General features: G+C 40.4%; 1 protein-coding gene and 1 pseudogene across 2 annotated transcripts; both read left to right on the top strand.

Moving 5' to 3' along the window:
• The first annotated feature begins 15,620 nt into the window (after window positions 1-15,620).
• Window positions 15,621-61,445, top strand: RAD23B (RAD23 homolog B, nucleotide excision repair protein). 2 transcript variants are annotated; one of them, XM_072727779.1, is made up of 10 exons: window positions 15,621-16,036; window positions 33,887-33,968; window positions 34,307-34,386; window positions 37,107-37,372; window positions 42,899-42,954; window positions 47,669-47,796; window positions 50,560-50,692; window positions 52,396-52,523; window positions 53,448-53,618; window positions 58,251-61,445. In XM_072727779.1, the coding sequence occupies exons 1-10, from the start codon at window positions 15,971-15,973 to the stop codon at window positions 58,362-58,364; spliced, it is 1,224 nt and encodes a 407-aa protein (XP_072583880.1). In that variant the 5' UTR covers window positions 15,621-15,970; the 3' UTR covers window positions 58,365-61,445. The 2 variants fall into 2 exon arrangements, with proteins under 2 accessions (XP_072583880.1, XP_072583878.1); XM_072727777.1 differs by lacking the exon at window positions 33,887-33,968 and having other exon boundaries at window positions 15,899-16,036.
• A 9,271-nt stretch (window positions 61,446-70,716) lies between these two features.
• LOC112923007 (large ribosomal subunit protein eL18-like) overlaps window positions 70,717-72,089 on the top strand; it is a 2,748-nt pseudogene continuing 1,375 nt past the window's right edge.

Genomic DNA, 72,089 nt, shown 5'->3' with positions numbered 1-72,089 from the left:
CTACAGGGTGGAGGAAAACTAAATAATCCAATGATTATTCTTAAAACCTATGTTTATGCTACTTTTAGCTTACATAGTGGTTTCATACATAGTACCTTATTAAGTCATCACAATAACTCTGTAAGGTCAATATTCAATCCCTACTTGAAGGAGGAAGAAGCTGAGGCTTGTAGAGTTCACTTATTGGTCCTCTTTAGCTACCAAGTAACAAGCAGCAGAGCAAAATTCCTTTCTACTATACCACTTAATAATGCTTTCCTACAAAGGAAAAAGACACATGAAATGGTAAGGAAATGGAGAAAAAGTCAAGTACTGGGACTTGGGGATCCCCTTTTAAGGGATATGGTAATGTCTGAATTGACACAGTCAAGTCATGCAGGAAGGGGTGTTATCTTCATGGAGTATAAATCTAGCACATGGCAAAGCCTGCTGAGGCTGGTCAAAGGTATCACCTGCCAAGTTACAGAGAAATGAAAGGCCATCAAAATGGAATATGGGAGCATTTCAAGATGATGTGAAATTTGGGACATAAAAGACTTAATGGCACAAATGTTTAGTACAAAAATATGTACACACTTCGTACAAATTTTTATTTCAGGGCCATAGCTTCAAATGTAGGAATGACGGCTATTTGACTAGGAATGAAGAGAATTTTTCAAAGACTGAAAAGAATGTGTTTAGTCAGAGACCAACTCCTCTGGCCAAAGGGGCTGTAAATGGAAAACAGATGGGAAGGGAGAGAAAAACACCTAGATTAAACTGAAATGGGTTTCCATGAATGACATTAAGGAGGGCCTGGGAAGAATTTCAACAGTGAGGGAGGTGCCGAGTGATTCAATAAGAAAACAATCGGAAGAACATCAGAAAGAAAACGTAGGCAGCAGATGTCCAGATATCATGCATAGAACATAAGCAGCACAGCAACTTTGATATTTAGCACAGGGTGACAAACAAGACCTCACAGATACCACTGAGAGTTGGCAAGATGGAACAGATCCATGGGAACACAGTGATGGAAGGGTGTGCTGTGCACAAAAACCTGTTGGAAGGAGATGGAACAGCACTGTAGGCTGTGATAACAATAGATTCAGAGGACGCTCTGAACACTTGGATCAAGATGAAAGAAGAGAGGAACAGAAGCGATGTTTTCATGGAAGCAGAGCTCAGCCACATGGAGGAAAGCCACAAAATCGGCAGAGCGAGACACAATGCAGATAGCATTTGGATACTTCATTCAGATAAAAGCAGTTTTTCACTTGCCTAACAATTTCATGTCCTACAGGGCAGAGGAAGTAATAGAAATAATTGTGCTCTGATTTCAACCAATGGGAAGAAGCTCTTCTTCGGGGTGGAAGGGACGGGGACGTGGAAGAACATGGCCACATCATCTTCAAAGCAGGGCAAGGATGGGCAGCCCGGGTGGCTCAGCGGTTTAGCACCACCTTCAGCCCAGGGTGTGATTCTGGAGACTTGGGATCAAGTCTCATGTTGGGCTCTCCCTGCATGGAGCCTGCTTCTCCCTCTGCCTCTCTCTCTCTCTCTCTCCCTGTGTCTTTCATGAATAAATAAATAAAATCTTTAAAAAAAAAAAAAAACACAAAGCAGGGCAAGATTGAGTTGGATAAGATGTGTACAGAGGACTTTTGGAAGCTAAACTTCAACATTTTTTTTTAACATAGGCACAAATCCACAAGTTTCCAAAAGAAGACAAAATTAGGAAGTGTCAGAAATATGACCTTGGGCAACTCCAGTGAGGAATAAAAGGTGGGGAGATAGTGTGGAAACTCTTAAAAAAATTAAAGTGATGACACAGAGCTCTTTAAGCTAGGATAGAGAATGAACATTCAGAAGGCTGGAGGTAAATGACAATTCTACAAGAGGGACATGGAACCACACAAATAGTAGCAGAAATGTTAAAATCCTGGCAGAATCAAAGCATGCAAAAGTGATAAGGACCAGAGAAAGTGTTATGGAACTGAGGGAATTATGATAATGGATGGTAGAAAGGATGTACTATTTCTTAAACGATGTCATATTCCTTTAGGCTCTGATAAGGACTGCGAGTGTGGGGCTGAAAACACAAAAGTGTGTAAGAGTATAGTGGAACCCAAGTTTGGGGAAAATGTTACTGATCCCTTTTGGACTCCAATCGGGGACCAGACTTGGTGGTGGTCCACGGTGTGAGGATCAACTGGTTTATATCTGCCTATCTCCAAACTTTCTTCTTACTAAGTGCTACTCATGGTATTTCAACAAGTTGATCTTCGAATTCTTGCAGAAGCTGCATATCATTCTTTTGGGTCAGAAAAATTTCTTCCAATTGCATTCTCTCTTTTACCATTAGAATTTTAAAGCTGGATACATTAAAGCTGGTTTTAACTGAAGGCTTAACTGCCTACGGAAAGATAGTTTGTAAAGTTCTCAGCAGGATCCTGTATGCATCTCTAGGCAAAGAAATCTTAATTAAGGTATTCCACCTTTACCAATGAAAACTGAAATACGTTGGAGTTTCTTAAGAATTGTCTAGAGCAGTTTCTCTTGAAAGAACTTGGAAAAATGGTGCCAACTTTTATAACAACTATGGGGTTATCCCAAAATCAATACATCACTTTATGAAGTTCAGAATGGGCCAAACTGATCTGTGTGGATATAAATCACTAGTGATTGCCAGGATAGATGGGGCAGGGATAAAATGGAAAGGGACCCGAGTGAACTTCCTAGGAAGATGGCATACTCTACTTTTCAACTGGAATGTTCATTACATGGATATACGCTTTTGTCAAAACTCACCAAACTGCCACTGGTCATTGTATGCAATCACCCCTCTTATAGAATACATAAAAAGAATATTATAACTCTGGGCAGTGATATGAAGAGAAAAAGGAATGATTTTCTATGATGACTTGACAGTAATTAAATGAAGTTACAGAGTCAAGGAATTAAGAGAAAAGCAGAGGCTCAGAGTTTGAAATTAGCCATGTTCTCAGAGTAGATTTAGAGAAAAGTATGTCCCATCAACACCCTCAAGTTGTTAATTTCTCATCAGCAATGTCTTCCATATTGCAGAGAAAGGGCATCGTTACCTTTTATCCAAGTACCAGTGGTTTACAAACTTTCATGCACATTATTTTTTTTTTAATTTTTATTTATTTATGATAGTCACAGAGAGAGAGAGAGAGGCAGAGATACAGGCAGAGGGAGAAGCAGGCTCCATGCACCGGGAGCCTGACGTGGGATTCGATCCCGGGTCTCCAGGATCGCGCCCTGGGCCAAAGGCGGGCGCCAAACCGCTGCGCCACCCAGGGATCCCTTTCATGCACATTAATACATTAATACCACCTTGGATGCTTGTTAAAAATGCAGTTTCGGGCAGCCCCAGTGGCTTAGCAGTTTAGCGCTGCCTTTGGCCCAGGGTATGATCCTGGAGACCCGGGACTGAGTCCCACATCGGGTTCCCTGCATGGAGCCTGCTTCTCCCTCTGCCTGTGTCTCTGCCTCTCTCTCTCTCTGTCTCTGTCTCTCATGAATAAATAAATAAAACCTGTATTAAAAAATGCAGTTTCTGGGTCCATACCTAGAGATTCTGGTAAGGTAAATCTAGCTTAGTGTCTAGGAATATGCCTTTAATCAACACGCTTGGTGAGTTTGATGCAGGAAGTCCATGGACCTACACTTTAAGAAACACTTCATTTGATAACCAAATCATAAAAGTAGCTACTACTTCCTCTAATTTCAGGTTCTCCAGCCAATCTTCTGATAATAAAGCATTTTTCCATACCTACACAGAAAAATTGTTGCTTATACCAACACACGTATCCCAGCTGGCGTGACAGCACTCTTTCTCATTCTAAATAATAAATAGGCAGTGGTTTTGTATCTCAGTTTGATGAGCTTGGTAAATATTGGTTTGCCCCTTATAAATGAATGTGCTTACCATGTGATACTGAAAAACTGTGCTTCTGGAATTGTGAGGAAGAGAAATGTGATTTGCACCAAATTTACTGAGATAAAGAGGATTTCCAAAATTTCCTCTTCAAAGAAATTCTATGCCTGACATGACATCATTATGGCTGCTATGTTCTCTCTCTCTCTCTCTCTCTGTCTCTTTCAAATTAATAAACTTTATTTTGGGGGCACATGCGTGCCTCAGTTGGTTAAGCATCTGACTCCTGATTTCAGTTCAGGTCATGATCTCATGTGTCGTGAGACAGAGCCCATATTGGGCTTTGTGTTCAGTGGGGAGTCTACATGGGTTTTTCTCTCTACCTATCCCTCTGTCCCTCCCTCAATTCATGCATGTGCACACATGCACTCTCTCTCTCTCTAATAAATCTTTTAAAAATAAACTTCATTTTTTTACAGCAGTTTCAATTCACAACAAAATTAAGTAGCAAGTACAGAGAATTCCCATATACCCCCTATCCTCCACTCTAACACAACTTTTCCCTCTATGAGCATGGCTGTACATTTGTTATGTTCAATGATACAACACTGACACATTATTATCACTCAAAGTTCATACTATAAATTAGGGTCCACTTCATGCTGTACATTTTATGTGTCCTGCAAATGTCATGTTCTTTTAGCAATTAAATTTAATAATAAACATGTGTAAATTAGTATTTCCATTTTAAATTTAATTCTATGAATTTTTCAATGATTTGTGTTGTAGTTTTCTGATCCTAAGTAAATGCTCATTATTGACATTTTGGAAAGTGGGAACATATACAAAAACTGCTAGTTATTCTACTACTCTGGGCTAAACACTGTAAATATTTTAATTTTTTTCAAGTCATTATTCTGTCTTCACATACATGTATTTATTCAGGTAGTAATGATTGTTCATTTCTTTAAAACTGGGATCTACAATATAAATATCTCCTAGCATTGCGTCATTATATCATTTTTAACAGTAGTAGCTCTCCTCTGATTTTTTCTTAGTATTTGTCACCACCTTACATATTTGTTTGCCTATTTATTTTCTGTCCTCTCCTAAATGACTATTCCAGAGGAATAGCTATTCCATAAGAGAGTTCTGTTCACTATGAAAACCCAGTATCTGTAATAGTGCCTGAACACATTATTCACACATATTTGCAGAATGAATGAATAAATGAATGAGTCACTTCATTGTCAGTAAATATGCTCCAAAATCATGATTTTCAATGACTAAGCAATTTTACCAAATGTATACAACATAATTTGTTGAACCATTCTTCTAGCATTCAACAGTAGGGCTACTTCCACCTTCAAATTTTTATTATTATAATTCGCAATGATATGTAAATATTACTTGTAAAGAAGAGTTCATATTTCTGAATATTTCCTGAGGAATAATACCTAGAAATAGAGTTATTATGGCAAAAATCATAAAAAGTCTTAAAGACCTTTTCACATACTGCCAGCTTCCAAGAGTGTGTAGGGGACCAGAATATGCCACCCCAAAATATGCCACTTTGGCATAAGGATTATTTTGAGCTGGAGGCAAATGGGAATTGACAGATGCAGAAAGAAGTCTACCCAGAGCCTTCCTTATCTGACTAAAAGCAGGAATTTCTGAGAAATGAGGACCGCCATAACTCCCCTCTCCCAGAGAAGTTTTATAGCTATGAAAAGAAAAAAAAAAAAAAACCACACCAGAAAGCCAACACTGAAATGGACCTGCACAAACAAACCTTACTCTATTAGTTTTCCCCAAATATTGACCTTCCCACCTTAAGAAGCCTACAACTTTTTTCCTTTATCTTGTCACTTCTCTACGAATTTATTGTGTTTTGCTAAGACGCTATATAAGCCCAAATTCTAACCACCTCTTTGAGTTACTCATCAGTGAGTTCTCCTATGTATATAAGCAATGCAGGTGTTAATAAAATTAACATCTTCCATTTTTCTCCTGTTAATCTGTCTTTAGTGAGTCTAATCTGCAGGGCTCCAGCCGATGGAAGTTAAGATGGATAGAGGAAAAAAGCTGTTTTCCTTCCCTATAAGTGTGAAAGAGGAAGTTGACAGGACTTTTAACAACTTAGATCCAAATGGTACAGCATCACTCTCACTGATCTACTAGTTAAAGTCCAGCTTCAGTGTGGGAGGTGACTATACAAGGATGTGAGGTGCCAACAAGCCTTGCTCCCTGGGAACATTTTTGTGTAACAATTACATCACCCTTTTTGGTTTTCCAGAGTTCTTATGGCTTTTCTTTTAATTGGATTATTTCTAAAAGATTTGGAGGAGAGAAAAAATAGCAAATTCTTTGTTTTAATTCACCATCTTCAAAGTAGAAGTTGAGTATGTGCTTTGAAACTGGCTATTTACATCATTTTGAGGTATTTATATCATTCTCTTAATATATATTTATTGTGTAATATGACATTTACAAAAATTCTCATTCTCCAATCCTGTCAATATCACTTAATTGAAAAATTTTTTTCTTTGACAATGAAATCCCTTAGAATAAGTATGTATTCAATTCCATAATTCAATAAACATTTTTAAATGCCTATTATGAGCTGGTCCCACAAATAAGGTGCAGAGTAATATTCTCAATTCAATAGTCAGCAGCCACGAGGCATTTATTTTTTTAAAGTGCACTGAGCTCATGTTAAATGCATGGTACTATAAGAGATATAAAGGATTATAAGACAGTGCTCTTCAAGGGGTTTTGCAATAATGGAAAATTATCAAATGTAATAAAAATGAACATCTAGTATCCACATGCAAAAGAAGGAAAATGGCCCCTCCATAACACCATATACAAATTTGATTCAAAATGCATCAAAGACCTAAACTTAAGATCTAAAACTATAAAACTTTTGGAAGAAAACATAGGGAAACCTTCATGACATTGGATATGACAATGCTTTCTTGGACATGACACCAAAGGCACAGGCTACAAAAGGAAAAACAGATTGGACTTCATGAAGATTAAACAGCTTTGTGCATCAAAGTATACTACCATGTTCTTAATGTCCGTGTCCCCTTAAAACTCACAGGTGGAAATCTGAACCCCTAAGGTGATGGCATGAGGAGGTGGGGCCTCTGAGTGGTGATTAGGGCATCAGGGAAGAGCCCTCTTGAATGAGATTACAGGCCTTATAAGGGACTCCAGAGAGAGCTCTCATCCCTTCCACCATGTGAAGACACAGTGAAGACTGCCATCTATGAACCAGGAAGTAAGCTCTAACCATGCACTGAATCTTCCAGTACCTTGATCTTGGACTCCTCAGCCTCCAGAACTATGGGAAATAAATTTATTTTCTTTATAAACTATCCCATTTACAGTATTTTGTTATTGTGGCCCAAATAAGACTAAGACAGATACTATTTAACTAAAAGGCAACTCACAGAATAGGAGAAAATATTTCAAGATTATATATCTGATAAAGGATTAACAATCAGAATATATAGAGAGAACAGGGGCAACCTGGGTGGCTCAGCGGTTTAGTGTCTGCCTTCAGCCCAGGGCCTGATCCTGGAGACCCCGGATCAAGTCCCATGTCAGGCTCCCTACATGAAGCCTGCTTCTCCCTCTGCCTGTGTCTCTGCCCCTCTCTCTCTCTCTCTCTCTGTCTCTCTGTCTCTGTATCTGTCTGTCTCTCATGAATAAATAAAATCTTTTTTTTAAAAAAAAAAAAAGAATATATAGAGAACACCTAGAATTCAACAACAAAAAATACTCCAATTTAAAAATGGGCAAAGGAATTGAATAGACCTTTCTCCAAAGAGGATACACAAATGGCCATGAAGCACATGAAAAGATGCTCAGCAGGAGTTGAATTCTTGAAAGACAGAAGTGATTTGCTCACCACAATGGCCAAAAAGGAATTATAGAGCCTGTTAAGTGTTATCTTGGGGCCGGGGAAATTGGTCATCTCAAACAGTGTTCATAGGAATGTATGTTGACATGAAAATGTGGATAGAATTTTGGTAGGATTTATTAAATTTAAAACATACAGTTTATACAACTCAGCAACTTCACTTCTTTACATCTTTCACAGAAAAATTCCTAGACATGTACATAGAAGAGGGAAAATGAAGCACAAGAAGATTAAGTAACTTGATCAGAGACATCTCACAATTGACATCAGGGTTAAAAGTCAATCTATTAAGCAAGTAATAAAACACCTGGGCACATAATAAGCATTACTAATTGTACTTTTTCCATGAATTTTCTGTATAACCCTTTTATGCTTCTGCTTAATTAGATCATAATGGTTTTCTTTCCAATTTGTGAGTAATTTATATGTTAAGAATATTAAATTTGTCACATGTTGGAAATATTTTCCAGTTGGTTGCATGCTTGTTATTCTGTTTACTTTGTTCTTACATGATGAGGTCATGAAATCTTCATGTAGTCAATTCTATTAATTTTATATAATTACATATATATCTACATACAATTATATATATAACTAGGTTATATGTAAGGTAGAAACTATAAAACCAATTTCATGTCACAATAAGTACACAAGAAAAGATGTATCAGTGGGACAATTACTATCTAAACTTCAAACACTTTGGGTCCTGGGGCTCTTCCTAATTAATATATAGTGCAACAAGTCTGCAAAACATAAGCAGGCATATATTGCAAAACCAGAAATAATAAACATGGGTCCATGAAAAAGGAACCCACACTTTCCACTTAAAGCTTAAAAAACATGTTTTTTAAATGCTCTAAATAAATTTTCTTCAGAAAAGCTCAGGGTTGTATTCATTTATTCAGTTTCCTTTATGACAAGATAACATTCTAATGCAATTTGCAGAATTTTGGCCAATACATAGATTAGATAACCAGCTGTAGAAGAGAGATAGAGTTGAAAAGATGCTGAGTCCCTGTGTCCAGCTCCCACCTGACCCAGAGTTAATCAAGCCTCACTGCCTTCCTGGAGCCTGCTCCAATGCCAGGACGTCACACTGTTACTTGTTTCTCCTAGTAACCTCCTGAGGGCAGACACAGCCTGACCTAGGTAGGGCCCGGCATATAATTGCTTTCCAATGAATACTAGAGGATAAATGATAATAAACTAATTAACAAATAAACATGACTTCAACAAAAAACCAGCTCTGGTTTTTAGCCCCAAAGACAAGTTAGGTATACTTGACATAAATCATGAATTAAAATCAACTATAGCTGGAAATGAAAAAGCCTATTGAATGAGAAACAGAAAGTTGAGCTGGGAAAAACGAGAAAACAAAAGAACCAAAACTGTTTAAACATATTGAACTTTAGCGAAAGATCTATTTCACAATTTATTGCTAACAGTTTTTCTAGTCTTGCAAAACTAATGAGAAAATCAGTTCAAATGAGAAAAAGGAATGTTGGGGTTGTGTAAATGATACTGTTTAAACATAAAACATGTGAATGCCAGGCCTTTGCCCCACTGGCTGGCTTGACTACACCATTAAATCAACTTTTCAAGTCATAGTTAGCTAGTAAGGCTGAGTTAAGTAGTTTTGGAAATATTCATGTAGTGTATAGGAGAACTGAAATCTGAGAAGTGAAGAACCAGCTGTATTGCTAAATGGCTTCCCAAAAGGTTGTAAACTCACTAGCAAACTATGGAAATATCTTTCCCATACACTTTTGGATATTTCTGGAGGTTACGGAGTCTTAACTGTCAATTTTAACACAAAGTATCACCTTGTTTTAGTTTGCTTTTATTCATGGGTGGCTTACTTTTCTTTTCATTATTAACTTAGTTCTGTTTCTGTTTCCAGGCACTTTTCCTGGTGCTTAAAGTATGTGAGGGGGCGAAGTAGACAAAGAGCCCTGTCTTCTAGCAGGGGAGACAGATACTACACATGAAACACAACAGATAAATAAAGAAAGTAGCATGTTAGAAAACAGTAAGTTTAATAGGGGACAAAAGGAAAGCAGGGTAAGGGGCATGGAGACTGCAAGATGGGGAAGTGCGGGGTATTTTATGATATTAAGGAGGATGATAAAGGAGTCGGGGTAGGTTTCATTGAGAAGGTGAAATTCAAACAAAGATTTGATGGAGGAAGTGAAGGAGAGGATTTAACTATCTACAGAAGAGTGCTTCAGGAAGACAAAAGATCTTTGGTGGGGTGGGGGTAGGGGGAGCGGTGGTGGAGAGTGGACCTGGCCAGTTCAACAGACAGTAAGGAGGCCAGTGCAACTGAAACACAGTGAACTGGAGGAAATGTGTAGCTAACAAAGTCAGGAAAGTCATAAACAGGAGGAAGGGCATTGTAAAGATGGGATTTTACTGATTGAGGCGGGGAGCTTTTGCAGTGTAAATGAACGGATCTGGCTATTTTATTTAGAATAGACTTTAAAGATGCAAGAGTAGAAATATGATGGGCACATGGATGGAGTGACCATGGTGGCAGAGATGGAGACTAGGCATGGTCTCTTGGCATGAACTCTCAGGAAGGCTGATCTAACAATCATCACCTCTGAATACCCAAACTGTCAAGAGACAGACAGAGAGACCGGTATTGAATTCTCAGTGTGGTACTGTTCTTTGAAGGATCAACTGTCACTTGGTGGGAAGTTGACTTGCAATTGGGCCATTTGCACACTGGAGGACCAATTTATTCTCATAAGAATGAACATTTATTCTTGGGGTAGGTTACATTTCCTGCCAGCAGAGCTTTAGCCTATATCACCATATGGGAGTTTACAGAGCACCTGATCCACAGACGTGGAACCCCACCCATCATAGCATCCAGTCAAAGGACCCACTTCACACTGGAGGTTTGGGAGTGATCGCATGATCTTCTCATATACCACCCTCTCCAGAAGAACCAAACTGAGAGAGCAATGGAATGGCTGGTTGATCATACAGCTAAAGTACCATCTCAGAGGCAATAGTATGCAGGAGGATTTCATTCTCCAGGATGCAATCTACACACGAAATCAGAGAACCCTATAGGGCATTCTGTTCCCAGTAGGAAGACCAGTTGGGCCCAGGAACCAAGGCAGGAAAGCAGGAGGGGTCCCATCTGCCACCCCCAGTGACCCACTGGGTATATTTCTGCCCCCTGGAGGAGCACCGTACAGCCTTGCAGCAAGAGCACTACCAACCAAAAGAATAAATTCCTAACTTCACTCTCTTTGCTCACACCTATCTCCTGCAGGGATTCCCCAGGAAGCCAGTCGTGGTAGTTCATAGGTCAGCCTCCTTACAACCAACTGCTGGGCAATGAAGAGGGAAGAATGATGGGGAAAAGAATGAAGAATATCTGGCACATTCTCTGTACCAACTCTATTTTTTCTGAGCACTGCTGATGCTCTTCATGTGCTTTTTTAAAAAACAGCACTTATCACCTCATAGATTAAAAATATCTTTGCTTTTTAGTTCATTATCAATTTATCTACTATCCCACGAGAATATAAACTCCACAGGGACTTTGTTTTGATCCCTATTGTATCCCCAGCATCCAGAACTGTTCCTGGCATGGAGAGCCTCAGTAATGATTTGTTGAATGAATGGCTTGAATTCTGGCATTTTTGCCCTAGTATTTTCTAAGTCAGCAGTTGCGGCATCTTGGCTTGCTCATTTTCTTCCCTGAAATCATTTGACTGATTTCCAAAAATGCAAGAAAAACTACCTGGCTTGTTCCCAAGTATTTGGAATCAACAACTCCCACCATCTTTTTATCTTAGCCTAATAGCTCTTGGAGAAGCCCAAGGCCTATCCTACAAGGCCTTGCTCACAAGCATTCTCATCTCAGTGGCCTTTGTATCGGGAGGGTTGGGGAGGGGGGGGTGGAGTCCCATCATCTGTTATATAAACTGTGGGACTCTGGGTAAAGGCAACTACATCTAACAAGGAGGCATATAGCCTGCGCAACCTGAGCTATTGGTTATATCTGGCTATATCTATCTATATATAGTTTTTTCAGAAATTAAAAGAAAACAAAAAACAACTTTTTATCTAAATACTGTACTTTAAAAAGTGTGTCAGGTGAATCTTTCAATTGGCATTTAAAATCTACTGTTGCTTGGGATGCCTGGGTGGCTCAGGGGTTGAGCGTCTGCCTTTGGCTCAGGGCCTGATCCTGGGATCCAGGATCAAGTTTCACATCGGACTTCCTGTGGGGAGCCTGCTTCTCCCTCTGCCTGTGTCTCTGCCTCTCTATGTGTCTTTCATGAATAAATAAATAAATCTTAAAAAAAAAAATCTACCGTTGCCACAACTATCTGGGAGGATATATTCTAGTATATATCTAGAAGATGTCTAAAGACATTCAAAACAATGATTATTTCTAGGAAGGGGACAAGGGGATTTATTTTCAATGAATCCCTTTCTATGCTGATTATTTTCCTATGAGCAAAAGGTATTTTTAAAAATATACACTAAAATATGAAAAGGCATCTCTCACCTCCCTTTTTCTGTGCTAGATAATAGCAGTTGTAGCAGGAAAGGTTTATTATAACAAATAAGTACAATAAAGGTATAATAAATATATTTAATATTGTAATAAAAATGAATTCTAATAAATTCTAATATATTTATAATCAAACCATAATAAATTATAAAACGGTTTCAGATTAAGTTTCTTAGAACTGCTTAAATTTCAACTAAATTAATTTTGATTAAAGTAACTTCACCATTTTTTCAGCCAAAATATATTGAGCATTCACACTCTAAAGATGCCATTCTTAACAAGACTGACACAACACCTGGCTTCATGGAGCTTACAGCTGAGTTGGGATTCGGTCAACATAAACTACTGAGCACCTGCGTTCCAGGCACTGACCGAGGTGCTTGGGAAAGAGCTGTGAATAACGCAAGTGAGTTCCTCTGTCCAAAAAGCAGACATGGGAAGTGAGTAGTAATGTGAAATAGACCATAAGCAAGTTGAAAAATAATAATTTCAAGTAGATCCATGAAAAAATTTAAGCCAAGATGATCTTGTACCTATCTTACGGAGTTTTGTGGGGACTCAAATGAGATCATCCACATAAAGTGGATAGTGCCTCACCTAAACAGTTAATATGTATTATTTATCATTGCACTTGTTGAAAAAGTCCTAAGGGAACAAAATGTGACCTGGGATCAGAATGACGAAAAGGTGTTAGCTATTCAAAGATGCAGAAAGACAGAGTTTTAAGCTGATGTAACCTCAATTGCAAAGTCCCAGAGGTTAGAACCAGCTTAGCCTGTTTGAGGCATGAAAGGAAGTGAGGAGGACGGCCTGGGTGGCTCAGGGGCTAAGCACCTGCCTTTGGTCCAGGACGTGATCTGGAGTCCCAGGATGGAGTCCCAGGATCAAGTCCCACATCAGGCTCCCTGCATGGAGCCTGCTTCTCTCTCTATGTCTCTGCCTCTCTCTCTCTATGTCTCTCATGAATAAATAAAATCTTAAAAAAAAAAAAAAAAAAAGGAAATGAGGTACAGAGGGATGACAGTGAATGAAAGGGAGAGAGAAGACAAAAGATGAAGCCAGAGAATTTGGCAGGAGTCAGATCATGTGACCTCTTCAAAGCCAGGTAGAGTTTGAACTGTATTCTTAAGCGTAATTAGGTATTAAGAATAGATGTGACATGATTTATCATGTCACATGATAGGTCACATCATAGGTTGAAAAAGACTACTCTGCCTGCTGGGGAGGCTGCCGGGAGAAAAGAAGCAGAGACACCAGTTGGGAGGCAGGTGCAGGATACCAATGGATCAATTAGCCTAGGGTTAGATAATTAGAAATGGTGAAAATGGCTGAATTTGGAATATAATCTGGAGAATAAAGTTGACAGGACTTGATAATGGGTTACATGTGGTAGGTGAGGAACTAGGAAAAGGAAAAATTTACCAGGGATGCTGACTGGATGCTTGGGCTGAACACCTGGGTAGATGGTGGTGCCATGAACTAAAAGGTGGGGGAGGGAGGGGTGGTGATGGTAGAGGGACAGGTTTCATGGGGAAGAGAGGTCCAGAGAAAACTGGTTCTGTTGGGCTGTGACAGGCTTCAGATGCTTGATATGCTCTAAGTGAAGCTACAGTGTAGGCAACCGGCTAACTCTGTCTACAGCTAAGGGGACAGGTCCAGGCTGGAGGTATTTCAAAACCAAAGACAAGATGAGATCATGCGGTGACTAACAGTAGACGTAAAAGAATACAGAAGACAGAGGATTAGACAATTACAATACAGGGACATACGGGCACAGTGAAAGGGGAAATGCCAGGTTAGTGGAGAGGGAAGTTGGTCAGGAACGACCCATGGAAAAATTATATCTGAGCTCTTAAATCCGGGAGAAACGAAGCAGTGACACTGTATCAGGGTGATGGCACAGAGCCGCAGTTTGCGATTGGTCACGTGGGTAGTGATCTAACTGTCGCGTTCCTTTATACTGGACCCACCTTATGTCAAATGTGCCACATGGTACCTTATTAAGAGGCAGAACAGCCCAGCACCTGGGAGCACATGCATCTGGAGTCATTGTGCTTTGGGTTAAAATTCTGGATTGGGGGCCCCTGGGTAGCTCAGCGGTTGTGCATCTGCCTTCAGCTCAGGCCGTGATCCCGGAGAGGAGGGGGTGGTCCTGGGACCGAGCCCCACACCCGGCTCCCCGCAGAGAGCCTGCTGCTCCCTCTGCCTCTCTGTATCTCATAAATAACTAAAATCTTAAAAATAAAAAAGAACAGAGAGATGGCAAATAAATATGCATATTATGCGGTAACTAGAAGATGGTAAATGCTACGGAGCTAACGGAGCTGAGCAAGCTGCGGGTTTACTAAGCCGAGGGTCGGGGCCGACTTCACGGAGCAAGTGCCCTTTAGAGCCAAGACCTGAAGGAGGCGAGACAGTGAGCCCCCAGGCCTGCGGGCCCGGAGGACCCGGGAGCCGGCACAGCGAGTGCAAAGGCAGGCCCCTCGGGCGGGGGCAAGGGCCTGGGCCCCACCTGCAGCCCCGGGCGCCCGGGGCAGGCGGGAGGAGATGCGCGCAGAGGCGGGGGCTGTGCATCCAGTCGCTACAACCGGGACCTTCTACTTCTCGGGGGACAGGAGCCGGCGGGCAGTTCTGTCCACGGGGCAGCGCGAGAGCGTGACCTCCTGCATCCGTGCTCCTGCCTAGGCCCGCGGTGCGCCCGGGCGGTCGGGCGCCGGGGGTCTGCAGGCCCGGGGCCCGGGCATTACAGTCGCCACCACCGAGGCCCGTCCGCGCGGCCAGCGCCCCGCCAGCCCGCCGGCCCGGCACCGCGCAGCCCGGAGCCTTCCGCCTAAACCCCGCCCCAACCTACCGCCCTCCAGCTCCCCACCTCCAGACTCCGGCTTCCACTTAGCGCGGTCTCCACGTAGCGCTTCCCCGGCTACGGATTGCGCAACTCCGGCAGCCGGGAGGAGCCTGGACGTAGGCGGAGCGCCGCGGCGGGCGGGAGCGCGCCCGGGGCGCAGACGCCGCCAGGAAGCCCCGAGCCCTCGCGACGCCCCCCGGACCGCGCCTGCGCACGGCCGGCCCCAGGCCGCCGACATTCCAGAGCCGCGGTCCGCCCCGCCCCACTTCCGGGGCGGGGTTCTCCGCCGCGCCTGCGCACCGCCTCGCCGCACCCTGCGCCTGCGCGCTTGGTCGGCCCGGCCCCCATTCCCCCCCACCCCCCGCCCCCAGATTTTTTTTTCGGGTGGGGGAGGGGGCGCGTCTCGGCGAGTCACGTTGATGGCGGCCGCCGGCCTGTGGTGAGGTAGCGGATTCTCTCTCTGCTCGGCTCGCACAGCCCGCTCGTGCGTCCCGCGGACTCGGTGGCCGGCGCGCGGCGCGTGAGGAAGCACGGCGGCCCGCGCTCGCGGGGAAGGCGGCAGTCGCGGAGGGAGCGGCGCGGCCCGGGCGCGGGGCCGGGGGAGAGGCCGCTCGGCGGGGCGGAGGTGACAAGCCCCCTCCCCCCCTCCCCACCCCCACCGCCTTCCTCCGGGGAGCGCGAGGAGCGACCCCGGGGCCCCGCCAGGCCACAGACCCCGCCCAGCGGCCCGCGCCCGGAGCAGGCCCGGCGGCCCAGCTGCGCGCCGGCACCATGCTGGTCACGCTCAAGACCCTCCAGCAGCAGACCTTCAAGATCGACATCGACCCTGACGAGACGGTGCGAGCGGCGAGGGGCCCGGGGGCGGGGGCGGGGGCGCGCGAGGCGCTCGGGCCCGGCTCCCCGCGGCGTGCGGCCCGCCGGGGCCTCGGAGTCGGCCGCCGGCTTTGTGGGGCGCACGGCCGCGGGGCACCGGAGGGCCTGGGCCTGGGCGCCCGGGGGCGGGGGGGGCGGGGGCCGCCCCGGGGGTGGGGGTGGGGGTGCAGTCGGCCTGTCGGGCCTGAGGTGCGCGGCCCGAGCCGAGCCGCCCGACGTGCTACGCGCCGTCCCCCAGCCCTGCGTGGCCCCGGTGAGGGCGCGAAGGTCTGGGAGGTGGCAGCCGGCGGCAGGAGCTGCGAGGTAGAGATACGGGTTCCGTCGGCCGCGCGGGGACAGGGGGGTGGAGAGCAGGGGCCGGGGAATCGGTCCTGTGCCCCCTCCCCCCGCCCTGCTCCCCACCACCGGTGACCCTTTGATTCGCGTAGAGAGAGCCTCTTGGCCCGCGCGCGTGAGCCGCAGTTCTCCCGCCACCGAGCCCACACCCACACGCAGATCGCACACTTTTCCAGGCCTCCTTGGTGGTGAAGACGCGTGTGTGCGCGTGTGCGCCCGTGCTAGAGCCCTTCAAATCCAGGCTCACACTCAACTCCCGAGTGATAATAACCACCCGTGTTAGAAGTCTCGTCAGTGTCGGGCACTGGAAACCCTGCACTCTTTTTTTTTTTTTTTTTTTCTTCTTCTTTCTCCAGCCCCCGAATGGTAACATTTCAGGGGAGGGGGAAAAAAAAAAGGGAAAATAAAAACTTGGAATGTCGTCCGCAGGGAAACCCTCGAGGACCTCCGAAGTCCACGTGGTGGACTTTTAATGCCATCTTGTGTAGTTGTGACTGCAAAAAGGCCACTGTGTGGAAGTCAGTACGACGTCATGCCGAGAATCTCAGTGGGCCGCCCGTGTAAATCTGCTTTTGTTTTGGGATTGTGGTTCTGTACACCGTTAAGATTGTCGTGTTAAGTTTAAACCAGCTCTTTTCTGCCCGTCTGTATTTTAGAAGAGATAGTTGATTGTGTTTTGGGTGGAGATCAAGGGTCCTGGTGTTCGCTAGACCAGTTGCATTTGTGCCTCTGTAACTTGTTACCTACCTGCCTTTCAGAGATGGGAGGGTTAAATGGTATTTAATTGGTGGCCAGTAAATGAAATCAGTCCTTAAGGAACACTGTACTCTTTGGGTGAGGGTATAGTGTTAGGTTTTACCTATCTCATTTAATTTGAAGTTTTGTGCATCTTCAGTTATTTAAGAGAACGTAGTTCCCAATCTTTTTTGGAACTCTGGCATGGAATAATTCTACTGCAAGAATGTGTAAAAGTATGCTTTATGATAAGTTCTTAAAGGTGCAGGAGTTAGTAGTGATAAATGAGAAGCTTTTCAGTGTCCTCAGAATTGACAACAGCCGTAGATTGATGTTACTAACATGATGTTGGATTTTTCTTTATTACTGAGGGTGTACTAATAAGCTAAAGGATGAAAGTTTAAAGCACAGCTGTCACGATTAGTGTTTTCAGACAAAACTTTTCACGAAAAGTCTGTTTGACTTTGGTTCTTTGCAGTAATATCGGTGCAACAGGAACTTCACCAGTTTATAACATTCAGAATTAACTCCAGAATTATTGAAACCTAAAGGAGGCTTTTGTAAATACCTGTGGGTTTACTGAAGTTACGCAGTGACTTTCTACAGCTCCACTGAAGGTTCTGTGATACTTGTATAGCTCTTTAGGCAAGTTGTGCATTGACTATCTTAGAGCCAATATTGTGTTTGTGATATACTCTTAATTCTATTTGCTGTTTACCAGTTTATTTCCAAGGAATGTCTTGAGCTAAATGATTTATAAATATACTTCTAAAAGTGTGTTTTCAGAAAGATCATTGTTACAGAGAGTGGCTTTTTCAGCTTTTTGTTATTTGTCTAAATATATTGTAGTAACTAAGTATAAAAACTAAAGTTGTTAGTCTGGAGCAAGAAATAAAAACATTTCATCAGTGAGGTATGGAGCATTTACATTAAAATGACTTGTAGGAAAAAAAAAATGACTTGTAGGATTTCCTTTTTTTTTTTTTAAGATTTTATTTTTAAGTAATGTGTACACCCAGCATGGGATCGAACTTACAACCCTGAGATCAAGAATCCTGCACTCCACCCACTGAGCTAGCCTGGCACCCCTTGTAGTATTTCATTTTAACAGATTTAAATTTCAGAAATGTTTACAGTGTTTTTTTTAATATCCATTTTTTATATTTTAGGTAAAATTCCTGTGAGAAAAGAAACAATGAAAGTTATATTAATATGGGAAGAATCTAGGTGTCTTGTTTCTAATTTGTTGTGAAACTAAGTAACCAAGGATATTAGATATTTCTAAAATAAAGGGGAGAAAATAGGATTTTAGTGAGACCTGTAGGGAGATCCACATAAAATGAATAGTTTTTGCTTTCTGAGACCTTGATTTTGGCTACTGAAACGTTTCTCCTTGTTTGATTTTTACCTAGAAGGAACTAAAGAAAATTAAGCAACTTGAAGTGGCCAGTATAGAAACTCTCATGAGCTTGAGATGAGCAGGAGCAAAAATGAATGAGCAAGAAAAGACTGAGATAAGAGGAATCTTGGGAGTGATTCATTTAACGTGTATCTGTTTAGTGGTCTTTGAGTGGCAGCACAGGAGTACAGGTACATGTGGGATGCGGTAGGTCTTCTGGGAGCCTCATTGACCTAGTCGCTCAAAAGCTACAGAGTAGATGTACAAAGTGGGGAAGGCAGTGGAATTTGTTTTTAAATTGTTTGTGTTTGCTTTAGTTTTTGAATGCTGAAAGTCCTCTTCCCTTTTTTCAACTTTCAAAATTTTCGTGACTCCTATTAGCCATTTTGTATCATTTACTTGACCATTACCATGCACTGTCTTCAGGGTTAACCAGTGCAAAAGTCTTTTTACTACTACAATAGTACTGTATTTTTTCGTATAAAATATTAAAACAATATAGAAACAAAATGAGAAGATTGGATGGGAAGACCGTTGCTTAAAGAGAATATTCTTAATTGTGTGAAGTTTTTTTTTTCTTTTTTAAATTTTTATTTATTTATGATAGTCACAGAGAGAGAGAGGCAGAGACATAGGCAGAGGGAGAAGCAGGCTCCATGCACCGGGAGCCCAATGTGGGATTCGATCCCGAGTCTCCAGGATCGCGCCCTGGGCCAAAGGCAGGCGCCAAACCGCTGCACCACCCAGGGATCCCTGTGTGAAGTTTTATGTTAAAGAAATGTACTAAAAAAAAAAAAAAAGCAGGAGTAGTTTAATTTATGTAAAGAGTTCTGAGATGTCTAATGGACTGCTAATTGTATAAAATTCCTAAAAATTCTGAAAGTTGGTGATATGATGGAACAACATTTAGATAAAAATGAGATACACAGGTTTTTTTTTAAAGCTCATATCCAGGGCGCCTGCGTGGCTCAGTTGGTTGAGCGTCTACCGTTGGCTCAGGTCATGACCCCAGAGTCCTAGGATCAAGCCCCATGTCAGGCTCTTTGCCCCAAGGCAGCCTGCTTCTCCCTCTCCCTCTGCCTACTGTCCTCCTGCTTGTGCTCGCGCTTGCGCGCTCTCTCTCGGTCAAGTAAATTAAAAAAAAATAATAAAAATTTAAAAACTAAAATCTTTAAATAAAGCTTATATCCAAAGTCCATTAGTTTTCTGTTTTGTGGTTACGTCAACCCATTAATTAAGGACAGGTAGATTAAAGAACAAAAATTGAGATGATTGTAAACATTGCAGGTCTTACTCTATCACTAAAAATGATGACACAGAAGAGTATGTGATACTCAGATTTAATTCTTTAATATGCTAACCCTTGTCACTGTTTTGTGCTTTCAATAAGTGGAAAAACATAGTATGTTTGAGATGAGACTTTAAATGAACAAGCTGAAGTGTGATCATAATAGTACATAAAGTGACATCAAAGCTGTGTGTATATGTTGGAAGTTTTGGATAAAAAAATTAGAAAGATACAGTAGTTTCAGTTACTATAGGTAGTACACTTAGTGTATGGTACAGTAATGTGTAAACAATTGTTTTGGTTTGTGATTTATTTGTATGATATTTGTGATTATGCTGTAAAATATTATTAGTACTTGCTCTCCATATATTTGTTGGCCATCATTTATTAGCACTTATTCCTAATGTGGTTTATTGTGCTTTAATATAGTTGTGCAGGAGATAGTACTTTATTATAGAAGGTTCCTAGATTATTAAAGCATTAAGAGTAAATGTATTAAAATATTGTATCACAGGGGCGCCTGGGTGACTCAGTCCATTGAGGTGTCTGACTCTTGGTTTTGGCTCAGGTTATGATCTCAGGGTCTGAAATGGAGCCCCATGTCGGGCTCTATGCTCGATGGGGAGTCTCCTTGAGATGTTTTTCCCTCTTTAAAATAAATTAATAACATCTCTAAAAAAAAATACTCCGTTACAAAGATGAAATTAAGGTTTCTTGGCATATCGATAAAACATTACACGGAAAGTGTACCTGGGAAATCTGGCATGGTTTCTGCCAGTTTTGCTTTTCCTATACCTAGCACATAGAGGGCATTTAATAAACCTCATTTGAATGATTTGAATACATTCTTTTAGTGATCCCTCAATATTTGAATGTTGATTCCTTTATTTAGTATTTGTTGAGTACTTACTAAAAATCTTGTCCTGTTACAGTGCATATATTACAATGGAATAAATCAATTAAAAAACAAATTTTAATAATCAGATAATGCTAAGAGCTATGTAGAGAATTGAAATAGGGTGAGGTAACGTGATAGTGCATGACTGGGTGGCTACTTTTAAATTGACTAGTCATTGAGGCCTTTTTGAATACAGTGACATTTAAACTGAGATCTGAATAATAATAAGTACTCAGATGAGGAAGAGTGATCTCTGTAGGAAAAGACCTTTGAGACTGTGTTTTGGGAATCAAAAAAGGGTTGTATTGCTGATCTAGTAGGTGAGGGAGAAGAGAGGGATAGATCAGAGTTAGGCAAGGGGCCAGAGTCTATAGGACTTTGTAATAAGCAGGAGGTTTTTGAGGTAAAATAGGAAGCCTTTGGGGAATTTTAAGCAGAGCAGAAAAATTTCTTTTATGATCTTAAAGGTTAGTTTAACTGCTGTATAGAAAATGGATAGTAGGATAAGCAAGAGGAAAAGCAGGGACTTAAGCTTGTATAGTAGTCTTATTAAACAGACAAGGCTTAAGGGAAATAGCACAGATATGAAGAGAAGTGGATGGATTTGAGATATATTTGGGAGGGTAGAGTTGAGGGTTTTTGAAGGGGTGGAGTGGGGAAAATTGAGAAATTGAAGATTAAACCTAAATTTTGTATAAATTGCGTGAATACTTATGGTCTTTCCTGAGACATGGAGGGTGGGAAGGGGAGCAGGTTTGGGGTTGCAGTGGGAACTCAAGAGTTAAGTTTAAGATGCCTATTACTTTCAAGTAAAGATGACAAAGATACTTGTTACGAATCTCAATTCCAGAGAGAAGTTTGGGTTGGAGATAGAGCCCTGACAATAGGCAGCATATGTGGTTGACTTCAGTCCTTTGGACCAGATGAGATCTAGCAATCTTTTTTCAGTGTCTTGTGAAAATTGAACCCTAAATTATGCACTATATGTAATTAATTGTGTGCTATTAGAATTGAAGAACCATGGTGAGAATGTTGTTAGGTAATAAATAGGATGAGGCCTAGAGTTGAAGCCTGGATGTGGAGATTGAATAGTGAAGATGTCAGTCAAGGAACCTTTGAGGTGAGAAGAATCCAGGAAAAGAAAATGTTTCAAGGAAAAAGAAAGGATCAAGTGTGTCTAATGCTTGAGAATTCAAAAGACATGCCCTTTGGTTTTGGCATCTTGGAGGTTATTAGTGACCCTGACAAGTAATCTCCATGGAATGGTGAAGCCAAATATTATGTTTGATTGGGTTGAAGAATGAATGGGAGATGGGGAAGTGTAGATAGTAACTATGGACATATATTAGTTATCTTGATGGTCATTTTTCCTGATGTAGCTGCCTTTATCTCTGTCAAAACCATGTAAAATGATCACAATTCTGAGGTTCCCAGCATGTGAACGACATTGCTTTAAAAAGAAAGCTACACCAGAATTATGGAAAATACGTTAATAGCGTGCATTTTAGAAAGAAGAAATGAATGCCAGTGTGATTACTAACTTGCCACCAGCATAAAGTCAATGGCTTTGGTAGTTTCAGTATCTGTGAAAGACAGTCTTGCTCATACTCTGGTCTTGTATTCCTTAATCTCTCACCCAGTGATCTTTCCTTCTACTCTACCTCAATTATTCAGTCCCATAACTGGTTACTAGATCTTATTACTAAAAACTGTAGCTATTCCCCCATTCCCAGTAATCTATTTTTAGTATTCTACTTTACCTTTCCTCTGATTCCAGTTCTAATGAGACATAATTCATTTGATCCATACTTCGTTTTTTCCTCCCTTCATGTTACTGCCTCCACTCTTGACCAGCTAAAATAGGGTCAGTGATTATAATTACTCTCTTGCAAGGATGAGCATAGCATGTCTCTTGAGCCAGGCTGCCTGAGTTTCAGTCCTGGCTGTAGTACTTGCTCTGTGACCTTGAACAAGTTACCCAATTATGTGCCTCTTTCCTCATCTTAAAATGAGAGTACTGCCCCTGAAAGTACTAACTTCAAATAGTTGTTTGGATGGTTTTATGAGGTTGAGGGCATACACAGAAAACCATGACTGTGCTTGACAACATGGTCCCACTGTCATTTCATTGTTTCTGCTTGGAAAACCCCAAAAGTGATTACATTCAGTTTTGTTTGTGCTTGCAGTTGTGAAGCTAGAAGACAAACACACAGCCACATTGATTTGTCTCACTTAAAATTCATGAACATTAACTTTAATTGGGCCCTTTGTACTGCCTGATAAGTGTACTTTACCCATTAACTCTTCTCCTGTCATAGGCAGATTTTATATAATTTCCTTGTTTGCAGCTGATAACCCTAGATTTTAGATTTTTTTTGAGATTTTGTATTTTAACTGACTATAGAAACAATTTGGGACAGAATTTTTGCAGAGTCCTACCAGAGCTACCTCCTTTTGTTGTGGGTGGTGCTAAGGCTGATCCCTCTACTTTTCCTCTATATCCTGTACTTGGTCGTCCATGAAGGACCTCACTCCATGTATTTTCCTCTTCTCTCGTCTGCCTAATTGATTTTTCCATTCTAGAATATTCATTTTCCTCCATCTTAACAAAACCCTCTCTTGTCTCCATATCCCTCTATGGCTACTGCCTCATTTCCCTCATTTCCCATTTTGCTCTTCATAGCAAAACTTAAGGGTAGCTCTTGAGTCTCTTTGTTTTTACATCTTGCTCTCTTTAAAATACATTACACTAACTGCTAACCTAGGCGTGAGTTTTTTTTCCCATTTTGTAGTTGTCCTGTGTCCTTGAGCACTTAAATCTATTTTCTCTTTAGTAAAAATAGGAGTAGTAATAAGCCTGCCTTGTAGAGTTGATGTGAGAATCAAATGAGATCATGGATTTCAAAATTTTTAGTGAATTGTGAAATTAAAAATAAATATGCATTTTAAAAATAAATCCTGCTTTCATCAATTTTCATTATTTTGATCAATGTTTTTCACTATCTTTTCTAAAAAACGTTTGTGTGGATGTGGTGTCCTCTCATTGTGTCAACTTGATGAAATCAGCAGTTTCAGAGTTTTTAAGAGTGGTGTTCTGCTTTTTTTTAGTTTGGAAATTATGAGATGATAGGTAATGTATAAAATTTCTGTTACTTTTGGAAAGAAATGTGCTAAATTTGAGCTTGCCATAACCACAGAGAATCCTGCTGAAGGACATCACACCATCTGTTCCTGTAAGTTTGGATAAATTCCTTATGTAGTGTCTCCAAGAGCTAATTTTATAACTCAATGAACTTTATAAACCCTTTAAACATTACGTAAACGTTTTCAAGGAGAGGAGATAGATTGGCTACAATTGGCTAATATATATGAACAGATCCTAAATACTTCAACAGGTGGATAAAAATTGTGTCACTCCCTCTCTCCTTTCCTCCTCCTCACACTTTTGGTTGAATCAGGTAGGTGGCTTCATTGTAGTGTGTTAGATCCATTCCCTGCCTATATAGAAACTTTAAAAATTACAGGTATCTTAAGATACCTACTTTTTCTACTTAGTTTTCAAAGTCTGTGTCTGTTTTAATCTTGTTGAAAAAGATCATAGTGTCTGGGAAAAAATAGATTCTGGATTTCAAATTATCTATTTCTAAAGATTATTTATTTATTTGAGAGAGTGAGAGCATGCGTGGTGGGGAGGGGCAATGGGAAGGGGGAGAAGCAGGTTCCTGGGATGAGCAGGGCTCCATCCCAGGACCCTGGGATCATGACCCAAGGCTAAGGCATAAGGCAGATGCTTAATTGAGCCACCCAGGGGCCCCTCAGATTATATTTTAAAATCATAGCCTTTTGGATCATAATAATAATTTGAGAGCTTATGGCTTTATTTACTGTCTATTCACACAATATTAATACTGTACTCTCAGTGATTAAAAAAATCTCTTGCTACATTCTTTTATTTCTTGGATCTAGTGGGAAGATTTTTCCTGTTGCACTAGAGCCAGCTAATTCTACATAATCAATTCTTTTTTTAGAATTAGTAGGAACCTACTTTGAGGGAGGAATCCAGGAAATACTCCTTGATACCTATCCTACTTTCTCAAATGGAATGGTACCACCCAAGGGATCAAAAGAAAAGCATTACCCAACAGTGTAAATCTATGAAATCCTTCTGCTTTGGGACTCTCCTTTTTCTAATGGTTAATTGCAAATTTGGGTTGCTCTTATTTTTCAAAATTTAGCTAGGTACTAGACTATGGCCTTAGACCTCTCTCTTTTTCTTTTTTTTAAGTAATCTCTGTGCCCAGTGTGGGGCTCAAACTCAAGACCCTGAGATCAAGAGTTTCATGCTCTACCAATTGAGCCAGCCAGGCGCCCCAGACTTTTCTTTTTTTAATGAAGACTCTTTTCAAAATTGCAGTGTATTGTATAATACTAGTAAGAAATGCCGGGGGGGGGGGGGGGGTGCCGTGAATTTTTTTTCTTTTAATAAATTTTCCCTTACATTACTGAAGTAATCCAGCGTTGTTATCTATAAAGTATATAAAAAAGCAGAAGGCTTTATTACGCTCGTTTAAATGACCATTATGGTCTCTATATGCTGCTAGACATTTTTTTAATTTATATGTAACACATAAATGTAACTGCATTATTTTTTTAAAAATTAACTAGCTTTTGTCCTTTAAAGATAATTATAAATATGTCATCATACGTGCATGCAGTTAGTGAATATCTTGCATGTATAGTGATTGTTCTTGTATTGCATTGTATATAAGTGAATGCATGTACAATAATGTATTTTACCATTGAATGTTTAGGATTGTTTTCAGTGTTTTAAACAGTAATGTAGTACACTTGTTCATGTATCTTTTTTTTTTTTTTTTTAAGATTTTTATTTATTCATGAGAGAGAGACAGAGAGAGAGACAGAGACACAGGCAGAGGGAGAAGCAGGCTCCATGCAGGGAGCCCTGATGCGGGACTTGATCCCCGGACTCCAGGATTACGCCCTGGGCCGAAGGCAGGCGCCAAACCACTGAGCCACCCAGGGATCCCCTGTTCATGTATCTTTAAAGTATTTGTGTGGTACATCTTTAACATTGATTTCTAGATGTAGAATTATTGGATCAAAGGCTGGCAGATTGCCTCAAAATTGCCTGCATCGATGTTCACAAATACCAACTTCCACATCAGTAACTAGCCAAGATTCAAATAAGAGATATATAGCACAAATTAAATGAGTTACGTATTATGAAGCTCTTTATATACTGTGGTAAGTACATACCACCCATGAACTGTTACTCAGCCTCTGTATTTCAGGGCTACCCATTAAAGCTTGCATGATTCTTTTTATGACTTATAACAGTAATAAGGAACAACAAAGTTACAGCATAAATAAGGAAAACATAGAGTAACGTTGAGGAAGCTGGGTTATCATGAATATTCAATTGTAAACCTAGTCAACAAGCTGCAGTCCTAGAAATCTTGTGCAAAAGTGATGTGTAAGAAGCCTGAGGTGGGGGGATCCCTGGGTGGCTCAGGGGTTTAGCACCTGCCTTTGGCCTAGGGCGCAATCCTGGGGGGATAGGTTCCCGTGTCGGACTCCCATCATGGAGCCTGCTTCTCCCTCTGCCTGTGTCTCTGCCCGTGTCTGTCTGTCTGTCTGTCTCTCTCTCTCTCTGTCATAAGTAAGTAAGTAAGTAAGTAAGTAAATAAATAAATAAATAAATAAATAAATAAATAAATAAAAACGAAAAGACTGAGGTGGAAAACATCATGTTACTATCGTAGGGATATAATTTGTAAGACATTATTTTAATATTTGAAATGTACAACTTAAATTTATTGAATGCAGAAGACTACTTTTAATGGCTATTGGCCTGAACTGTGGTAGTGCCAGTGGATGCAATGTAATATACACATCAGGAAATAATTAGATAGGTGGGGCCCCTGGCTGGCTCAGGGATTTAGGCATCTGCCTTCAGCTCAGGCATGATCCCAGAGTGCTGGGATCAAGTCCCACATTGGGCTCCCTGCATGGAGCCTGCTTCTCCCTCTGCCTGTGTCTCAGCCTCTTTCTTCGTGTGACTCATGAATGAATGAATGAATGACTTTTTTTTTTTTTAAAGGAAATAATTAGATGGTAAGTTGGAACCACTGGATGAATGATTTGATGTGAGGAATGTAGAGGAGATAAGTACCTCATGGGAATGGGATGTTTTTCGTCCCATGAAAACTGGGATCAGCTTTTGTGTTGGCACTTTTAGTCTATTATTATTGCAATTATCTCCCTTTTGGGGGAGAAAAGAAGCCAAGTCAACCATGTTTAACGTTAGATACAGAGTATGTTCTTTTTAAAATGCGCACAATTTCATAAGAGAAGTATGCGACTAGGGAAAAGTATGCGACTACTGATTTCTTGATAATTGTTGGGGGTTGGGTTGATGATAATCTCTCACTCTTTAGGGGGAAATAAACAGCAAGAGGAAAGTTTAGGAGAATGAAAGGATAGCCTTGATTATGTATTGGGACTATAGTGATCAATTCTAGATCCATCCTGTTCACTACTCAAGTGAAATAGGAGCACTGGCAGGGGGTTCAGCACAGTTAAAGGAGTCATAACTGCATCCACTGCTGGTCATAACCTTCACAAGAGAAGCCATGTGCAGATAGGTACAACCTCTTCTTCTTCTTTTTTTTTTTTTTTTTTTTTTTTTTTTTTTTATCAACATCCAGAAAGAAGGCCTTTCCCTCTAAGCTTTTTTTTTTTTTTTTTAAGATTTTATTTATTTATTTATTTATTCATGAGAGACATAGAGGGAGAAGCAGGCTCCTCACAGGGACCCTGATGTGGGACTCGATCCCAGGACCCAGGATCACGCCCAAAGCCAAAGGCAGAAGAAGCTGAACTGCTGAGCCATCCAGGCATCCCTTTAAGCTATTTTAAAGTATGTTCAATCTGATGAGGTTAAGATTTAGACTAGTCTAGAGACCTTCTTTCAGCAAATATATTATGTTGACATGCCTGTGGGATATCCAGTAAAGATGTCAAGTAGACATTTAGGTATGCTTGACTAAAGGAGAGAGCTGGGCTAGAGATAGAAATGACACCTGGATGGTTATTAAAATTAGAGGAGATGGATTATCTGGGAAGTTTACATAGAACAAAAGGCAGCCTTTGGCATGACCCTGAGTAGCACTTAAAGGGCTGGCCAAGGAAGAAGATTTCAAAAAGCCATGAACAGAGAGACAGGAGGAAATCCAGAAGAGAATGGCCTTATGGAAATCAAAGGAAGACCGTGTAAACAGGAGAGACTGGCCAGTACTGTTTAATGTGACAAGTCAAGTAAGGTAGAGAAGGACTAAGAAGTGTCTGGTAATGATTTTTTTGCTGAATTCAGTGATACTGGTAAGAGCAGTCTTATGGAATCATGGGGATAGGGAGAAAATAAGCAGCAGAATGAGGATAAAGTCCATGCTTCTGTCAGCAGTGTGTAGTTGAGTAATAGGTATGGTGTTACAAGTAAATACTACAGTGTGTGTAGTTAATTTTTTTTTTGGGGGGGGGGGGGGAAATGCCTGAGACTAAGCAGAGGAGAGTAGGGCTAACAAGAAATAATGGGGGCTTATGAAGTTTTTGTTTTGTTTTTAAGATAACAGAAAATTAGGTCTGTTTAAGTGTGAATGAAAATAAACTGGCTTTGAGGAAGAGGTTGAAAATATAGCCGGGGGAGGGTAGGAAACAATCTAGCAAAGTACTGAAGAACACTGGACGAAGAACCAGGGGACAGGTGGAAAGAATTAGGTTTGAAAGAGAGTGATACCTTTTTCATTTAATAGGGGAGAAGGAAATTAGGTGAATCTGGTTGCAAAACAAAAGTATGGCCTTTTGGTGGCAGAAATTGGATGGTGAGTTTCTCTGATAATCTATGTTGTGAATGAAGTAGAAGATGGTCATCTGTGGGGACAGGGGTAGGGTAGTGTTGGGAAACATACTTAAAGAAGAGTGCAAGTTTGAAATTCCCTTTTGGAGAATGGAGGAGAACCACAAGAACAGAAGATTTAGGGTAGCTTTCATTTTCTTCAGCATTTAGAAGACTGGATATAAATAGATAGGCAGGGGTTGGATAGTTAAGGATAAAATTTGTTAGCTAAGTGAGGTAGGAGTGAAGTGGTTGAACTAAATTTTATATTGAGTACTGATAGAAATAAATTCAGTTATGTCCAAATATGGAATTTTGCCTGGCAGGAGCAGCAAAAAGACAAGAATGCCTGATAATAGGAAGAAAAGTAATAGAAGCCATGGCATTGTTGTCTGTGCTGAATAGAGCTGGCAATAAAGATCAAAATGAAAATAGAAGCTCTAGTGACCAAAGTCTTAATGAGATACAAGACCAGGTGTAGTGAACAGTATTGAGAGCTGGTAGCAATAGCAGTTGGTGCTTGTAATTTCTAAGATGGGGCAGTTTTAGAATGACAGGATTCATTCAGCCTGTGTATTGTGGTTAGATTACTTAAATAGATTGAACGTAAAGATCATTGTGTTGAGGTTAGGAACAATGAGGTTTGGATAGGTCAGTGCACCGAGTTCTAAAATCTAGTTTAGTTTTTTTGTTTGATATATAACCCAGAGTGGTATTGCTGGATTGAATGGCCTGCCCTGAAAAATGTTGACCTTTGGTGTATTGCCCTTAAATACTACATTTATTTGATACTCTTATTCTAAGAGTGTATTTCTTCACATTTGGTGCTAACACCAAGAATTATTTAAGGCTGTCTTTTCCAGTGTTACAGTGCATAATCATGTCTGACTAAAAACTGTGTTTTTGATTGCTAATAAGGTTGAACTTTTTATTGACCGTACCTGTGGATTGCTGCCCTGTTATTTGTCCCATTTTTTTCTGTTGGCACAGAACTATTTTCTACCATTTCTGTTAACTTATTTGCATTTTTCCTTTTTTTTTTTTTTTTTTGTCTTATTTCTATTTGAATTCGTGCTTGGTTTACTAATTTTCATTCTTTGTTTAATTTTCTTTTTTTTAATATGCTTTATTTTATTAAAGATTTTATTATTCATAGAGACACACAGAGAGAGAGAGAGGCAGAGACACAGGCAGAAGAGAAGCAGGCACCATGCAGAGAGCCTGACGTGGGACTCAATCCAGGGTCTCCAGGATCACGCCCTGGGCTGCAGGCGGCGCTAAACCGCTGTACCACCGGGGCTGCCCTTTGTTTAATTTTCATTCTTTGTTTAATAATCACTTTTTTAAAAGAGAGAGTACTACACAATGGGGGTGGTGGGACAGAGAAAGAAGGAGAGAGAAAATTCCAGGCAGGCTCCATGCCCAGCATGCCCAACATGGGACTTGATCTCACGGCCTCAAGATCATTCATGACCTGAGCTGAAATCAAGAGTCAGATGCTTAACTGACTGAGCCACCCGGGTGCTCCAATAATAAACACTTTTAGTATTAGTCTGTGATTACCTTTTTTGGCCAAATCATATAGGTATTGACGTCTGTAGAGATCTCATTTTTATGTTCCTAATATTCTTTAAGCACCAGTTTGGTTTCTTAGGAGCAAAATGGTTGGAGGTGTTTGTTGTTCTGCTTTTTATAACTTCTAAGGTTTTTTTGTCCCCTCCTCCCTCTTTGATAGAACTAGAGAGTGGGTCCATTATTTGTTTAGGTTTATATGAAAATATAGGTCTTTGTGGCCTACATTTTTAAACTATATATTCTATCGGTGCTAGAAAAAAAATACGATTTTTATTGGATAGAAACTGTATATACATATCAGTTAAGTCTGTCTTATTTCCCACATATCCTGACCTGTCCAGAATGAGATTTCTGTTTCTTTTATTTCTTTCGTTTATTGCTTCATATATTTCTTTTTCTTTTTGTTTTTTTCACATATTTCTATGCTCTATTAATTTATTCAAGTATTAATTGAACAACTACTGTGTTGTATACCATTATGTACTTTCTTGAGAACTAAATTCACTCATGGTAACACATGTGGTCTGTAATTCATTTGTGATTTTTTTTAAAAAAAAAACCAAGCCACCAGAGCTACAAATATTGCATCTTCTCTCCCTCTCTGAAGAAAGAAGTATGTGGAAGGAATTTATTATTCACCGCAGAGTTCTCTAACTGAGCTTTGCCATCACTCAGTTGACTTTTGGGCAAGTCATTTAGTATGGAAGATTGCAGGTCTCAAAATTTTTGTTTTCAAGATCCTATACACTTAGAATTTATTGAGGACTCCAAAATAGCTTTTGTCTATGTGCTTGTGTTTACTGTATTAGAAATTAAACTGAGAAATGTTTTAAATGATCTTTTACAGGTAATAAACCCAATAAATGTTATAATTATTTACGTAAAAAATTATTTTCCAAAACAAAAAGCAGTAAGAAGGCATTGTTTTATTGTCTTGCAAAACTTTTTTAAGTAGGCTCCATGCCCAGTGTGGGGCTCAAACTCCCCACCCTGAGGGCAGCCCTGGTGGCGCAGCAGTTTAGCACTGCCTGCAGCCCAGGGTGTAATCTGGAGACCTAGGATCTAGTCCCACATCGGGCTCCTTGTGTGGAGCCTGCTTCTCCCTCTGCCTGTGTCTCTCTGCCTCTCTCTCTCTCTCTGTGTCTCTCATGAATAAATAAATAAAATCTTTTTAAAAAATTATAAAAAGAAAAAAAAAACAAACTCCCCACCCTGAGATCAAGAGTCCCATGCTCTACTGACTGAACCAGCTAGGCACCCCAGCAAAACTCTTTAATGTTTGGCTTAATAGAAGATCGATTCTCATCTACTTCTGTATTCAGTCTTTGGTATCACATGCTTTGTAGTCTTTGGAAAACTCAGGTATATATTTGTGAGAAAATTAGGATGGAAAAAAGGCAAATAATGTCTTTTGACCTTGCAGACCACCCACTAGGGTCTTATGAGCCTTTATGGCCTCCCTACCCCACCTTAGAGAATCACTGCTCCAGGCTTTAGCATCCATAGCAGTGCAGGGAATAGTCTTTATTGTTCTGTTTTGTTTTAAGATTTTATTCATGAGAGACACAGAAAGAGAGGCAGAGACAGGCAGAGGGAGAAGCAGGCTGCCTGGAGGGATCCCAATGCAGGACTCAATCCCAGGGATCATGCCCTGAGCCACCCAGGCATCCCAACTAAACAGTCTTTAAGTTATTTTATCTTAGAAATTTGGATAGTATCTTTTATTTCCTGATTTTATCATGAACTGCTAGTTGAATGTATAAGTAAAATCAGAACCGTCAACATAAGTATAATTTAAAGCAAGGGTCAGCTGTAGCGTTATGGAAGTTGTGAAGTCCTTGTACTTCTTTATTCTGAAACACACATAGCAGACAGTTTATCATCTGATAAAGAGCAGTATATGAAATTGAATAAGGCCATGGCATTTATAGCCTGAGTTTACTGATGTTGAGATCAGATTCTGAGTGCTTTCTTTTTAAAAGTTGTTACTTGTATTAATTTAACTTTTGAAATTCAGAATAGAAAATAGTGAACTTAGATACTTGTGATGTATTTCTACTTTGGGGAACATCAGAATAATGGTGATGCTGTTGACTTGTTACAGGAAGATCAGTGCAACGAGGGGTAATTTATATGGTTTGTGCAGAATATTCTGCTTTAAAGCTTGAAATCAGAAAGCTGTTTTGGGTTTCAGCTACTATTTTTAGTAGCACTGTGACCTGGAGAGGATCTAAACCTCTCTTTTCCTCATCTATAAGATTGAGTGGATAACCCCATTTGTCCCAGAGTTTTGAAGATTATGTGAAATTTTGTATGTTAATGTACTTAAAGCTGTATAAGCATTACTGTCTTTTTTTTCTTTTGGAAGATACATTGTTGCTTTTTAATTGTACAAAGGAACCTTCTCTTTATATCTTATCAGTTTTCATCTAAAGCTCAGTACTATCAACTTAGACAATTTTCAGAATTCTGGGAGATTGAAGGAAATGGAATTTTCCTCTTTGATTCCTGTGTCTTTAAAGTAATGAAACTAGTACTCTCTCTTTGTATCCCTATCAGGCAGTCTTTCACCTAAAGCTCAGAACTATCAACTTAGACAATTTTTAGAAGTATTCTGGGAAATAGAAGGAATAGAATTTTCCCTCTTGATTCTTGTGCCTTTCAAGTAATGAAACTAGTTCCATTATTTCTTCTTGCCTCTTTTACTCCTCAGCCACTCTGATCAGTTAGTTTCAGAAATTGATTGGACTCATTTTCAGAATACCTTATAATGAGCCTATTGTTACATAATTTTAGGAATCTGAGACCATCAAGATCATCTGTTCCTATTTCTCTTACTTTGTACATGAGACTGATACTGAGAGAAACCAAGCTACTTGTTTAAGATCATTTAAGTGATACAGTGGTCCTCCGCCGAGGCTGAACTTTGGAACCACCTGTAAAGCTCTTTTAAAAAAAAAAAAAAGATGTTCAGGCACCATCTCCAGAAATTAGGTTTTAATTGATCTTTATGAAGCCCCCGTGGGTGTAATGTGATGTAATGAAGCCCCCCGTGTGATTGTAATGAAACGTATCCGACTTTTAAAATGAATTATTTGCCATTTAACATTCATATTTAACTTCTATTATTATTGTAGATGTGACTCTTTTGTGTCTTCAGTGTTTTTAGAGAGCCTTTCTTTACTTTTTTGCTCTGTGGGAAATAAACCCATAAACTTTATAATGAGAATCAAAACTTTGATGTTGAAACCTTTATCTTGAATGGATTTATCAAGTCAGTGGTAAAGTTTTTTCTTCTAATCTTTTTTTTATAAGTTTATTTTTTATTGGTGTTCGATTTGCCAACATATAGAATAACACCCAGTGTTCATCCCATCAAGTGCCCCCCTCAGTGCCCGTCACCCAGTCACCCCCAACCCCCACCCACCTCCCCTTCCTCTCCTAATCTTTATATATGTAGCGGCTGGTGGTAAAACAAAGCTTATACCTGTTATACCTAATGCATTAAGAATGAGTCTTTTTTAGTATAATATTGTGAATACATGATAAGCTTTGGAATTATTAATAATTAATACGTATAAAATTTTACTTTGCATTATTTAATCAAATTCTAGGTAGTCATTTGTTTTAGACTTTTTAGGGGAAAAAAAATCTTTATTTTTCCATAGGTGAAGGCACTGAAAGAGAAGATTGAATCTGAAAAGGGGAAAGATGCCTTTCCTGTAGCAGGTCAAAAATTAATTTATGCAGGTATGAATTAAGTATTGAAAGTAATGTGCTGTCTTCTTGGTTACAGTGACATTCTTTAGTTTTAGAAATTGTCATCTTACAAATGGTGTAAACAACTTGACTGTCATAAACATATATGGTGTTTGTGTTTGTGTTAGATATCTTTTAGTCAAAATGTTACTACTTTTTTACCCGATTATATTTCCATTCATATTTATCTTGGCTGGTTAGTTACTCTTTTTCTTTAGGGAAAGTATTAATTGATAGAATTGACATTGGGGATTGTTTTAACTTTAATATGTGTAAGACAAAGGTTATGGGGCTTCAAATAATGTCTTCTCTTTTTCTTAATGTACTAGGCAAAATCCTTAATGATGATACTGCTCTAAAAGAATATAAAATTGACGAAAAAAACTTTGTGGTGGTTATGGTGACAAAAGTAAGTTTCAGCCTTGTACTGTGTATATGCGTGTGAGGTTTTTTTTTTAAATATAATGATCCCGAGTCCAGCCTTTATGAATACAGTTTATGCATATCCATTTGGTAGGCACTTAACTGTTAAAGATTTTAATAGTCTATTTTGAGTCAGCCATAAAGTTAATTATTTTATACGTTTATAGCTTAAACATAATTTAAAATAAAACAGTTGATTAAATGTGTAAAATTTGTTTTGCCGAAGTCGTAAAATCAGTGATTATGTAATTATTTAAAAATGTGGTTCTTAGAAATTGAATAAATATTTCTTATTTTATTTATTAATGGTGCCTTAAAGGGACTTGCAGTATTATGTACTATATCTGACCAACTCCTCAGGCAGACAAAGCATATAAACTCCTAAATTCAGTGATACTTTCTAGTTGATAGGGTAGATTTTTAGATGCTAAGAAAGGAAAAGGCAGCTGAAGAAATGATAGAATGATTGCTGTGAGGAAGGGTTTGGTTTTGGGAGAGGTTAGGGGAAGAGAGAGGCAGGAGGGAGAGAATCTTAAGCAGTCTCCATGCCCAGGACAGAGCTGGACTCAGGGCTCAGTCTCAGGACCTTGAGATCATGACAAATTGAGTTGGATGCTTAACCACCTGAGCCACCCAGGTGGAAGTTCTTTTTTGGGGGGAATTTTTTATCACTGGACTGAAATATTTTGGGGACAGTTTCTAAAAGTCAAAGTTTTTCTTCAAAGCAAAGGATGAATTTGAGTTCTTTCAGAGATTCTGTTGTATTTTTAAAGATACATAAGCAAAAAAAAAAAAAAATAAAGATACATAAGCATGCAGTAGAGAGTTAAAATAGGTACCTGTGGCATTAATTTTTAGGATTGAATTGTCATAATCTGAGAACAGTGATTCTTATAACATTGAAAATAAGTTTAAATGACTAATTGGAAACCAGTTTATCAAAGACATAAAGAATAAATGTGAGGATCTTTTTTTTTTTTTAAGTTTAAAGTAATATATGCAGTAGAAAATAGTAAATTTAATCAAGTGTGTATTTTTGTCCTTAAAAAAGCAACTGAACAATTTACGTGTGTTGGATTTAGAAGTTTTTAATCCATTAAGAACCATAGTGGTTTTGTTTTAATGGCACTTACTCATTAAATATTAAACTTTGCATATAGAAGAAAAGAATCATATGAGGAAACTTTGCCTCAATCTAGTATTTTAAATTGTGATAAAATACATGTAACACAAAATTTACCAGTTTGACCATTTTTAATTGTACAGTTCAGTGGCATTAAGTACATTCACATTGTGCAACCATCCTCACCATCCATCTCCGGAACTCTGTACCCACTAAATAATAACTCCCATTTCCCTGCTCCCAGCCGCAGTAACCACCATCCTACTTTCTATTAGTTTAACTACTTCATACCCTGTATAAGTGGAATCATACAGTGTTTCCCTTGTGTGACTGGCTTATTTCCCTTAGTATACTGTCTTCCAGGTTCATCCATGTTGGCTACATGCCAGAATTTGTGTCCTTTTAGAGCTGAATAGTATTCCATTGTCTCATCTAGTTTTATCATGCATAGTACATAATGGAAAATGTGGTAGCCACATATTTGGATATGTATGTTGGTCTTATTTCCTTTAGTATTGTAATAACCTTGATTATTTAAAACACAGTAATTAAGCAGGATAGGTCTCAGATCCATGCATTTGAGGTATAGCTACTTAGAGCCGAGCCTTTTCATATTTTATATAGAATTCTAATGATATTTATCATTACTTTATTTTCAAATTAATAATGGCCAGTTATTAGAAGGGGGAAGAGTTAGGCATTATGGAAGCAATGAGAAATGACCTTGTTGTAAAGAAGAGACAGGAAAAAGCTATTTAGATCAAAAGTAAGCAGAAAAACTTCAAAAAGCAGATAGGATTGGTACCATTTAGAATGAGGATTAAATAGCACTGTAGAGCAGAGACTTTGAGGGCATGGAATGTGACTGTGTTATATTGATCACAAGTAATCTTCAGGGAAATAGTAAGTGAGCATAGTAATGCATTTAAATTTCACTTCATCTAGATGGGAGTTTTAGAACATTAATAATTTGAAGAGTATTGTATTGGCAGTTTAAAAAAAGCTGCAGGGCTAAACATAAGACTGAGAATAAGGAAAGGAGGAAGTGAACACTGCTAGTATTTTTTTTTAAGTCCCCTGCTCTACCTTGCACAGCCAGTCTTTCTCCAGTGCAGTCTGTACTAGCATAGGTCGAACAAGAAAGTTACTTTGGTGATGCTTTTGAATGACAATAAATACTTGAAAGTTATACTCAAGGCACTTAAAGTGTAATGGGGAGGGCAGTAATTATATAGTTTTTATTTCCAGTACACAGTCTGTATATTTCTTAATAGTGACTAGTTGCTTATGGTTCTTTTTCATATTAACTTAATAACAAAGATTGAAACTATTAGCCAAAGCTAGTTAAGAACGATAGTTAATACATACGCTGTCTTTGGCTTTGAAAGAGTGACATAAATAGTGATTCATATGGTTAATGTTGGTCATTTATTGTTTCTTAACAAAATTATTTTCAAGTTACAAGTTTATATTATTTATTGGTGTTATGTTTGTGGCCTCCTATAATGATACAATCTACTTAGAGATCAGGTAAATACAGTATTTTATCATAATTCATTGTTTTACTTTTTTAATGTGTTTAGCCCAAAGCAGTGACAACGCCGGCACCAGCTACAACCCAGCAATCGAATCCTGCCACCACTACTACAGTTAGCTCCTCTACAGCTCCGACTGTGGTTCAGGCCCCAGCCCCTCCCGTTCTGGCTCCCACTCCTTCTCCTGCATCCGTCACTCCAGCACCAGCGACAACATCTTCTGAACCTGCACCTACTAGTGTGACACAACAAGAGAAACCTGCGGAAAAGCCAGCAGAGACACCCGTGGCTACAAGTCCAACAGCAACTGACAGGTAAGACCTGCCATCTAGAAGATGCACCAACACAAGTTCAGGACACGAACTTCAGGCATGTATTTATCTTCATGATTATTTTGATCAAACTAACTTTGTTTCTGCTACATTAAACGTTTTCTAAACATTGAACTGTGACTAAAACAGTGTGCTTGTGCCTGCTTAAATTTCCATAATCCAGATTTTTATACTCTGCATATTTTTTCCTCCAGGGAGAAGGGAAAGCGGGTCAGAGTCTCTGTTCATTTTGTGTAGAAAAAAATAAGAAATACAAATGACCTAAAAGAATTATAAAAATAACTTGCTATTTTATTATACTTGGACATATTATAAATAACTTGACCTTCATAATCATTATTTATATTCGATCTATATTCTTTTCTGATCATTGTCATTTATACTGTAAACATCCTTCTATGCCACTAAATCTTTCCAATTGCTGCATACCATTGTGTTTGGATCTGATATTTATTTGCACTTAACCTTGCTCGGTGGTTGAACGTCTACCTTTGGCTCAGGTCGTGATCCCGGTATTCCGGGATTGAGTCCTGCATCAGGCTCCCTGGAAGGAGCCTGCTTATGTCTCTGCCTCTGTGTGTGTTTTCTCATAAATAAATAAACTGTTGAAAGAAAGGAAGAGAGAGAGAGAGAGAGAAAAGAAAAGGAAAAAAAAGAAAAGAAACAGAAAGAGACCTTACAAAAGTGACGTCTTTGGGTATTTTCCTTATCTGTAAAATGTTTGTGACAATAAGACCTATCTCCTAGAGTTGTTATAAGGAGTAAATGAAATAATGAGTGTAAAAGATGTGAAATAGCACATGTTCACAGCAGTGAGTAACAACTATCTTGCATAGTTAATGTGGATTGTTTGAATTCTCTGTTTTATCTATATTTTTATGAGCTTCTGTAGAAATTTTTTACCTGTGTAGGTCTTTAAAACAAAAGAAAACGTGCTGGGATATTTGGGGGAGTAAGAAATAATTTCTTGTGGGATGTTGGCAGGATTGTTCAGTAGTTTATGACAAAGGTTTTTTCTCCCCGAGTATAAATAAATAACCACAAGTACTTTGGTTCTCTTGATTGGACTCATATAGGGAATTTCTTCTTTATCTGAGAACATGGGTTCTTTAAGTCCAGTGTACACTGGCACTGGAGCTGTTTATAGTTTGACACTTAGGTACAACATGGGACCTCAGTGGCAGTAGAGTCCTTGGAATCAGAACCAGACAGGATAGAGATCTATACAGAAATTGGAACACTGTGATAAACACAAGGATTATAAAATGTTTAGTTATTCTTTCTTTTTAGTGTTTTGCCTTTTGTCATGTTTCTCTGTCTGACCCAGTCCATGATGTTTGAAGGGGTTTGATTCATTGCTCATTTAGGGCCTCTTTCCAGGAAGTTGATTCCTTTAAGAGGAGATTCAGGTAATAAAATACTTCCCCTAAGCCTGCTTGCTGAGCTTTGCTTCAGGCATTCTGAGACACTGTTGCCTAACTTGATGCTCCTCCCATGTATATTTAGAAATGCATTCAACACTCTTTTCTAGTGGGAGACAACCCAGACTCCAGTTAAGTTGTTCTATCAGAAGGTTGTTCGTCAGTTCTGTGTATGGGAGGGAACTTAAACAAATTTTTTTTAACGCATTGGTTTCCCAAATCACTTAAACATTGCATGTGTAATTAAATATGTCTTCATTCAGTGCAGTATATCTTCTTTTCTTATGTGTTTTCAGCTCTTGAAAAGCTCATAGTGAGAATTTCAGAATTAATCAGTACATTTTTAATGTGCTAGTATCATCTATCCAAATTTGTTATTATCTCCTTTTAAAATTTCTTCCCGGGGGTACAGTTTTATTTACCCATTCTCAAAAGTCAGTATTATGTTTTCAGACCTACAGAGGTTGCATAAATCAGTAGATGATGGTACTGACCATCCAGAGAGCAGATCCTGAGTTACTTGGTTGGACTTTATACATCAACTGTTTACTCTTACTTCCCCAAATGATCCCCTTAGAGAAAGATAACATGGGAAAAGAAGGATGAGAGAAACTCAGAAAATTGGCAGTTTAAATGTGCCTTTGTCCTTTCTTCTGTGTTGTAAAACATTGAGTGTCCTGTAAAGCACAAAACTTAGATTATCAGGAGACACGTTGGTATTAGTTTGAAGGACATCAGAAAGTTTATTCATCACCACTGGTCTGACATTTCATTAATAGGCATTTGTGTCTTTAGGCCAGTTTTGTTCTTTGAAAACTACCTATTACAATACAAATTCTACTTATTTCTACCTTAGAGAAACTGCGCATGTGCACAAAGACTGACTACATTATTTGTAGTTAAAGACAAATTGAAACCAATCTAAATACCTCGTTAGAGAATGACTTGACCTGTGATTTATACGTATTAGAGAGCAGTGCTGCTACAAGTGGAGGTAGACTGCATCAGCATCACTGGGAGCTCATTTGAAAGTAAACCTCTAACCAAAATCTGAATTACTGAGGAGTGGATCCCTGAAACCAGCTCTCCTGCTAAATCCTTGGGCTTCCTAAAGTTTGAGAAGCCCTGATATCCAGTACTATCGGCCAGCTGAAGTATGTAGTATGTATGCATAGTGAGTGAATGTGGTTTCAGGGCTTTGTTATCAAGTGAGAAAAACATGATGAAACAATATGGGCAGCAACCATAAACCAAACAAAAGCCACAAAACATTGTCATACATTTTCTGGGTATGGATAGTAATGTGTAGAAAAATAGTAGCAGAGGGACAGCACCCTGATAAGTGGTTTCCTCTGCAAGTGGGGAAGGAGAAGTGGTGAGGTAGAATCAAGATTAAAGGATTATGGTTCAGCTGCACCTCACTCTTATCTGAGATACGTAAAGAAGGAAATTTTAAAGCAGTGTGCAGAACAGCACAACTTGTTTTTGTAAGAGAACTGGAATGATGGAGACTAATCCTACCAGGTAGTAAAATGTATTATACTGGGTAATGATTGCAATAATTTAGAATGGCTCTTACTAGAAGATTGCTCAGTTAAATAGGTGGTAGTCTAGAAACATACCAGAATACATCCCAGGGGACTTAGTGTAAGATAAAAGATGTAATTTCAAATCACTGTGGGGAAAATGCTGTTGGGATTAATGCCTAGCCAAATAGAAGGGGGAAAGATGGATCACATACCTTATATCATAAAAATAAATTCTAGATAGATATTTAACATAAAAGTGAAGCCATAAACTAGAGAACATGGGAAAAATAAAAATAATTTAAAAAGTCATAAAAGGAACAATTAATAAATTTGGTTACAGAATTTTTTTTAAAAGATTTAATTTATGCACTTGGTATTCATGAGAGACAGAGAGGGGCAGAGACCTAGGCAGAAGGAGAAGCAGGCTCCCTGCAGGGACTTAATCCCAGACCCCAGGATCCCCAGGATCACACCCTGAGCTGAAGGCTCAACTGCTGAGCCAGTTAGGCATCCCTACAGAAAGAATTTGAAAGTTGTAAACCTAACTAAAATTTCCCTATGAAGAACTTGATTTGGCCAATTAAGTGGAATACTGTGTGTTTGTGGGGAAAATTTGAGGTCGTTACAGTTATGTGAGATAATTAAGAATAAAACACACCCAAAAGCAAGACACAAGTCATTGTTCTATAGAAACTGGTAGTAGTGATTGTTCCCTAAGCAGGGGTCATGGGCAGGAGAATTAGTTTTTTTACATATAATTTTTTTCAAAATTTTGCTTTCTATATAAGTTACCTTACATAGTTAATGAAGATAATTTAAAAATTACTCCAAAAAATCAGTTTAATCATAGTGATCATATTGGATGTTATGCTATGCACTCTGCTAAACACTTTATAGCAATAACCCTATGTACAACACTTTGGGATAGATACATGGCTGTTCTTGTTGACTTCATTTTACTGATGAAGAAACTGAGCCTTAGAAAATAATTTATGAATTCAAATTTAGACACTTGCTTTGGTCTTTCTATGCTACAGGAGGGTTGGAGGGGACAGAGGAAGAGGAGAGGGAGAATCTTAAGCAGGCTCCATGCTCAACTTGGAGCCTCACTCAGAGCTTGATCTCCCGACCCTAAGATCTTGACCTGAGCCGAAATCAAGAGTTGCACGCTCAACTGACTGAGCCACCCAGGTTCCCCTACTGTGTTTTGTTTTTAAAATTGGGACACAGGTATAAGTGTGTGTTGTATGTATGTTTTAATCTAAACTACTAACTGCTACTTTTACTACTTTGTAAACTTCAACTTACTTTTCTTTGGCCTACTCTTCATGGTCTTTCATAATCCTGTTTTTGTCTACTTTGTTTCCAGACTTCTGCAGTTGCCCAGCCGAAACTTAGTCCTTTTAAACTGATTTAAGTTACAACTTAGATTTTATCACACCTCTCCATTTTTTGCTATATTCCTTGACTTGATGCCTTCTTTTAGTTTCTGTGTTCAAAACTTACCTATAAGACCTAACTGAAATTCTGTTATGTAAGATTTCCTTGGCCTTTCCAGCCTGACGTGGTTTCTACTTTGGCTATTTATTGTGTATAGGTTTCCTCTACTATTTGAAAGTAGAGCATTCCTGTGAAACATATTGTGAGCCAAAATGACATAAAGCTAAGAAGCAACTGCTGTAAATTTATGTGGAAAAAAATTTGGTCATTCCCAGAACCATAAAATAACCTCTCAGGCTTTTCTGATAACTTAGGACACACCTTGCTAAATTTAGATGAAGCATGGATGCTCACAGGCACAGTTCAGAGCTGTGGTGGCTTGCTCCTGAGGTGCTTGCTGAGTATAGTCCCTGGGGAAGGAACTTGGTGGGGCCATCTCACTTCTCAGGGTGTGTTCCTCTATAAAGGCTTGCTGCAAAACAAATGAAACACCATTTTCACTTTTCTCATAAAAGAAATACTTTGGAAAAGTGGGGGATACTTGTTTGGTATAGTTCTATTGTGACTTGACTTACAGATTATTTAACTTCTCATTGTAAATTCTTTTTTTTTTTTTAAGATATTATTTATTTATTCATGAGAGACACACAGAGAGAGGGGCAGAGACCTAGGCAGAGGGAGAAGCACGCTCCATGCAGGGAGCCCAATGTGGGACTTGATCCCGGGATTCCGAGATCATGCCCTGAACCAAAGGCAGACGCTCTCAACCACTGAGCCACCCAGGTGTCCCTCGTTGTGAATTCTTTGGGGGAAATAGTTGTGTGTTAACATTTTTATGTTCCTTAAGTGGTAAGCATTCTGTTCAGTTGTCATTTTATATCTTCGGACATTTAAAATGATGCATTTGCAGAATAGAATGAATTTTAAGATTGAAAATTTTTCCCAAGCCATAAATGTTATGGGTAAAGCTTTGGGATTTAATGTAGAAGACGGTTTAAACACTGTATGTAGCCAGACTTTCACATTTAATTAAAATCAAACTCTTTACAAATTGGACAGTTACTAAACTTCAAGTTTTATATACTTTCTGATGTACGATTCTCTAAAAACTTTTTCAGTACATCAGGAGATTCTTCTCGGTCAAACCTTTTTGAAGATGCGACAAGTGCACTTGGTAAGTATCTACGTTGTAAATAACGCAAAAAATAGGGAAGAGGTTCCAAATTTCATTTTTCTAGATCATGAAAATGTGTTCATTCTCATGGTTGCGTATAATCAAGCTGCTAAATGATTTGGATAAATTGCTCAGTTAATGCTACTAAAGACTTTGTAAGTTAATATATTTATATATTGAATCCTTTAAATTGTAGTGTTACTAGGGTTAAGCATATTTTTAGTCAAAGCAGATAATTTTCCATTTTCCAAATGTGAATTTTAACTGAGGTCTTAACAAAGTTTGAACTGTGGATAGGCTTATTACAAAATGTTTTTGAAATGGGTACAAACATTACTAAGTCTGTCTCTCATTTGATCTTTATTCATCTCCAGCTTTTATTCCAGTTTGAAGCCCTGTCGGGTCCCATCTGTATCTTGTTGCTTGTATTGTACTTGCAGTGAATGTAATTTTCTGTCCCCCAACTTTTACTGTCTCAGATAATGCTTTTTCATCTCCCTTCACACTTAACCTGCCAAAATCAGTCTTGTTTTTTTCCCTATTTTCCCATTGTAACACCTCTAGTACATTTCCTACTGTGCTTGCTAATTGTTGATCTATTGGCAACCCCTTTCCTCTCCTTTGTGTAGTGTTCTACTTTACTAGAAGTGGTAGGGAGGCAGAAGATAGGGAGCAGCAGCTTCAGTGATAAGGGCTTCTAGATTCTTTCCTGAGTTCCTGTAGCAGCAGGGTTCCAACAGCATTAGCACCTCATAAGATTTGGGGGTAGGCCTCTGACCTAATGGGACTTGAACTCCATGATCCTCTCATCGCAGTGAAAGTGGTACCTTGGTTGCCCATAGCATGTAGGGGCAAAATGATTGTAAGTGATTAACCTAAGGTCACCCAGATATACCATACCCACATTTACATCTTTACATTTACTGTTTTCTGAGACTGACTAGTCTGCTACCAAATGAGTATCAGTTAGTGTCCAGTCAACAAAATAGACATCACTTTCAAATAGGGAAAGGCTTAATCCTAGGAAGTTGGTAAAGAGATACTGGAAGTACTAGAAGAGATGACACAGAGATCAGTCAGGTTCTGTCTACCCACAGAACTGGAACCAACTGGCACTTGTCCCTGATGCTGCTGAACTGTCTGGCGGACACCGCTGCTGCCTCAGTTGGAAAGCATGAGCTTTAGCTGCTGCTACTGTGCCTACACCTCTGAAGGCAGTGTCTTACCTTTACCTCTTCTGTCACCCTGTACAACGTAGGTTGTGGGATCCCTTTTCTCTTTAATTCACCCAGTCTTTATGTTGATACCTGCTACTTTAAACTTCCCTTCTTTGGCTTACAACACTACTCTTTTCTTGATCCATGCCTTTTGACTATTCCTTTTCAGGCTTTCTAGTTCTTTTTATTTTACCTGACCTTTAAGCATATGGATCTTCTCTAGATCATAGTTCAAAGTTGAAATTATGGGAATGAAAAATACCACTCACTCTTATACTGTAAGGATTCCTAAAATGATAACTCCAGTCCACACCTCTCTCTGAACCTGCAGGCTTGTGCTTTAAATTGCCAACTGGGAAACCTACAACCTCCATAAATTCCTTAGGTTCTAAACTGAGTCCTGTTTTATTCCCTCATCTAATTATTCTCCTTTGTTCATCATTACTTGTATCATCATCTCTACCAAACATTTGGCATTGTCCTTGACTTCCCTGCCTCTCATGGCTGGTTGAGCCCAGGGTCTCAGGGTCTCATGACCCTCCTTCCTAATGTTACTGGAATATTTGTTTCCGCTGCCACTTCATTGCCTTAGTCACATCCTTACTTCATTGATAACTCCTGCATTATTCTCTTGTAACTGGTCAGTGGCCCTGTCATAGTGGACTCTATATAAAGGCAGACCTATTGAGGTCATTGTTAATTCCTTTCACAGCTCCTTGTGACCTGGAAGATAAGCCCAAAACTCACTCTAATCATACACATAGGTTCTTCATTACCTCTCCACTTTAGCTTCATTAGCACTCTCTTGTGTTGTCCATAGCCTCTAGTTTTCCTATGAGTAGTTTGCCCTTATATTATTAAGATCTAAAAAGTATCAAACTGCTTATAGACATTTCTTTTTGACTTTTATAACTTGATTAATTAGGAGGCATGATTTTAGCATGATGACTAGGTGTGGGGGCTCTGGACACAGCCTCTGTTAGTCTCTACTATGATTTATCAGCTATTATATATACCATGCTCAAAATAAACCTCATGGAGTTACTGTGAGAATGACATGAAAAACACTGTGTCAAAATAGTGTAGTTCAGATACTTCACAGTTCTTAATTTTGTTTATGTTAATTTCTGTATCTGGGAACTAGATTACTAAAAAGGTATTGGCACTTAAGTGACTTTGTGCTAGAATTACATGAATGGGTAGTTAAGAAAATTAAAATAAGTTCTTTATGAAAGGGGAAAGGAAAAGTCAATAGCCTAAAGATACAAATACCACATTTGGTCAGTGATATTTAGTTTTTTAAAATTATACTTTTTAGCTATTAAATGCCTTTATTGAAAATTCTGCAGAGAAAAAAAACATTCAGCGATAATGAGTGTCGTCTGTGCCAGGGAGATGGTGATGGAAAATGTCAGGTCCCTTGCACAGTTGAACTTTTTGTTCAGATGGAGGAAGGAGAAAGGGTGAAACCAAGTAAATTGCAAATCATGATTAATGATTTTAAGGAAGTAATAGCTTTCATAAAGAAAAACAGAACATACTTAGGATGGTAAAGTAGTACATTTTAAATTGAGAACTGGAGCCTGCAAAGGAACTGACCCTCAGAGAGAGAGAGAGAGAGAGAGAGAGAGAGAGTGTGTGTGTGTGTGTGTGTGTGTGTGTGTGTGTGTGTGTGTGTGTGTGTAAAGGTTCTGGGACATTTCTAGAAGGTATGACTTCTGAAGTGACCTGAGAAAACATCAGTGTGGTTGGAGTGTGCTGTATGGAGATTGTTGAGTGTTGAGAACTCTAAATGAGATGAGGTTTTCTTTTTAAAAGCTCACTGTTCCAGCCAGCTGAAGAATGGCTTATAGGCTCGGAGGCAGGAAAGGAAGCAGGGTGTAATCCAGACCAGAGATTGTTGTGGCCTGGTCTTGAGTGAAGGCAGTAGAGAAAGAGGGAACTGGGTAGTTTTGCACTATAATTCAGAGATAGGACCTAGCACATATGCTGGTAGATGAGGTGTGGAAGGGAAGCGAAAGGGAACTTTCAGTCACCAGGGTTTCTCGTTCTTGTGCATAGGTGAATAGAGGTGCCATTTATGGAAATGGAGAAGGCACATAATGGTGGGGCATGTCTGAGGGGGAAATCTTTAGAGATTCAGAGTCATGTATCAGTATTGGTTGAGGAGTGGGTGGAATGTGAGACATGGACACAGCCTGTGCAGGTAGCTATAGCTGGAAAGGGAAGGGAGCAGACAAATGGACCAATTCCTAGAAGAATTGGGATGTGGCCAAGGGATTATGCTTCTGTTTTTAAGATGACATTCTAGGATATACTTAATTGCTGATGAGGATAATGAAGTGGAGAGTGAAGGGTGGGAGGTGGATAAAAGGGAGGATAACCAAAGGGTCCGGTTCTTTGAGGAGACAAGAAAGGGAATAGTACCCAGAACAGAAGTGGAAGAAAAGATGGCTTAAGTGAGATAAGTTTAGTTTAGAGAGTTGGCTTTCTTTCAGACTCTTGTCTATCGTCTGACATTTCCACAAAGAGCGAGTTTGGGTTGGAGGCAGCCTGTGGGAAGTGACTCCCTGGGATAACAGTGCTTGGGGCTTTGCACCAACTCTGTATGGTATGTGAAAGTCTGACTTTCCTCCTTCTAACCTCTGCTTTGATGATGAAAGGTGTCAAGGGAAAACTAAAGTTGTTAACAGTTAAATAGATTGCTTGAAATGTCCCTCCTACTTGTTTTCAAAAAGTAGTTCATCTGTCTCCTCTAGGTTGTCTTCTCTGATCTGCTAATTCTGTCCTGTATTTGTCATACATTTGTATCTGATATTTTTATTGTATTTATACGTTAGTTTTCTGTTGCTACTATGGTAAGTTAACCACAGATTTCTTTGTCTGAAACAACACAGATTTAAGGCACAGTAGGTTAGAGGTCTAACATAGTACTCACTGTACTAAAATCAAGGAGCTAAATCACTGGGCTACCATCAGGACTGCAGTCCTTTTTGTACACTCTGGAGGGAATCTGTTCTATGTCCTTTCAACTCTTCTGGAGGCTATGCACATTCCTTATAGCCCCTTCCTCTATAGTCAAAGGCAGCAGCATAGCATCTGTGACCTTGCATCTTTCCTTTTGTCCTTACATCTGCTTCTTGGACCCTCCCATCTGTTTTCCTTCTTCTTTTAAGGACCCTTGTGATTACATTGGGCCCACCCAGATAATCCAGGATAATTTCCCTCTCTTAAAGTCAGCTGATTAACAACCTTAATTCCACTTTGCCTTGTAACCTAACATATTTATAGGTTGTTGGCGGGTGGGGGGGGTATTATTCTACTTACCATATTATATATGTTGTAGTTTGTACTGTTAATCGTCTTTGTGTCCCTTTGCCCTGTAGTGCCAGAAGCATTATATATACATACACACTCAAGAAATATGGGAGAAATGTATATTAAATGTTGCCTTTCTTTCCCTCCCCACACACACTTTTTTTTTTTTTATTTTTTAGTGACAGGTCAGTCTTATGAGAATATGGTAACTGAGATCATGTCAATGGGATATGAACGAGAACAAGTGATTGCAGCCCTGAGAGCCAGTTTCAACAACCCTGACAGAGCAGTGGAGTATCTTTTAATGGTGAGAAATATTTCGCTTTATTCTAGTTTAAGACCAAAATATCAAAGATTTTAGGAATAACAACAGTTCATGGGAGAATGAGAGTATGTGCTAGTAATTTACATAATGCTTTCATTTTTCTTAATATGTTAACATTTTGTGTTGGTAAAATGTAACCTAAAAGATTTTGATGTAAAAAAATTAAATAAATTAAATAAATAAATAAATAAATAAATAAATAAATAAATAAATAAATAAATAAATGATTTTGATGTGATTTTTTTAGATAGGAAAGGACATGGCTAAATGAGTTGTAAAATTGGCTGTCCAAAATAAAATAAAATAAAATAAAATTGGCTGTCCACTCGGAGTACTACCTTCTGCCCCATTCATGTCATCCTCAAAGGATGACAGTTTGTGTGTTTGGAGGGTGGGGACAGAAAAATCTAATCTACCCTTTTAGTAGCTTTATGGATGGCCAGCATACTTCCGGATATACAGTTTCTTTTTTTAAAGACATTATTTTTATTTTATTTGACAGAGAGAGTGAGAGCACAAGCTGGGGGAGGGAGAAGGAGAAGCAGGCTTCCCTCTTGAATGGGGAGCCCGATGTGGGGCTCGATCCCAGGACCGCAGGATCATGACCTGAACCAAAGGCCAGACGCTTAACCCGCCTGAGCCACCCAGGCACCTCTCCTGGATGTGTACTATTGAGGACATTAATTAATTCAGTTGGCTGGTTTGAACAATTTGGATTCTGGATTTTTGTAAGGGTTTAGGAAAAGTTTTAGAAGAAAAAAAAAAGGAAGAGTTTTAGATTATAGACTCTTTAATTTACTATCTTTCCATCCATTCCCTGTTACCTGACATAACATTGTGTATTTAATTCACTGTTACTTGCCTAGTTCCATTGGCATTTGAATTGTTAGCTTATTTATGGTCAGTAGTAGTCAAGAGATTTTCACAAACATTGGTTTCTGATGCCTGGAGTGACATCTAATGCCAGCAGCCATTACCCTGGATGTGATTCATTATGCTTAATTCTTTATATGTTTATGATTCTGGCTTCTGATTTATTGAGAAATGGAAGCATTTGCCATATCTTCCCTTACCCATATGTAATATTTCCTTTTCATTCTTCTTTCACAATCTGTGCGGCTTTCATAAAGACTTATTTTAATATGTTGTATATGAAAAGTCTTGTAAATCATCCATCAAAATAGTGTTCCAAAAGTTTCAGTGCAGTTAACTTCAGAAGACAAATGCTACCAACTTAGAAAAAGCATCACCTAAATATTGAAATATTTAAGATTCTCTTTTTTTTGAAATATTTAAGATTCTTATATGAACTTTTTAAGTTTTGAATAATCAACTTTAATTTTTTGCATGTGATACTTTCTGGATGACACTTTCTCAGAACCATGTATCTGTAGAGGAGATCTCCTCATTTGGCCACTGTTGCCACTGCCTCTGTCTCCATTAGACCTTTTATCCCTAGAGATCATTTCAGAATTGCACATGCATCAAAACCTGTTTCTGTGGGTAATTTTTTTTTTTTTTTTAAGATTTTATTTATTTATTCATGAAAGACACAGAGGAGAGAGAGAGGCAGAGACACAGGCAGAGGGAGAAGCAGCCTCCATTCAGGGAGCCTGATGTAGGACTCAATCCCAGGACTCCAGGATCACGCCCTGGGCCGAAGGCAGGCGCTAAACTGCTAAGCCACCCAGGGAACCCCTCTTTGGGTAATTTTAAGGCTAGGGTTACAAATGCAAACCTTTCTATCACAGAGCTGCTGAAAGTTTCTATAAAGTTCAGAATTAACTAAAGTAATGTATAGCATAAAAAACAAACATGCCCAATTTTAGTAAGATTTGTATTGATATTGTAAAATTCTAATAGCCTTTTAAAAATGTACATTATTGGGATCTCTGGGTGGTGCAGCGGTTTGGCACCTGCCTTTGGCCCAGGGCGCGATCCTGGAGACCCGGGATCGAATCCCACATCAGGCTCCCGGTGCATGGAGCCTGCTTCTCCCTCTGCCTGTGTCTCTGCCTCTCTCTCTCTCTCTGTGACTATCATAAATAAATAAAAATTAAAAAAATAAATAAAAAATAAAAAAAATGTACATTATTATATGCCAAGTTTATGATCTTTGATGTTAGATGTAATGTGTTTGCTATATGTAATCATTTTTATGACTTATGTTTTAAATTACAAATCTCTTTATACCTTAGATCTACACTGCCTAGTAAAATAGCTGTTAAATACTATTAGTACAGGTAGCTGTTTGAATTTAATAAAATTAAAAGTATATTAAAAAATTAGGGCAGCCCGGGTGGCTCAGTGGTTTAGTGTGGCCTTCAGCCCAGGGTGTGATCCTGGAGACCCGGGAGCAAGTCCCACATCTGGCTCCCTGCATGGAGCCTGCTTCTCCCTCGGCCTCTCTCTCTGTGTCTCTCATGAATGAATGGATAAAATCTTTAAAAAAAAAAAAAAAAATTTAGCACAGAGAACATTTTTTCATCATGGAAACTTCTGGACAGTGCTGCCTTACATTATAGCAATATACATTCTTCTATACCATGCTCAGATCATTTCTAATCATTTGAATATATGCAGCTTTCAGATAAGTCTTAATCCTTTTAATTGAAACAGATGTCTGTTTGATGCTTTTGTAAATTAGACAAGCATGTTAAATAGATCAGTAAATCTTTTACTTTGTATTGTATTGAACTAACTTTGAATGACAAGCTATTTTAAAGCTGGAAAATTGTATTGTAGGGGATCCCTGGAGATAGAGAGAGTCAGGCTGTGGTGGACACCCCTCCCGCAGTCAGCACTGGGGCTCCTCCATCTTCGGTGGCAGCTGCTGCAGCAACTACAACAGCATCAACAACCACAGCGAGTCCTGGAGGTTAGTCTGGGCTGCTGGAAGTTGGAGGGGGCACGGTCCTGAGTTTCTAACATATGGTTAATCTGAGGTAAGGCTTGTCCCTGGAGCATCTGGAGGACTTTTCACACAAGGTCTCTATCCATTAATGTTAGAGAAGAGCCCAAAACGAATTCTCCCAAGTAGCTGTTACATATCTTCTTGCTGAGGCCTTAGCATTGTAATTTTGGCAAAGGGCATTTGTTTAGCCTATTTCAAGGAAGAAATGCTTTCCAGTTCACATTTTGTGTTACATTCTGAAGCCAGAATGTTTGCTCACCTTGTCTCTTCTCTCTCCCTATGAATGTCATAAAATATGTATAATTTCAAAGCCAATAGGATCCTAGTGGTTATTATACCACCAAAGAAATAAAACACTGAGAAGCTTGAAGACTTGTATCTAGAGGTAAAAGCCAAGCTTGAATTTACCTCCCTGTACTGGCCAGCACCTACCCTTCCATTGCTAAAGGTGTGACTACAGAGGAAGGCCTGGTAGGCCCAGGAATTAACTGCATTCTCCTTCAGTCTCCTTCTGTATGCTGTATTGATAAAGTAATTTAAACTGTTAATTTTGAAGAAGCCCTTCTTTGATGCTTTTCCTAGCTCTACTTAAGACAGTCAGCTCTGGTTGACAAAAAGCCCTGAGCATTTTGTGTACAGTTTACCAGAGGACAGGCTTTTCATTTCTTCAGAGTTGGCATGAGAATGGAAAGACGAGGCCACAGATTTGATTCAGATATGGGCTCCTATCCCATTTAGCTGTACTTAGTGTGTGAACTTAGTTTCTGAGTCTGAATTTCTTCATCTATAAAACTGGTGTCACAGAAAGGATACTTCCCATACTCCTATGGCCATTTTAATTTGAATGATTTTCTTGAGTAATTTAAGAAATAACATCTAAAGAATTCTCATTAGAATTAGTAACCTCAAAAACATAATTACACGCAATTTTTGACTTACTAAGAATAATCAGACAACCACACTACCTCCAAAATGTTGCAAGTTCTGTATCTTATTTGGCATCCTTAATATTTATTATTGTTATGGGACTTTGGACTAACAAGCTCTAAATATATTAGTACCAACTTGACTTGTATCTTATTTATCTCAAGCATTTATGTGTTATAAATGTTTGAAGTTTAATGATCATAACCAAAGTTGTTTTTCTAATTGTAGTTCAAGTTTGTGTTAACAAAACTTCTTATCTACATATCTGAACTTTTTAATTTTTAAGTATTATTTTTCACTTATTTGGTTTAGAATTTCCAGGGCATTCAAGCTCAGATTGTTTTGTTTGTTTTTTGTTTTCTTAAGGGTTTGGTTGTTTATAAAATAAGCAGGTTTTTTCATTTTGTTAGTCCTGGGTATATATTTAGGAACAATTTTAGTACTTTTTATTTGATAGAGTACATGAAGGTCATAAATTCTCATTATTTGATAATATTGAGTGCCCAGGACAATTGAGGAAAACGTCATTCTATACTCTCTGCCTATGCTAATAGTAATTTCTGTACTATAAGACTTGCTTGTTGGTACAATTGAAAAATTTTTGTCATTATTTATTTTTATGTACATCTGAGAACAACTATTTTTTACTTGTCAGCATTTGCTGTCTAAAATTCTGATTGAACCAGCCTTTTGTATGTGTAATGGCTGCTTTTGTTTAAAAATATTTATGTATTTTTTAGGACATCCCCTTGAATTTTTACGGAATCAGCCTCAATTTCAACAGATGAGACAAATTATTCAACAGAATCCTTCCCTGCTCCCAGCATTGCTACAACAGATAGGTCGAGAAAATCCTCAATTACTGCAGGTAACTATTTAATTAGAGTTAATTTCAAAAGTGAATTTCTAAAGTATATCATATTTTTTAAAGTCTATGAGTACTCCCTTTCCCTCCCACAAGCTCCATAAACTTTTTCTGAGCTGCACTCAATAGAACATACTATAGGTTAGATGTACTTAAAAAAAAAGAGAGTGTGTTGGGGGTGGAGGTTAGGTTAATTTAAATTGATCAGCTACTAACACTTTACATCCTTGGGGAAATACTTTATTAAAGAATCTGAGAAACTCTTTACCATAGAAACTGTTTGTAAAATCTTTTTTTCCCAAACTTATTATCAGTGCAGCACTGCCTCTTAAAGACATACCCATGGGCTTATTTAATGCTCAAGTCACAAAGTAAGTTTTATACAGCTTTGTACTGCCTACTAGTGTGGAAGATACAGAAGTTCTGTTTCTTTTTATAGGCCCCAAGTAATTTTTTTAACGTTAATTTGGGGAAATGGATGCATTTATGAGAGAGAATTTATTTTTTGTTTTTTAAATTTTGTTTATTTGAGAGCAAGAGAGCATGAAAAGAGAGAGGAGGGAGAGGGAGAAGCAGACCCTCTGCTGAGTAGGGAAGCCTGATGTGGGGCTCCATCCTAGGACCCTGGGATTATGACCTGAGCCAGAGGCAGCTGCTTAACCAACTGAACCACCCAGGCAACCCTGAAAGAGAATTTGAATTCTTTTAATTCTTCGCTGTTTACCTCACTCAGAAGTACCAGGTTTCGTTAATATTATAAGAGAGATCACATTCTTCCAAAGATTAAATAATGCAGAATCATTCTAAAAATAAGGCAGTTGCAAAGTTCTAGCTTTCTCTCATATTTGTACTTAGAATTCTTAGTTTCCTGAAGATACTTTGTCATGCATTGGTTTTTTGTTTTTTCTGTTCTTCAAATTACCACAGCAAATTAGCCAGCACCAGGAGCATTTTATTCAGATGTTAAATGAACCAGTTCAAGAAGCTGGTGGTCAAGGAGGAGGGGGTGGAGGTGGCAGTGGAGGAATTGCAGAAGCCGGAAGTGGTCATATGAACTACATTCAAGTAACACCTCAGGAAAAAGAAGCTATAGAAAGGGTGAGTAGAAGTAAAGCTGAAAATTCAGTTCTTCAGTCACACTAGCCACATTTTAGATGCTCATTAGTCACATGGGGCTAGTGGCTGCTGCCTTGGGAGCACAGATATAGAATATTTCTGCCACTGGTGATATTATATTGGACAGAGCCAAATATAGCACTGATCTAAGGTTTAACAGTAGGTAAAGACCGTGTATTTTTCATCCCTGCTCTCACATCTTGGTCTTTGTGAAGCCAAGGGACTAACAATGAATGCCAATCTAGCTTTATAAAATAGTTATAAATATTTTTAAAAATTAAAAATTTCATCTAGGTCTTAAAATTTATGAAGAAAATTATATTAAAGTGAATGCCTAACTCAAGATTATTCATTTTTTTAAATTTTACTTTACTGCTGTCACTAGAGTGTAAAATAGATATGTATGTGAATTATATATAAAAAATATGTACGTTAAACATCAGAACCTGATACCATGATTCTGTTTTCATCCTTACTAGGTTAACCAGTTCACATGAGGCACTGCAGTAACTTAGTTTGTATGATACAAAGACAAGTCGTTCATTTTTCTCTGGCCTTTAGTGTTAATATTTGTAAATAGGGAATCAGTTACTGCCCTGTCTTATCTTAGCAAGTGTGTTGAGATGGAAGTCTTATAAAGAGCATTTTAATACTTAGAAAATCATTTGAAAGATATTTTGTCCATATATATGATAAAACATTTCAAGTGTTCAAGGTTTATAATTACATGTTTCTTCAAAGATACTTTATCCTGCTAATATTTCCCCCCTCAAGTAACTGAAGTTGAGTGAATGATACTTGCCTCAATTATTCTATAGCATTTTTAAATTTTTTATTATTACTTTCTTTTAATGGTTAGGGGTATCAGTTTTTGATTTCTGTTTTGGAGAAGATTTTTTTCTTTTGTTGCTTGTGCCTTTGGTGTCATACTAAGAGAAGTTGCCTAATGGAAGGTCAGAACAGAAGACTGACTCCTGTTTTTTCTCTGAAGACTTACATAGCTCTTGTATTTAGGTCTATGTGATCTTTTGTGAATTTTTGTTTGTAGTGTGAGGTGTAGAAGTTTAGCTTCTTGTTTTTTGTATTTGGATGTCCAGCACCGTTTACTGAAAATTCTGCTCTTTCTCCATTAAATTGTCCTGCATCCTTGTTGAAAATCAAATAGCCATAATTGTGAGGGTTCACTGGGCTTTCAGTTCTGTTCCAGTGATCTATATGCTTATCTTATGCCGATACCTCACAGTCTTGATTACTGTGGCTTTTTTGTGGTTAGTTTTGAAATCTCCAGTTTTCTTTTCTCAAGATTGTTTTGGCTATTCTGGATCCCTTGCATTTCTCTATCAATTTTAAGATCCACTTGTCTGATTTCTAGAAGAAACGCGAAACCAAAAACTGATTGGGATTTTAATACTCTGTATTTTTTCTGCAGATCGGTTTGGAGAGTAGTGCCATGTTAGCAACATTCTCACCAAGCCATAAACAAGAGTTGCCTTTCCATTTATTAGATTTTCTGTAATTTCAGACATGTTCTATAGTCTTTGGTTTGTACTTCTTTTGTTAAATTTATTCCTCAGCATTTTCATTCTTTTTGATGCTGCTATAAATGGAAATGTTTTTCTTAATTTTAGTTTTGGATTGTTCATTGCTTAGCTGTATAGAAATACAACTTCTATCTTACAACCTTCCTGAACTCCTTTATTAATTCTGATAATTTGTTTCTTAAGATTTCCTATTTGTAGAATATCATTTGCAATTAGTTTTAATTTAATTCTTTTCCAGTATGGATGCCCTTCCTTTCTTTCTCTCTTCTTTTCTTTTCTATTCCATTTTTCCGTCTTTTCCTTTTCTTTTCTTTCCTTACTTCCTCTTTTTCTTTCTTTCGTGCCTTTTTGTGCCTAATTGTCTTGCCTACAGCTTTCTGTATACATGTATTGTTGAGTAGAAATGATGAGAGTCAACATCTTTTGTCTTGTCCCCAATCTTGAGAGACCTTTCATCCTTAAGTATGATGTTAGCTGTGAGTTTTCCTAGATTCCCTTTATCAGGCTGAGGGAGTTCCTTTCTGTTCTAGTTTATTGAGTGTTTTTATCACAAAAGGGTATTAGATTTTGTCAGATGCTTTTTATGTGTTGAGATGACAGTATGGTTTTGTTCTCTTTTTTGTTAACACTTTATTACATTGATTTTTGTATGTTGGACCAGTCTTGCATTCCTAGGATAAATCCCACTTGATTATGGTGGATAGTCCTTTTTATATATTGCTGGATTTGGTTTGCCAGTGTTTTGTTGAAGATTTCTGCAGCTGTATTCATAAGGAATATTGGTTTGTGGCTTTTTGTGTGTTTGATGATTTTGTCTGGTTGGGTATCAGTAATACTTGGCCTCATTGAAGAATGAGGAAGTATTCCCCCTTTGCTGTTGGTTGGAAGAGTTTATAAAGAATAGTTTTAATTTATTCAACAGTCGGTAGAATTCACCAATAAAATTATCTGGGCCTGGATTTTCTTTTTGGGAAATTTTGTAATTACTAATTCAATCTCTCCATTTGTTATGAAGGGCTATTCAGATTTTCTGTTTCTTGAGTCAGTTTTGGTGGTTTTGTCTTTCTAGGAATTTGTGTATTTCATCAGCATTATCTAATTTGTTAGCATACAACTGTTCACAGTATTTTCCTAAAATGGTTATTTCTATAAAAAGTAGTTAGTGTTTCCACGTTTCTGATGTTAGTAATTTGAATCCTCGGATTTCTTTCTTTTTTTCCCCCTGATCAGCTAAAATGTTTGTCAGTGTTGTTACTCTGAAGAAAAAAAACAACTTCTGGTTTTATTGATTCTATTTTTCTAGTCTCTATTTTACATATTTTCTCTCTAATATTCTTTTTCTCCTGCTTGCTTTGGATTTCATTTTCTCTTTTTTCTAGTTTCATAAAATAGAACCTTAAATTATCTATTTAAGATCTGTCTTACTATAGATAATTACAGCTGTAAACTTCCCTCAAGGCACTGCTACAGCAGCATCCTTTAAGTTTTAGTGCGTGGGATGTTTTCATTCATCTCAAATGTTTTCTAATTTCCTTTGTGATTGCTTCTTTCATCCATTGGTTAAGGATTATGTTAATTTCCACAGATTTTGAATTTCCCAAATTTTCTTCTGTTACTGATTTCAGAGTTCATTTTACTGTGGTCAGAAAATGTATTTTGCACAATTTTAATCCTCTTAAATGTATCGAGACTAGTTCTGTCACCTAACATGTCTTTATGGAGAATATTTGATACATACTTGAAAAGGATGAGTGATCTGTTGTCAAGTGTCCCATAAATGTCTATTAGGTCTAGTTGATTTGTAATGTTGTTCAAATCTATTTCCTTGTCAGTCTCCTGCCTGATTGTTGTGTCCAGCATTGAATGTGGGGATATTGAAGTCTCCAACTACTATTAAATCACCATTTATTTCTCCCTTCAATTCTGGCAGTTTTTGTTTCATGTGTTTTGGGGTTCTGTTGTTACATGTCTTTATAACAAAGTCTTCCTGGTGGTTTATCATCAGAATATGTCCTTGTTTTTAGTAACAGTTTTTAATCACAGTGTGTATTGTCTGATATTAATATAGCCACTCCAAGCTTCCTTTTTGTAATTGTTTGTGTGGTATATATATCTTTTTTCATCCTTTTACTTTCAGCATATTTGTGTCTTTGAATCTAAAGTGTGTATCTTGTAGAAGCATATAGTTGGATCGTGCCCTATCTACCTTTTACTTCAGCTAGCCCAGCTTTAATCTGGACCAGACCTAGGTAACAAAATCATTTTTGAGCTTTTCTTTTCCTTTCATGGATGAATATTAATCATGCTGAATTGATACTTTTTTTTTAAGGTCATTTCTTGATACAGTCTAATACAAGGTGATTTAGACAGTTGAACAGAGGGTTCATAAATACTTGGCTGACAAATATATAGTACCTAATGAATTAGATAGTTGAGTGCTTAAAGACTTTCAAAATAAGCAGTCATTTTTGAATCAAAGTGATTTTTTTAATAGACTAGGAAAACCACTAAGTAGCTGGTATCACCATTTAAAATTCTATAAAAATTAAGCAGATATAGAGTACCCTAATCTTAATCTCAAAATACATCATGTAATATTATTAATAATTGACCACCCATTTTTCTAAGTGAGGAGATGGAGACTGATAGTTGAGCCTACTGACTTTCTTTACAAATAATTGGATGAAGTAGTTAAACAATCCTCTTTCATTGCTCTTATCTGTATCTTTCCTCCTTACATACTAAAAGCTGTTTGATTTACACATTTCTATAGGGTCATTTATTTTTAAACCACTGAAGTCAGCAACTAATTTTTATTGTAACACTGAGTGTTAGCAGAGTATCTGTTTGTCTAATGGCTTTAACTAGCAGCAGAATTTTGTTGGTCATTGATAAAGGAAAGGCAATAGGTCCCATCTAGTTGCTTGGGGTTGGACAGTGAATCCACACTGAGATAGGCATGTGTTCCATGTGTTGTTTTCAAAAGCTTTTTCATGTCTTCATGTTTTCAAATGCTGATCTGCCTCTACTGGTTCTGCTGGAACCCATGTGTGTTTTCTCTCTTTTCTTCTAGTTAAAGGCACTAGGATTTCCTGAAGGACTTGTGATACAAGCGTATTTTGCTTGTGAGAAGAATGAGAACTTGGCTGCCAATTTTCTTCTACAGCAAAACTTTGATGAAGATTGAAAGGGACTTTTTTTTTTTAATCTCACACTTCACACCAGTGCATTACACTAACTTTGTTCACTGGATTGTCTGGGATGACTTGGGCTCATATCCACAATACTTGGTATAAGGTAGTAGATTGTTGGGGGTGGGAGGGAGGGATCTAGGATATAGGGCAGGGATAAATACAGTGCATGTCTGCTTCAATTAGCAGATGCCGCAAATCCACACAGTGTGTAAAATATTATACAACCAAAAATCAGCTTTTGCAGGTCTTTATTTCTTCTATAAAACAGTAGGTAACTTTTCCTAGGTTTCACTCTTTTTAGTGTACTAGATCCAGAAATTTAGTGTAATGCCCTGCTTTATATTTCTTTGACTTAACATTGGTTTCAGAAAGAATCTTTGCTACCTAGAATTTACAGTCTCTATTTCATGGCAACACTGGATAATGGCTTTGTGAAATTGAAAAAATTTTGGAGCAACTGTAAACAGAAATGCCAAATTATTGATGGTTATTGTTGCTGCTTCAAATACGTATTGAATTAATGTGTAAGAAAGCCCATTCTTTCATGTTAAATACTTGGGGGGGGGGTCCTTTTCTTAAAATGAAAATAATTACTGCTATTTTAAAATTTCTTGATCATCGAATGTGAGACCCTTCTAACATGATTTAAGAAGCTGTACAAGTATAGGCAGAGTTATTTTCCTGTTTACATTTTTTTTTTTTGGTTTGTTTTGGGAAAAAATTGGTAGGTGTCTAATTACTGTTTACTTCATTGTTATATTGCAGTAAAAGTTTTAAAACCACCATTGCATGTTTGCTTTTGATGTATCCCTTTGTGAAATTAGCACTTTGGGGCCAATGGAGAAATGCAGCATTCACTATCCCTCTCTTCCCCTTCCCTCTGCAGAAATGTGTTTGTCAATAAGTCGTGAGTTCAAATTGCTGCCTTTTTTTAAACCCACAAAAATGCTGATTCAGTTCAAAATTAATGCAAATGTTTCAAAGCTGGGTTTCTGATATTTGTAAGTGTTTTCCTTATTAGATAAGAATGTATGACCATTAAAGTCATTAGGATTATATTACTTTCAAAAAAGAAGGTGGACAAAAGTATAATCCAGCATCTTTTATTGCATTGGAAAGACTGGTGGAATCTTCTGGAAAGGTTGGGAGATGCAGCTGGAAAAGTACTTTGGAAAATATACAATCAAGAATATCTCATGGCATATTAAAAGAAAAATCTTAATAGCAGTGTTGGCTTTTATTTGAATTTTTTTCAACTGTTTTTATTAGAATCTTCATTGGCATTATTATTTGATCATAAAGAGGGGGAATATGTCTACTTGTTGAGTTTTTCAAATCTTTTTTCCTGAATATAAATAAGACTGTTTAAAGGAATAGTTTTTTCCCCTGCCATCTGATACCAAGTAAAGAAAATGAATTTGCACAGATTTCTCCCTGCATAATCTCTTGGCAATAATCCTTAGCAAAGTTTGGGGATGACTTTTAAGCTTTTACGTCATGCATTCGTACCTGTCTCTCATGAAAATAAATGAGACCATGATTTCTCCCCACAGTGTTATCATGAGTTTAATCTTCATGTGTGTATTCCTTAAACACAGCAGACCTTTGGACTTTGTATTACCTGTATGTTTTATAATGGATCATGCAAAATGTCTCAGGAGAATAAAATAAGGATTTGTAAATATGTTCATCTTTCAAGGCAAAGCAAATGAGTTGGGAAGAGGGCATTTCTGGTCGAATAATGGAATGTTTTCATTTATTTAATGTCATTCTCTCTGCTGCCTAATTGTTCAGCATAGCAAAAACTGGAAAACAAAAAGCAAAGGAAAAAAAAAATCACACACACACCCCAGCAGCAGCCTCTTTGGAAAGTGACAGCAGAAGTTGGTGGCATGGAGTTTTTGTCCTTGGACAATAAAACCACAAATAGTGGGATTAATCATTATTATAAGAAGACAGTTGAGGCCAAGTTTTGACCATTCTTTACTTTATCTGCTGAAAGAATTAGCCAAGATGCTGTGAAAGACACAGGCTTTTTGTGACCTTTTGCTGTTGTCTTTTAATTTACAAACAGTTTTGATAAATCTCTTAATGTAAGTGGCTCTTTGACTTTGGAATTTTGCCTTTGAGGTATTCTGTTTCTTGAAATATTTTTATTGTTCAGTTGCTCTGGAAAATGTGAGGAAGTTTAAGTTTATATTAAATTCTTACTGCCATCCTTTAGTCAAATATGTCTTCACATTGTTTAAAAATATTATTTTCCAGCATATAATTTTTTCCTATACTACATGGCTAGGAGTCTAGAGAATTATAGAATATTTTCAGTACATCCACCATTGCACTTCTCATTTTTTAAAATGATCCCTTTGCCATATAGAATCTTAGATTGAGAGCTGACAGTGCCTGTGCCACCCATAGTTCTGTTTTCTTCAGTGATGGGCATGTTAAGGGGCCAGGTGCTAGGTCAGATTTATTGGGTCTCCTGTGTCCTCAATCAAAACATCAACACAGAGATGGAATACTTGCTGGACCATAGATCAGTGTTCATGAGGGCTTTTTGAAATTTTAAATTCCCTTTTTCCTCATGCTCTTGTACAGCAGCCAGCCTAATAAAACTACAAAATATTCGACCAAAATTAAGCAATTTCATGGTGTAAATCCTTCCTGACCAAGTCGGTTCTGGTGAGCTCCCTAGCCATGAGGCTTGGGTATAACCTGTCATGTTAGTTGACCTCCCACAGCCATTTTGTTCCCTGGCTTTGATCTTCTAAGTCAGGGACTGGCTAACTTCAGTCCCATGAGCTAGGAATGGTCTTTACGTTGTTTTCAAAAAAGGGTTTTATGATGTTGAAGATGATTATTCAAATTTTAGTGTTTATAGTTTTATCGAAACAACCATGCTCGTTTGTTTACATATTGCCTGTAGCTACTTTTGTGCCACAGAGGTTCACTGTTGGAGATGAGACGGGCCTACAAAGCCCAAATAATTACTGTCTGGCCTTTTACAGAAAAAACCACCGCTGTTTAGACTGTGACTCGCCCATCATATATTAAAGTGTATGATGCTTCCTGTTGTTCTTGTGTCATCTTGGCCTCTTGACTTTTGGGTCTTAGCTTCAATTTGGTTTGCTTGAGACCATCACAAGCTCTTTCCAGAGTAATGGTATTAAGCATATGTGCCGTATGTGCTAGCCTAACGTATGTGGTGTCTTAGGTACCACTTTGACATTATTATTTGCTGTTGCTGCGCCATTCCTTGCTCTTAACAGTTGGATAATGAAATTCAGCAGTAGGCACACTTCAGAACACCTGGCATAGTGATGAATTAGCCAGAACAAAGTCAGATGAATGCATCTGGGAACCTTTGGGCTCTACAATCAGGGTTGAGACAATTGAAAGAAGCATCTTAACCACAGCTGGAAGAAGAGAGTGGGGGGAACTCCAGAGGGGGAGTATTGCTGTTCAACCTGTTTGGGTGGTGGACTAGTTTCCAGAACGGTGTGGGTAGTTCAGGAATGGGAGGATGGGAGGGGCAGTGACAAGACAGGGAGAGAGAAGGCCTGGACTTGCTAGGAAAAGGATCAAGCACCGCAGCAGTGGTGGTGACAAGTTGGCTGTAAAAGGCCTCCTCTCCTGGTGGTGGGTCAGGAGAGCAGTGGTCCCTCAGGGTCTCCGTGGAGAGGAGGCTGGGACCCCCGAAGAAACCTCAGTGGTGACAGATTGGCTTCATGTGTGTGGTGCTGCCAATTCCACAATGATTGAAGACAAGGTCCCTGCCACTGAGTTGGAAATTCTGACAGAACATTTTGAGTAGTACTGGATTCTTCACCAACTTGTCTTACAGGAGCACAGATTAGAAAAGTAGCCATCGCGGACTTCTGGTTCCTGTGTCACTTCATTTTTCTTGACCTAGCACCTCATCCTTTCCCAGCTGGTTTGGTGGGAGTTACTCATGTCGAGAGCGCATAATCCTCCTCAGGCAGTGAGGAAGCTCCTCTGAACCCTGGCCATCCAGCAAGCAGCCTCGTGTCCCACCCCCACCCCCACCCCCACCCCCCCCCACCCCCGTGTTTTGGGACAGCTATTCACTTTGACTGAAGGTTGGGAGGCTCCTGCTGGCTCTCCAGATGCGCCTACCGCATGGAAGCCAGTGGCTCGCGGGCCTGGTGACTGCCTGTGGAACTGACGGCTTCCATCTCTGACAAAGTCCAGAGTCGTCTCAAAACTGATGATTCGGCAGTAAGAGAAGCCAGTCTGGGTTTTAATTTGCAACAGCAAGTTAGAAGAATACTTGGAACATTACTCAAAAGTGGCTACAAACTGGATGAGAATGGTTGGGGCTGGTGGCGGTGGCCTTGGAACAGCTGAGGTGAAGATATTTTTGGACAATGTTAGGAACCTTGGAGTGATTTTTGCAACTTTTAGGTTTTTTGGTGGTGGTGGCAAGGGAGCAGGGTTCAAATTTGTTTTTTGGTCAATTAGGCCTCCCTGTGTTGGTTTGATAATAGCTTCACTAATTTTTACTTTGTGTCCAGTTCTAAGGAAATTAAAGTACAATATTTTCACTATTTTCATATCTTTAGTGTTAAAATGTTTAGACTATGTTTGCATTTTTGCAAAAACCATTAATAACTTTTCACCCCTAAACTTCTCACAGAAAAGTCCCGGGGACAATACAAAGTGCTCCCATGGACACCCCCGCTCCCGGACCCATTTCAGTGTCTGAAAGTGTCTTCATAGCAAAGGGGACCTGATCCACGTTTACATCTTCCTCGGCCCATATGTGGTCATCATGACCATAACATTTTAACACCACGGGACCGTTGTCTTCTAGAATGGCCCTCGGTTTAATGTATGTGTGGTGGTTTCCTCATGACTAGACTCCAGTTAATGTGATTTTGGAAGAACTACAGAAGTGCTACTGTGCTTTTTTTCACTGCATCTCATGAGGGGGCACAGGGTGTCGGCTCATCCCACTTCTGGTTCATTCTGTTCAAGGAAGGTGGTGTCTGCCCAGCTTCTCCACTGAACAGTTACTCCATCTCCCTTTGTATTTAGTAAGTGTTTTACGATAAGGAATTCTGAGACAGAATATCCCATTTCTCTTGAAAATTTGCCCCGTGAATTTTAGTATCCATTGATGCTTCTTGCCTGATGGGCTACTAAGATGGTTGCCAAGTGATTTTCAGATTGCATAATCTCTACATTTATTAGTTAGCAAGCCTGTCTTCTGGCATTCTCTTTCCCCACTCATAATCTGCATCGCTACGGGCTCAAATTGCAGTTTTATTCAGTGGTATATAATCCATTACTATTGCGGTTTGGATGTGCTCATTGTCCCAGGTTTTGCCATTGTTTTGTGCATTCTGAAGGCCATTTTCTGTGTTTGGTGTTTTCTTCCCACTCTTTTGAGTACTTCCTCACTTTGTGGTGCAGTACCGTGTCCCAGGCTCTTGTACTTCTATGCGCCAGACCTGGACTTAGCCATTTCTTCAAGGAGCTCTGGTTCCCTTCCATGGACATTGTATTTAGAAACCAAAACTTGGGGGAACCCCTGGGTGACTCAGTGGTTGAGCATCTGCCTTTGGCCCAGGTCATGATCCCGGGGTCCTGGGATCGAGTCTCATAGTGGGCTCCCCACAGGGAGCCTGCTTCTCCCTCTGCCTATGTCTCTGCCTCTCTCTCTCTCTCTCTCTCTCTCTGTCTCTCATGAATAAATAAATCTTTTAAAAAAAGAAAGAAACCGAAACTTGGTGCTAGGTGTGCTGCTTGCTATTGCTCACTGTTCCCGAGTCATCTGGGCAGCCACATAGAAAGTACCCGTGTGCACACAGTGACATCTGTATTTCTGTATCTGTGTATAAAGGTTGAGGAGTTCGCACTGGTACTTTTCACTCGGGTGCAACACTAGGTGCAGTCCAGCTTCTCACTTGCCACGTTCTCCTTTCTAGGACAGTGAGAAACTTGGCTCGTCATGCTCAGCGTTGACTTGTCACCTGCCGTGTGTGTAACTCATCTCCTAGGCTCTCAAACTACCTTTCTTGTGTGAGTGCCAAGTGCTTAGCCTGTGCAGTCACGTCTCTGCACAGCTGGAACATTAATATTTAAGTGTTATTTTTCACCAGCCTTAAACAGAGGCGATAGTGTGTTTAGACAAGTTCTTCTGAATTCAGTGCTCCACTAATAGCACCTCTAGATGCTGGAGAAAAAAGCCCTATTTGTTCCCATTGTTGGGCCATCAGACCAGTGTCCAGGTGCCCCTCCATCTCTTAGCCCAGGGGTCTAAATGCTGGGTGAGTTTTTCCAGGTTCTTCTACTTGGGACCAACGTGGTTTAGGTGCTAGTAGCGCTGAGGGAGCCTGCAGCAGGGGCCGGCTGGTGGAGAGGAGGCGGCCCCACGCGGGCTCTTCGTGGCCTCCGGCCCCCCACCCCCGAGGACTGGGCTCTGTCGTGACTCTGACTTGGCCCGTGGCTGCTTCCCCGACTCGTTCACGTAGCAAGTCTATGTTGAGGACTCTACAAGGCCCCTCTTCCTGGAAACCTGTGCGTCTCTCTGTATCCCCAGAATCTGGTGAAGGGCGAGACCAGAGGACACGCCCGGCCCATGTCAGATGCACATGAGCCGTGAATGTGTGGTTGGGACGTCGTCATCGCTCCAGGGGCTGTAGGCTCTCCTCTCCTTTCTGCCACCCCTTTGGTTCTAGAAGCTGACTACGAAGTTGAGGGACAATGAAGGCTACCCTGGTTTTGTGTCCTCCCTCCTGGGACCTCTGCACCAGATTCTGGAAGACCCCACGTCATCCAGTGAGCTGACTGGTTGTAGAGCCAGCAGCAGCTGGTGACTCATTCCAGGTGGGTCTGCACCTGAGACTTCGGGGGAGGGCAGATCACTCCAGCTGCGCTCCCGGGGGCCCCAGGCCAAGGCAGGTCAGAGGGCCTTGGGCGTCGGGACCTGGACTGATGAGGCCTGGATTCCTGCCTTCCCGCCCCACGGCAGCTGGGGGACATCCGCCGTGCCCCTCGCCCCCCGGGTCCCCTCAGCCATCCAGCCGAGCCCGCCTCGAGGGAGAGGCAGGATGCGAGGGCGCCCTTACCAAGGCCAGGCCCGTGTTCCGACGTGGGTGCCCACCGCCCATGCTGCAGTCTGGAAGGAGCTCCGAACCTTCTGCAGCGGTGAGAAGGGTCAAGGGTGCCCCGAGAGGACTCTGCGTGGCCGAGCCCTCCGGGTGCGTCCGCCCTCGCAGACTGTTCTGTCCTCGCAGTATTGACACCAGGCCGCTGGGCCTCCCCCTCGGCTGGGCAGTACGGCCCAAACGCTGGGCATTTCAGGCGCGGAAAGTTCTAATTTCCATGGACTGACGGCGAGCAGTGCTGAATTTTCTCCTGTCAGTTTCTAGGCCAAGCGATTGGCAGGTACGTCCCCAGGTCACATTTGGCGGGGAAGCCAGCCTCCGGCCCGGCCGAACGGCGCCTGCTCCTCTCAGCCGTCCCTGGGGACTCTTCTCCACCTTCTCTTTCCATTTCTTCTGACAGTCTTCCAAGCCGCCAGAGGCACAGGAACTGGGGTTTGGAAGGGTTCTGTGGGCGCACCCGGGAAGCTGCGCGGTGCCTCATCCGTGCCTGATGCTTCTGGTGATGGGCCCTTGCCGCCCGCCCGGACTTCCTAGATTTCGGACACTCCAGTGGTTGTCAAACTCCTGTGCTTCCCAGCAGAGGCCAGACTCACTCTGAGGCAACGTGTCAACCCTTCAGGTCCTTAGGAGTGACTGTCTCTTCCTGATCGCCTCTCACCCTCTGGCCAAGTCTTGCAGGTGCTGAACAAAACCCTTCGCTTGGAGTGAATGACGTCAAGTCTGTTCCCCATCCTGATGAACCAAGTACTTCAGGGAGGGTCTGAGCACTATGAACGGCGGCGGGAGGAGCGCTCCCTTTCTCCTCCCTTGTTCTGCGCATGATGCCTCCATTAATGCAACCTAAAGTTGAGACTGCTGGTTTAACAGCCACATCACACCTTGAGCAGCTGTGCTAATATACCAGAGTTTTCAAGGTTGCCATTCATCTGGAGCCCACATCTGATCCTACCACCACACTCGCACGCGTTTCCTGGCTACTGCACAAATGCTATTTTTACAAAGTCCCTGCATCTCGCCCTGTGCCACGTGCTTTACTTGTACTAGCCTTGTTGCTGTTTTACAGATGGGCTAACTGGTCAAGCAGGCCATAAGTGGCAGAGCCGGGAGGCACGCCGATGTCCCTGGCTCCCAGATCACCCCAAGGTGACACTGCCTCACTTGCGTCCCTTCCTCTTTGCATCACAGAGTTAAGTCTGTTCTTCCTCTGATTTTTTTTTTGGGTTCGTTTTCATTTTTGTTTCTCCCAGCTGTTCAGACAGCTGTTCGCTCCTCTGAGGATTTGCCTGGCTGCTGCTAGACCAGCAGTTCTTGAAAGGCAGCATGTGGGCTACTTAGGGGGGGCATCTAGGAGGTCAGAAGGACTTTTGTAGTAACCCTAGACTCTGCTTGCTGTGTCCACTCCCACTCTCAGAGGCACAGAGTGGTGTTTCCTAGAGGCTGTGTGACCTGTGATAGTACAACAGATGGAAGGAGCACATGTGGCAATCCAGCTCTCCTCCCGCTATGGAGCCCGCCGGGCAACAGAGATTTGCAAAAACCAAACACACCACCATGCTTCTCACTGATTTTTTTAAAATAATTATTTCTCATGAAGACTTTTTAAACATTTGGACATGTGGGTTTAATCTTAATATATTTTAGATCTTTTGACTTTTTTCTTTTTTAGATTTTTCGACTTCAACTTCTAATCGAGTCCATACTGATAGACATAACCCACAGGAACAAAAAAGTCCTGAGCTTCTCAACAGTTATTAAGAGGGAAATGAGCTCCAAGGACCAGAAAGTTTGAGAACTGCTCTGGTGATGGTTTTTCCACTTTTTGACCAGTTAGGTGACCCAGAAAACACTGGGCAGGTCACGGGGGCACTGAAGTGTTGCCTCCTGACTGCTGAGTACGTGGTCGGAACAGCAGACACCTGGAACTCTTCGAGGCCCCTCTGCACACTGCCCTCCGTTCCTCCTTTTCAGGATAACGAACGCTAGACTCTTCTGCTTGGCTTTCAACACCATGTGCAGACCTGCCTGTCCCAGTGCTTCAACTTGTCTCCTTCCCTCTCTCCCGACATACAGCAGGACCTCGTGACCCAGGCCTTTCCACACCTCTCCACCTTTACATTCGCTGGTCTCTCCGCTTAGAAGTTCTCTCATATTCCTCCCTCCTCGTGTGAACTCCTATTCGACCTTTAAAACCCACTTCAATGTTACATGCTTTGCCAAGGCTCTCCTGAAAGCCCAGGAGCCAGCAGAGGCCTGTCCCTTGTTCTTACTCTCCGATCATGTAGCACACAGCATGTGCATGTCTGAGCATAATTATTTATTTGCACATTTGGGGTTTTTTGGACATTGCCTCAAAGCCCAAAACACACCTTGCCATACTAATCAGTGGCAGTAGGAGCTCGGCCCCCATGGCTAACAAGGGGAGTGTTAGGAATTGTGCTTGGAAGGCTTGGCTGTGGGGTCGGGTGGGGAGGAGAGGACTGGTCTGCCACCATAAAGGAAAAGGAAAAGCAAAATGAAAAGCCCAAGTGAGGGGCAAATGCCAGGACCGAAAAGAATAGTCTGGAAAGGTGAATTCCACCCCACCCCACCCTGACATGCCCCCTGCGGTGAGGAAGAGCCCTGCAGGGTTTCAGGTGGGGGAACCGGGTGGGGAGCGCCACGCAAGCGAGGGTTACAGGAGGGGGAAGCAGGCTGTGGGGGAGCCATCCAGAGGGCGGAAGGAGGACGCCAGCCCAGAAAACCCAGCCCTTCTGGACTTGCATTGCCCACGCTGGGCAGGGGAGCGGAGGGGGGAGCCAAACCTACGTGCAGGCCCGTGGGCAGCGGGCTTTATCTGCCTTGACTCACTGAAGCCTCATGGAGAGGAGGCCGCGGCTCCGAGAGCCTGAGCCCTCTGCCAAGTTCTCATTAGAACATAGCCGAGGGAGAACGGAGGCCCACACCTGGCTCGGGGCCCCCTTCATGCCCGTTTTCTGCTGGGGTGGGGAGACGCACTTTCCTTCTGAGGCGGCCTTGGGCCTCTGCCCTCCTGTGACAAGGCTGGAGGGGGCGGCCCGGGGGAGCTCACAGGATTTGAAGCCCTGGGCTTTTCTTCTCCTTCCGATTTGTATTGCTGTGCGTGGAGCGGGTGGGGGTGGAGAGGCCCCTCTCTAGAAGAATCGGCCTGTTCTCCTCCAGAACCCATGCAAACAGACAGCTGGGCCTTCCGGCCCCCCAAGGCCTAGGGATCACCCAAGCTCCTGCTCCTCGCTGTCTGCCCGGACGCAGTCCCGGAGCCGCCTTCCGACGGCAGCAGCGGCCCTCACGAGACTGGATTCTTCAACCAGAGGCCCCCACAGCGTCCAGGCGGAGGAGGGTGCCTGGAAGAAATGAGCCAAGGCTTCCAAAGGGCCGTTCTTCCTTTCCTGGGGCCTGGAATGCTTTTACAACCTTCCGTGTGCCTTTCTTTATGACTTCACGAAACTAATAATCTCAAACTACATCATGCAACTCTGAGCCACGTTGGACTTGCACTAACCCCAGGAATTGACTCAGGTCTCATAAATTCCCCACTGTGGGCTTGGAACAAACACACATGCGCCGACGGCTGGCTGTCAGCCTGTTCTCGGGGCCTACGGAAAAGACCGGGCCTCCGGACCTTTGCACGTACTGCTCCAGGGTCTTTCTGGACACTTCTTCCCCTTCCTGTCCCACTCAGCCTTCTAGACTCAGCGCAGTTATCCCCTCCTCCCCAAGCCTCACAAGACGCACTGCACTGTGCCAGGAAATTTCTCAGGATGCCCACACTGGCTGGAGAGCTTCCCATGATCCTCCACACTGGACCAAGAGTTTCCCACAATCCCCGACAGGGTAGTAGGAGCTTCCCGTGGTCCCTCATACAGGATAGACTGTGCTCGATGACCTGCTCCCCCCATGCTGAATGGAGACGCTCCCACAGACTCGCCGGCCACACTTGCCACTGACATAAGCTTTGCCTTTTCTGATTTTTTGGGGTTTTTTTTTCCTATCACTAGACTGCTCCTTCAGGGAAGGTCAGTAGGTGCTCAATACATTTTGGTTGAATAAATGAACCAATGTTATTAAGGAATTTCAAGGCTCAGGTTTAGAATCCTACCCATGAAGGCTTCCTTTGTGCTTCCCCCCCCCCCCCCCCCATGAAAACCAGCCAACCACCATCCAGGGAATGGCTTTTATTTTCAAAGTTCCTACAGCAGAGGGATGTGGCTTCTGACTGCAGCTCTGCCACTCATCCAACTGTGAAACTTTGACCACGTCATTTTACTTCTGTAAGCCTTGGTCTCCGCATCTGAAAAATGGGGATTTTTATACTTGCTCCTCAACGATCTGATGAGCAAGACATTACCATGTATGATAGCAACTTAGTGTCTGGCATAAAGTTGGTGCTTGCTGAAGGCACACCCACGTATATAGCTGACCACCCTGTCGCTGTCTGTGTACCATGTCTCCCATTGGAGAGGAGCTCATGGCTCTGTCCTGCTCCAGGGCTGGCTAGACCTTGTTGATGGTTTTGGTGACCTTTCTGTGTTCCCACAGATCTGCTGGGTATTTAATATTCACTGAGCCTCTCAGACAAAGCCCAGCATTGGGCACCACCATGGGCCAGCAGAGAGAATGATTACTAAGGCGGGACCAAGACCTCCAGAAGGATCACCGTCTGGAAAGGAGCCTCAGGCAAGTTCTCTGGGATGAAAGAAGCTGCCCGTGAACAGCCAACTGCAAGAGTCCAAAGGAAACTCAGGACTTAGAATGTGGAAGGGGCTCTCCCTCAGGACTGTTCAGAGGTTATGGAGGTAGGAGTGATTTCCCCAAGGCCCAGGTCTGGGATGAACAGAGGGAAGTGTGGGAGCTGGAAAACAGGAGTCCTCAGGCAGGAAGAGGCCCCGACCCCTGCAAGAACCAACCCTTGATTGGCTGCCACTTCACAGCTACAGATGTCAGGAACCCAGCCTCATAGATTCCTCCCCCTCCCAGCCTGTAACAGTGATGGAGCCACCTTCTTGGGGCTTGCCACACACTGCTGGGTGTTTACCACTGCGGGTCCTTCTGGGAGGGCTGTCCTGGGCTGGATCCTCCAATGACAGGCCTCCAGCGGGCTGACTACTGTCTCCATATTCATGTATCAATTCACTTCTTCATTCATTTATTCAGATAATAGTTGTTGAGCCCTAAGAGACCAAATACTAAACTGAGGATGGGGACGAAGGGCCTGAGCCCTGCCCTGAGGAGTTCCGGGGCAGAGCTTTACCAGGCCAGGACAAGTACGATAGCCGATGCACAGCCAGCACAAAGATGGGGCTTCCAGGGGAGCTGGCAAGAGATCAAGGAAGGCTTCACGGAGCAGGGGTTATGTGAGCTGAGTTACAAAGATCTGGTGGTCCACACAGCAGGACACGTGGGAGGGAAAGACACTCCAGGCTGAGAGGACAGCTTTAGCAAAGGCACAGGTAAAGAAAGGACTGGGCAAATTTGGGAATGATGAGCTTGTTAGTACAGCTCGTGTTGGTCTAGGAGACAGAACAAGGCCAAAGTTAGGCTTTTAAGTACCATCATGGAGGCTCATGCTTGACCTCAAGGTCTGTGGATGCCAAATGGGTCCCATGGACAGGCCCCCAAGCCTATTTCATTAAATCCATACATATTTACTGAGCACCTAGTAGGTGTCAGGCACAGGAGGAAGCTGAGCAGATCTCCACTTTGGACTTGAAAAGCTACACACTAATAAAGCCACACTTCATTGTTTTTCATTTGGGGCTCCTGCATAGGATTCTATTACAGGAAAAAAAGAGATTTATCAACTAAAAAGAAACACAAACACAAAAAAGTCTGCAGCCGATTGCTTCATTGCAGACTTGGGTTTTGTTTTTTCTTGGTGGGTGGTGGTAGGCGGGTGTATAGTGTCATTTCTTTATTTTGTTTTTAGCAGGAGAGACAGATATGGTCAGATCTATTTTCAAAAAGATAAAGATAATTATGTGGTCTCTCAGCCCTCGCTCGCAGCCACAGTACAGGAAGCATGAAGCCCACTGACTAGAGGGCGTTTCTCTGGGCCCCCAGTTCAAGCCTGCTTCTCTCTACCCTAATGGGTGCTCCCAAGGAAAAGGCAATAGTGGCAGAGAATGTGGCTTCTCCCTTTGGTTGCAGGAGCCAAAAAGAAATGTCAGTTCCTTCTGGGAAGAAATGTGACCTCCTTGGATGCCAGAAGCATGAAGCCAATGTAATCAAAGTACCCTCCCCACCTCTTCTTCCTGGGGAAAGAGACAACCCTGAGGATAGCCTGGAACAATGGGAAGAGCCCAGTCTTTTAAATAACTCAGACATGAGTTCAAATCCTGGTCTGGCCACTTATTAGTCATGTGATCTTGGACACATCACTTAGGTTGTCTGAACTTGAGTGTCCTCATCTGTAATGATAATAATGACCATTCACACTTACCTCACTCGCCAGCTATTAAGACATATTACAAAGCCATAGCCAAAGAAGTAGGCATGGGACAAAGCAGAAAATGGAAGAAAACAACATCATGCAACAGCTCTAACAACACATGAGAGCTTGATGTATGAAAG

Source organism: Vulpes vulpes, chromosome 12, assembly GCF_048418805.1.
Source record: "Vulpes vulpes isolate BD-2025 chromosome 12, VulVul3, whole genome shotgun sequence".
Classification (NCBI taxonomy): Eukaryota; Metazoa; Chordata; class Mammalia; order Carnivora; family Canidae; genus Vulpes; species Vulpes vulpes.
The sequence above is the reverse complement of the archived record's forward strand: the minus strand, read 5'-3'. Positions and strand labels throughout refer to the sequence as shown.

Excerpts from the sequence above, each read along its gene's own strand:
- RAD23B (XM_072727779.1), top strand. The coding sequence starts at position 15,971 with ATGCTGGTCACGCTCAAGACCCTCCAGCAGCAGACCTTCAAGATCGAC. Across the intron at positions 37,373-42,898 it reads AGTCCAACAGCAACTGACAG|TACATCAGGAGATTCTTCTC; the intron begins GTAAGACCTGCC and ends AAACTTTTTCAG. Across the intron at positions 42,955-47,668 it reads AGATGCGACAAGTGCACTTG|TGACAGGTCAGTCTTATGAG; the intron begins GTAAGTATCTAC and ends TTTATTTTTTAG.